Source organism: Scleropages formosus, chromosome 14, assembly GCF_900964775.1.
Source record: "Scleropages formosus chromosome 14, fSclFor1.1, whole genome shotgun sequence".
NCBI lineage: Eukaryota > Metazoa > Chordata > Actinopteri > Osteoglossiformes > Osteoglossidae > Scleropages > Scleropages formosus.
In genome coordinates this window covers 3869611-3941699 of record NC_041819.1, presented here as the reverse complement: position 1 = coordinate 3941699, position 72089 = coordinate 3869611, and the positions used below count along the sequence as shown (strand labels likewise).

The window sequence follows — 72089 nt, the reverse complement described above, 5'->3', positions numbered from 1 at the left end:
GTGACTTTTTGTTTATAGTCGTTTGTTCAAGAACAAAGTATGAATCAAGTTGCCCATCTGAAATACTATCAGAGTACAGCAGGTTTGCTCTAGTAATATCATCATCACATTAAAGAGACGACTAGTTTAAGATGTGTTAATACCCTGGTCAGGACAGAACATTCAATCACATTTTATGATCAAATCACATCTGTGACGAAAAGCAAATGAAGTTAAATTAAAATGCCATAGATGTTGACAGCACTGGATGCCACGGAAACGACTTTTGCAAACTCATGATTCCAACCGAATGTGAGAAGATATTTCTGTTCGGATGCTCTCTGAGATGCTCTGCGCTGTACTTTGAAGAGCAAGCAGCAAAGCATGTGTCCTTTCACATGTGCCATGAATGTGAGCTGCCAAATATGCATTCTGCATGTGAAAAGAGAGCCTCGTTCAATGTTACCAGTGTCTCATTACCTGATGGGGACCCTGAGCATGATGTAAGGTGTCTGTTCGCTTTATGTTCCCCAGGGTTCGTTCCTCTTACTGTTCAGTTGTACGGTCGCTGTCTCCGTTTAATTAGTCATACGGTACAGCAAAAAAGAATAATGACTGATATTAAAAGTAAATATAAACCAAAAGTACACATGACTGCATGTCTTTTTTGCCTATCTTTAACCATTAATCATATGTGTAACCATATGAATTGTAATATTCTGGATTCATCACAACAAGGTATAGTCTATTCTCAAGGGGACTATCAAGTGCAAGCCAGGTAAAGAAGTATTTATGAAATTATTTAATAAACTACAGTATATGCATATTTTTACTGCGGTAATGAACTAGAAATAATGAAGCATTAGGAAACTTAAAGATTAACACCCCCTCTAAAAGAGAAATAATGATTCTTCCAGCAGAAATATATTTGAAAGATCAGTGATCAATGTAGCAGAAATAGCTCTTATTACCCATTGTTATTGAAAACATTGTATTTTACATTACATGACATACAGTACATGGGTATGCAGCCAACTTCTACCGAGTAATTTATATCATTGTTAAATCAACTGTTCAAAAAGCATCTTGGCAACACCCTTCACGTTAAGAGCAAGGTTGTGTGGACCTGAATGAAATGTGACAACTCCTCAAGGAACTTGCTCTCCACCAGTGGATTATCCACGTCAATTAAGCACCTGTCATTCAAAGTGGTAGACACCACCGAGTGACTGAGAGGAACATAGCCAGACATGAATTGTAGGGAAGACATTTGATTGGCACTGCTATGGTTGACACACTTTGCATTGTTTCAAAACATCTGTGCAGGAGTTGGAACATATTTTTAAACTGCTTAGTCCTTGTAGAACTGTGTAATACTGAACAGTGGCATTGCATTTTATTGCCCCTCTCTAAAGTGGGGTGCAGTGGCATGGCATGGTGGGTTTGGCTGGTGCCTGCTGTGTGGCAGTTCTGGGGTTCAAGTCCTGCTTAGGGAGCCTTGCGAGTGACTGGTGTCCTGTTCTAGGTGTGTCCCCTGTGTTGTTGGGTTAGTCTCCGGCTTGCCGAGACCCTACTCGGGACAAGCAGTCGTTGACAGCGTGTGTTTATCACTATCAACAACCCCTTCACCAGTGCAGAGCTGTGGTGGTTGAAAGCCTGCCCCACAAACACAGGATGTGAGGCTGGGTACTCTCTGGATGAGATGCCAGACCATCACAGGGAAACCATGCACAACACAATAACAATTCACCTGAAACACATGTCTTTAGACTCTGGGGTGAAATCAGTGTAAACATGCAAAGTGAACACAGACCGAGCTGCATTTGAACCCATGTCCAAGTCCAAATCCAAAAACCAGGAGCGATTAGGCACAGCACTTATTTGTCATGCTACTCCACTGTCTGCTGTTCTGGATGTCAACAGTTCAGTTGATTTCCATTCCTTTCGATAAGACGCTGATATTGTAAGTGGTTTGTCACATATAAGTAGGACCAGACTTTTATTGAAGAGGATGTATGTCAAACCCAATGCTCCCCAATGCATTACAAGCAAATAAATATTTATGTATTAACAACATTGTGAAAAATACATGACTAACCTGCAGATTTCAGCATCATAGAACTTCCTCTTGGAATTAAATCCTACATCTTGATCAATTGTATCTTGTCAGAGAAGAGTGATGCTCTCCCCACCCTCCCTTTCTGCTGATCCTCCACCCTCACCCCCACCCACTTTCTATGGCCATAGCATCCAATCTATGAGACACAGGAGGGAGGAATAGGGGAAGACAGCACTGTGAAGGCTGCATAGACCACCAGCACTGGGAAGTGTACCCCCATAATTCAAACTGACTACTGCCTCTGCCCCTATGTAAATCTAAATCAGTTGGAGCATCTGCTGCAGGTTTGGGAAGCAGCACTACTGTAGGGACAAAAGTATCTGTCAAGGCAAATGTCATCATTCACTTGGTATGTTTCACTTAAAGGTGTATCTATGTCCCTGTGTTTGAGGCATACAGTTAAATACACATACATACAGTAAAAATGCATTACAAAGAAACACTTTTTATGTTCTTACAAGTAAGCAGACGCAGTTTTTTTTTTTTTTTTTTCTTCTCTGGGAAACAGCAATACCTGTGGATCATGAATACCCCTATGTCCCGCTTTGAAGTGTCTGCCATCTGCTTTGGGGACCTCTCATTGCAGAATGCTGCAGTAGCAGGATAAGCACACCATTTACCTGTCAATACATTCCTGTTAGCCTCTCAAATCCATACATCAGTGGCCCACAGGCCTGCAGTTTGCTTATCTCTCCTCCAGCCCCAGCGTTTGATTTATCTAACGCCCAGGTTAATGAGACACGGAGCCCAGGGTGGCTCCAAGGGTAATGCACTCTTGTATAAAAATGCTTAGGAAGGATCAAGTGATAATCTATAGTGGACTAAAAGGCCCAAGTCTTCAAGAAATGTTGTACTTCTTAATCCCCCAACTAAGTCGCTAATAGTCTCAAGTCACTGTACTTCTACCCAAGTTCTGAACAGAAGTGCCATGGAAGCCCAAACATGAATAATACATATTGCACATCATATACTGTATAAGACATTTATGTTAGATGAACATCTTCCAGAATCTCCCAGAAATAGCAATTTCAGTCATTTTGCCTCTTCTTTTTTATTTTTATGGTCTTGAATATGAGGTGATGTGAAAAGCAAACCATATGAACGCCACATCTCATACTCACATATATGTGTGTGATATAATTCCTGTTAACGAGAACTAAAACAATTAAGTTAGAGGGTAAAAGTAACAGATATAAATTGCACACCCCTGATTTTTTCAGTTGCTTTACCTTTCTGCATGAAAGTCCATCTTGTCCATTAACCCTTTCTTTTAAAAATCAGTTCAATTGGTCCTGTAGGGATAATTTTTAATTCACCTGTGGAATACTACGTGTACAATATTGACATCCCATATGAGTCCTGAACAGGAAATGTTGTCCTTAACTGCTCTCTGACTTAGATTGTTATGGACCTATTTGTTGACTGCATTCATGGTAGCAATGGGTATTGAGATGTGAACAATAATACTGACAGATCTCATTTAGCCACCAGGAAACCCTTTGTTTAGTGGGCGGTTTGGAGAAATTAGCTATTGATTGCCGTACATCAGTAACAACTAGATCAAAATCTTCACGTTGAGAATACTTAAGGAAGCTTATTTTGAATACACATGTCAACGTATTGTAACCGATGTACCAAACCTGAATCATGAGAACAAGTCAGATGTAATTACCCTGATGCAACTTCCACTTGTTTTATCTTTCTCTGCTTCACAAAGTAGTGCACTTTTATAAGGATTTTTCCCAAAAGGTATATGGGGGAAATTGTATGTGCAGGAAGAAACTTATAAATCAAATTGAATTTCACTTGCTTGCAAAAACGAATTTTTTAAAGGCAGGAAAGGGTGTATTCCACCATAATTCCCAGCTGTATGGTAGATTCTGTAGTATCTGCTAATTTTGAACCAACTGATCACTTAATGGTACATTAAATAATCACTATTATTGTCAGATAATCAGCATAATCTTAAATATGACTAGGGACTTGAAGACATATGTGTGTAAATGGAAAGGTGCCTACAGCTGTGCATTATATGTTTTTTCTCTGTATTGCTGCAGAATTGTAGTTTATAGATAGGGCTTATGATCTTAGGACCCATATCATGACTTTTGATTACTTATAATGATACATGAGCAGAGAGATTTTTGAAGGAAATTCCACTGCTGTCAGAAGGCTATTGCATTTTCATTACTGGTACATTTGTGGGATTTGTAAAATACCCCAAAGGAAAATGCCCCTGTGTTAAATATGTAACTGAGAGATGGTCATGGATAATACCTTTTTTCCAAGATTTAAACAATGTCCCTGTATCATGCCCCAATTCAGACCCTGCCTGAAGGTTTGCTGTATGATGGACAGGATGCAGATGTGATCACCAGCTGGTCGCCTCTCATTCACCAACCCCAGCATTAGCATGCAGTGTCACTGCTCCATTTCTGAAAAACAGACACTCTGAAAACAACTTTCCAAAGAAACGAGTGTCTTAGTAGCCTAACTTGGTTTGCCCTGTGTGTTTCTGGGCATTTTTTAAACATGGATGAACACTGTAATTGTAAAGTACTACAACAGTAGTAGTACTAAAGAACATCAAAATATTTTAATGAGAATAATGACATCAGGATGGTGCTGCTTTCTCACAGCTCTTGGCCTACATGGCTTGGAATATGGTTTCAGCTTGTGTGGGGTTTCCTCCCACAGTCCAAAGACATGTGTTTCATTAGAACTGGTGACTCTAGGGTACCCGCAGTGTGTGTGTCATTGTCCTGCAATGGATTGGTATCCCAGCCAGGGTGTACACTGCCTTACATCCTAATCATCTGTTATCAGTGGCTGCTGAAAATGAATCACTCAACATTTATATTTACATTGACATGTAGTCATTTAGGGGGGCTCAGTGGGTTTGACCGGTTCCTGCTCTCCAGTGGGTCTGGGGTTTGAGTCCCGCTTGGGGTTCCTTGTGACAGACTGGCATCCCATCCTGAGTGTGTGTCCCCCCCTCCAGCCTTGCGCCCTGTGCTGCCGGGTTAGGCTCCGGCTTCCTGCGACCCTGCCTGGGACAAGCAGTTTCTGATGGTGTGTGTGTGTGTGTGTGTGTGTGTGTGTGATGTATTAATTTACACAGTGGGTTCAGCCAGTGCCCACTGTCTGGCAGGTCCAGGGTTCGAGTCCTGCTTGGGGTGCATGGGTGTGTCCCCTCCCCCTTCGGTTTTGCGCCCTCTGTTGCCAGGTTAGTCTCCGGTTTGCCATGACCTGCTCGGGACAAGCGGTTGTTGACAATGGTTGGTTGGTTGGATTCATTTACCAGACCTTTTTCTCCAAAGCAATGTACATCCCATAGATAAACGCTGGCCTCTGTCATGTTCATTTGGCCATTTTATTGTGTCCCACCACCCTTTTTGTATATACACATTTTAAAAAGTGTACATTGTCAGTGATATTTCATCTTTAAGACTGGTAGGGTGACAACCAATGCAGAGAGAAAGGTCTGGCACTTTCAGGAGCGAAAAAACAACACATATTAAAGTCTGTCTGTTGAAAACTGTTGTACTGCACCTCCGTCAATTTACTTCAAAATTCTTGTTTGTGACACCGACGTTGAGGTTGAGGATCAAAGCATCCTGCAATTCCAGGAACACAAAGCTTTCCGATAGCTAAGAGTGACACTACAGGACACAAATCCAGCTCAGACAGAACATGACTACAGATTATTTGAATCAAAGACAAATAAAAAGCTCTGAGTGAGACACAGCGGGAAGAGCAAAGATAAAATATAGCTTGAAAAACAAAGTGCTTCCCGTCAGATCACGCCTCATAATTTGGGTAGCCTAAAAAATGATTTTGAAACGCCTCATTTAAGGTCCTGAAAGAAAAAAACAGGCTGTTTCTGGGTGATGCATGCTGGTGTGAGATGACCCATCCATTGCTCCACATATAGTCCCAATTACTGGTTGTTTGCAGGGTTCCGCTCCACAACACTATCAAGCAGCAACAACATCAGAACAACTGAGAGCCAAAACTGCATGAAAACATGCATTTTTCAAAATTATACATAAAATTTACTTATTCAAAATAAGATAAAGTTTGAAAAGGTAGTGAATTTTCACTCACTTCTTCAAAATAAAATGGTAAGCAGGCTCTTCAAAATTCAAAAACTCATCTCAAAAATGTAATTTTCATTTCTGTTTCATTTAGTTCGCTATTAAAAAAATTTGTTAATTTCTTGAACATTAATTTGCTACCCTGGATACATGTAAGGACTGTTCTAAGACTACATGACGTCACATAACAACAGCTAAAAGCTTCATCTTGTTTTTATTGTTACTTTTTAACCCAAATAGCAACAATCATTTCATTGAGTATAATGAGTTCTGGGTGAGTTACATGAATAATTCATATTCACAAAAGAAAATTTTTTCAATACAGTTTTTGCTATTCTATAACAGGGCCAAAGATGCCTGCGTTTAATATCTGGTTTTCATTGCACCCATCATGCTCCACAGTAATAGATGCTTTCTAAAGTTTCACCTTATATTTATTTGCGGTCATCAAACCTGACAAATTAATTGCATACGTATTAATTGTATTTGAACTTTGAGATGCTTTCAAAGGATATCATTCTGTGTCTAAATCTGATTACTGCATATAATGACACTCCCTGAGGCTGAGGGGGGTGGTATAACAGCTTCTGTGTGAATTATATAAGTGGTAGAGAATATACTGAGTTATATAAGTGGAAGAAAATACAGGGGGCAATGTTACCCACCACCCAGAACTGTGACATTATACTGCAGGTCATAAAAACTGAGCTATCAGGTTATAACAAATTTTTACTTGTTTTGCAACCAGACTTTTACAGCATTTTCCTGAACCTCTAAAAAAACAGACAGAGTCTTTGTGCACTGTAATATTACCATTAGGGAAGCCAATTCTCCCAGGTAACTTACAGTTGGGTTAATGATCCATCTGAAGTTCCCTGTATTTTGGCTTCGAGTTGTTCTGATGTTTTTAATAATGCCAGTGATTCTAGGCATCATTTCTCAGTATTATATGAATATCATCATAAACACCACACATAAATGTCACGGAGCAAGTTGGTAACCTTTCAGTTCCTTCCGGTACTGGGGTTGTGGCAAACACTGTGTTGTGTTACTCTGAGATGAACGTCACTTTGGTGAAAAGCGTCTGCTAAACGAATAAACGTAAATGTAACCCAGCGAGGATATTCAGAGTAGGGGTTAAAATGGCAATGTGGGAATGTGCGAGTTACAAAATTACTGTTAATAATTCAGCGAGGGTGTCGTTTTCAAATAAAAAATGTGAAACAAGAAAGAACAGCAAAAGAAGAGACCTGTTCAGCGCGTGTGAGTTCTGCTCGTGACATTCATTAGAGATAATTGGACGGAGAGCTCCTGACACAAGTGGCACAGGACTTGCGCTGAAGCTTTAGGCTAGTAAATGCCAAGCAAGTTGTTCTACTCATAGGATTATTATTATTAAACGATTCTGAGCCCTTAGAACTCAGATACTCAACACGTTTGGGTTTGCTACAGTTTATTAGTACTGTTATCATGTTATTTTTTATTTATTTATTTTTTTTATGGAATACCTTTGTCTTTCTACTGTCTGTTTGAAACCTGTTTTGCTTTTTTTTTTTTTTTTTTAACAGGGTAAGTCGGCTTTTATACTGGTGATGCAGCTGCTCTTTATTTAGTTTTTTACATCACTGCCGCATGCTGTAATGCAAGGGTATTTCATTTCTGTTTTTGTCCCACTGAAGGGAATAGTTGGCCCTCTTTGGTTACCTGGCAGCTGAAGGGAGAGATCTGTTTCCTTCAAGGAGTTAATTGATTATGGTGAGTCCTCTCCCCTAATGCTGGGTCAACGCCCCCACCCCCTTTATTGATTATACGATAGTCTGCACTGAAGTCCTTAACCTTTGTTGGAGACACTTATTGCAGGGTTGCCAAACTCATCTTTCTTAAAGGGAAAAAATAAGCAGCTTAAATTGAATTATGAAGTATATTTGGTGTTGATCAATGTGGTAAATAGTTCATATTTAACCGTTGACCAAGAAGATTCAAATATGACAATTAAATAAAAATTAGGAAAATTCAAACCTAACATATTCTATCAGACAAAGATACAATTAATGTGCTTCTATTAATCAAAACACAAAAAGATTTGGAATAAAAAATCTATTCATTCCTGACCATTTAATTTATTCATTTAGCTGACATGTTTCTTACAATGTTACTCTACCTACAGTATGTACCCATTTATATAGCTGGGTCATTTTACTGGACCAATTTAGGGTAAGTACCTTGCTCAAGGGTACTACAACCAGAAGTGGGGATCGAACCTTCAAAGGCAGCAGCTTTGCTAGCATCTATCTATCTATCTATCTATCTATCTATCTAATGCTGTGACAGTTAACGGTTGTCACTGAGACAAAAAAGCCTCTATGGACCTGGTGCCAGTGAGATAAAAACCAGGCGAGTCAAGCAAAGAGCTTGTGTACACTAACCTGTTTGTATTGAATGGTAACTATAAATAATTGAACACACTGTCTGCAAGCTATTATTACAAAATGGGGGATTGCATCTGGGCGCATGCTTCCAGCTTGTAAGTCAATAGATGCACTTCTAAAGGTGGGCAAACCACAATGCAAAGCAGGCAAACCATGTGTGCGACAGTATGAATAGCACAGTTTAAAGTGCTCTTGAATGCACACCGAACGGGAATATGTGCAACACGTGAAATAGTTTGGTTTGTCGCTTTAATTTAAGGGGGAAAGTGTTCCTCGAGATTTTTCTTTCTCCCTTTAAGGTCAGAGTGTGAGATTGAGGGCATTTCCAAAGCTGTTCTGTTTGTTTCTGAGGGCATCTCTTGTCAATAAGGTGTAATAGTGTCTGTATGGTTTGCAGGGCTAATAGTATTTTGATGATGTTATTTTCAGTGACCTGGGAACAATCCACCTGTGTCCAGTGTACATTTCCAAAATGCCACTTGTACAATTGTTGTTTGACCGAATCATCCGGCCTCCTGTTTTCTTTTACTTTTCTCTCCACAGTTGGGCTCTGCACTGTAACAGTACACTTGAACACTTTATTACAGCACCAACCAGGTTTCAAAACACTTTAAATGCAATAGCCATTTACAGCAATGGTTTCTTTTCGCACTTGGTTTGTTTAAATGGCTCTTATTATTTTACCAATAAGTACATTCTTCTCTCTGTTTTTTTTTTTTTTTTCAGTTCAGTTCAATTCAGTTTTTATAGATGGCTCTTCACACCAGAGTGCCTGAGTGCTGAACAGAGTTGTAGTGCTAAACAAGGTTGCTGAGAACCTTACATCTATTGTGTATGACAGTGGAACACGGCTTACCTGGTTATGGGAAGGTAATGTTATTGGCTTGGATTTCTGTGTTATTAGGGTAAGACATACTTATGTGACATACTTTCTCAGGAGTGGGTTGTATAGAAAACCACACTGTACTTTTCTCAAGAAGGTCCTACATCAGTAGCTGGGAGCTTGGGCCCTACTAGTGGAGTAAAGGGCTGATCTGGCTAACTTGAGAGTCAAATCGTTTTTCTTTACCGCTCTAATACCTTCTCAATGTTGGGAATCCCAGATGTTTCATACAAATACTACTACAGAACATCACTTCAATGAACGTACCATGTTTTTACTGGTCTGTCCAGAAAGACAGCTGTTTTGGGTTTGGGGGTAGACACCCCAGTGGTTAAATTCAAAACCACATGACTCTATACAACTGCAGTGTTTCAGAGCAGATACCTTGATTATAGACAGTTCCATTCTGTGTTTTTATGAGTTTTCTAGTTCAGTGTATCAGCCTATAGCAAGAGTTCTTCCCCTTTCTAGACCGCAGACAGACCTCTTTAAGAATCCAGTAAAAGCTAAGGACTCCTCTTAGCAATACTTTCCATCAATAAATTTGGGGAAAATTCACACACATAATGTGTGCGACTGCTTGCCCCGAACCGGAGCCTAACCCAGCATCACAGGGCATAGGGCTGGGACACCAGTACTTTGCAAGGCACCCCAAGCAGGACTCGAACCCTGGACCCACCAGAGTTCAAACACAGGCCAAACATGCTGCACCACCACACCTTTAGGGAAAGTACTGCAAACAATTTATTGTACAAAAATGGGAAAACCTTCTTACAGAAATCGATATATTAATGTTTTCATTTTGTTTTTAACCTTTATTCAGTTGTTATTTTAAAGCAAGTCCTAAAAGCAAGACTTAGCCTCATCCCCTGACCCTCTAGAGGTCCATGGATCCCAGCTGAATGACTCTTAGCTTACAGACATCTCTAAATATGTAAAATGTTGCAGAGTTTTGCCACTAACACCTACAGTGTATAAGTTATTATACAGTAGTTTTAGAAGAACTGAATTAAGTGTCAAAAAGATCCATTTAGTATCAAAGTGAATCAGATATGAACTTGTTACTGGAGGGTTAATATACCAGAAATGCTTCAATTTCTATTATCTTAATGACCACAAAAATTAAACTTAATTTTAACAGTAATTGTGTCGTTCAACATCATAATATAATTACCATTAAAGAAGGAACTGAAAAAATTATACCTGATTGGTTTTCTTGATAACGGTACTATTCTGAAGGTGATTTACCATTTTATATTTTCACAAAAAATTCTGTGCTGAAAACACGTAGCTCTGTTGAAATATTGTTATTATTTTTTTCGCTTTAATTTGTATCTTGTGTTTATTTGGCCAAACATCAGAGTTCCGTCAGATTCAAAGAAATGAAAATCACAAAAAATACTATAATCGGCACTGCGGAGTGGTGTCGGATTCTTAATTTTTTTGTATAATACTCTCTTTTATTCCACACGATTAGCACCCATGGTGAAGCAACAGTAATCATTAACCACTTACCACAGAGTTTAAGCGTCAGTTAAACGGAATGACACTTCACAGAGCTGCTGGACAGATGTGTTGGTTCAGTCTCTGCGACTTGACTGGTTTCTGAATTAATAAGGCAGAGTCCCGCTACGTGGTTTATGGTCCACATTGGTACTGTTAGGCAAATGGTGCCTTGCATTATTGAGAAGTCTGGGTGTTAAAATCGAAGGAAGACAACTGCTTCATTGTTCCTACCAAATATGTAGGGATTACTCTGCTGAGGGTCAGTATTACCCTGGGGTATTGAACACGAAACACTTTCTTAGCGTTTAATTCAGACATACTAGATCTTACTGAAAAGTTGTCTTTCAGTAAATAAATAAATCAATATGTACAAATTTGCTTTGTGGTGCAACTTTCTTCCTGCTGACTGCCTGTCTTAGCAGGGTAAGCATCTAGAGTATCTTCAGTTGAGCAATTAACTATGTTGATCCTGAATAAATTATGCCAGAATATAAAATACAAATACATACACACACACACACACTTTCTGAACCGCTTGTCCCATACGGGGTCGCGGGAAGCCGGAGCCTAACCCGGAAACTCAGGGCATAAGCCTGGAGGGGGAGGGGACACACCCAGGACGGGACGCCAGTCCGTTGCAAGGCACCCCAAGCAGGACTTGAACCCCAGACCCACCGGAAAGCAGGACCCAGGCCAACCCACTGCACCACTGTGCCACCGCACGCCCCCAAAATACAAATAACAATAATAATAATAATTTGTACAGTTGAAGAGAAAATACCATTGAAGATGTACTACTTTACTTTAACGTTAGTTTTTCAGGATGAATGTCAATTGTTCTCCTAGTTATCTGACACTGGAAAAAGGTGTGTGTGTGTGTGTGTGTGTGTGTGTGTGTAATACTACTGCATGCTTACAAGCAGGAACACATGACACATTTATAGCAAATGTGATGTTTTTGTTACACTTTTTCTTGTTATGCAAGTATCTGCATTGTACATAGGCATAGTAGTGTAGTCAAAATATTAAAAGAATTGAATATATAAGAGCGGTGGCGCAGTGGGTTGGACCGGGTCCTGCTCTTCAGTGGGTCTGCGGTTCGAGTCCCGCTTGGGGTGCCTTGCGACGGACTGGCGTCCCGTCCTGGGTGTGTCCCCTCCCCCTCCGGCCTTACGCCCTGTGTTACCGGGTAGGCTCCGGTTCCCTGTGACCCCGTATGGGACGAGCGGTTCTGAAAATGTGTGTGTGTGTGAATATATAAGAATATCTAAAGAATTGATAATACTATGTGTGTTGTCTTTTCCAGAATTTTGAATTATGCAAAGAATTACGCATAGCTTTTTATTTTAATAAATTGTTGCTTTCTTGAGAAAACAATTACAATTCTGGACCCCCACTGCAAATTTCACTCGTGTACTATGTATAACTAAGAAGAACTGGAATACCTGCGATGCATTAATTTGTGTTCATCCTCATTATTTATTAATTTTGCATTTGAAACACCAAAGTAGTTTCATTACTAGGAAATGCCCTTCTTGATTTAAAAGTTTTCCAAATGCCTTTCACATCCAGTTTAGAAAGCAATCAGACGTGCATTATTTATGATTTTTCATTACGTCTAAAGTGCACTACACGAGTTCTGTGATTCATTCCTAATAAGGTAAGGTAAAATAATCATAATCTTAATCATGTTTTGCATGAAATGACGCACTTGTCAGAATCCGTTCTCATTACACACTGTAACAGATGCCCATGATATATTTGACGTGTCCCTTTTTCAGTCTCATTGAAAGCTTCAAAAATGGAAAGCTGCAGATCCTTGAAATTCACAAAATCATTGACTAGAAAAATTATGGTGGACGTGGTGGTGTAGTTGGTTTGGTCAGGGCCTGCTCTCCAGTGGCCCTCGGGTTCGAGTCTTGCTTGGGGTGCCTTGTGACGGACTGGCGTCCCGTCCTGGGTGTGTCCCCTCTAGCCTTATGCCCTGTGTTGGTGGGTTAGGCTCCGGCTTGCTTCGACCCTGCTTGGGACAAGTGGTTTCAGACAATGTGTGTGTGTATAGAAATTATTAGATGACACGGTAACATTATCAGAAGAGATACACATACAGTCTATGTGCATTTGTAACAGTCCTTTATTCAGTTTAGCATCTATTTACTGGTCTGTTGTAAAAATAACATCTCTGTAAACATCTGCTCTGGAACCCTTGACCAATGTACTTACCCTGAACTGATACAGTGAGACTAACTCTGCTGTATGAATGGATGAATTAAGCACATCATCCAATTTGCAAGTCACTTTGGACTAAAATGTACAAAGGCTGAGAAACTCTTTTTTTTTCTTTTTTTTTCCTAATTCTGGCAATCCTGCTGACAATCTTGCTGAATTTTATGAGATATGTATTCACTTTATAGAAACATCAAGCACCTAATACCCAGCTAAAGAAAAGGTGGATACTGCAAACTGAATGTTTCTTTTCAAATTATCATAATTTGATACATACAATGTAATCAAATGCAATAAGGTGAACGTGCATTTCTGCTGTCTTCATGGGTTATTCTAGTTTTAATTGAATTTGGATTCAACTCAGAGTTAAGGCAGAGTACAAATGAATTTCCTTCTGACTGCTGTACACCTGATGCTCAAATGCAGAAATTGAACATGTGCCTTGATTCATTGAACACAGTACATTGCTGTGCTGTACTGTACTCTGCTGTACATACAGGGGCCCCTGTTGGGCGGGAAAGGAAACTGCAAGGGAATAGAAAGACAAACTGGATGATAATACAGTATTTGTGACCAACACATTATGGTCACTAAATTAATATGCAGTTAAACATGTCCCTATGTAAAATATACTGTTTTAAGAAAAAACAGCTTTAAACTCTCAAATGTAGAAATTATTTTACTATCAATTTTATTACATTACGGACAGTTTTCTTTTGATTTGGAAATTTGCTGTTTATCTTGAGAATAAGGTTTACAAAAAACAGTGGACATTGTGAAACAAGACTTCTTTGCAGCTATTATAGATATATACCATTTTATAACTGTAATTAAAGCAAATTAAGACTGAGGTTTTTGAATATTATACAGTATCTGTACTTAATTCTTTTAGGAAATTATCCTACATTGATCATATTTATCATGCTATTTTTTCAGGCCAGCTGGTTTTAGGGAATAGAGGTGCTGACTTTGGACCCAAGGGGTCTCTGGATTGAATCCCACCTCCAGCTGTAGCACGCTTGATCAAGGAGTACAGCTCCAGTAAAATTACCCAGCTGTATAGAGGGGTAAATAACTGTAAGCACCTTAACACTGTAAGTCACTTTGGAGAAAAGTGTCAGTTAAACAAGTAAATGTAAGTTAATGTAGGCCAAAGCGCCACACCTTAAAATCGGACTTTAAAAGCATGTGTCACATTTTAGGAGTAAATAAATGTGTGAAACATGACTTCATTACATTTCAGTACACTAAAAACTCCATTTTCCCCTGTTTTCATTTAAGCAAGCATCTGGGTAGACTAATTATACATTAGGGGACATCCATCAAATTCAAGAGGATAATTGCAAAATAAAGGCGATCACATGTCCCATCCAGTCTCCAGTAAATGTTTTACAAGAGGCGCTTCATTTTCCTCAGCTTGTGTCTAATTACAAAGGTTCACAGAAGCCCTTAGAAGAGTTGTAGTCACCAGGCTCGTCCCAGTTGTCCCCAGAGGACCTAAGCTAACAATTTACCCTCAACAGTAATAAGATGAAGAAGACCACCTCCTTGGTCATTTCAGTGCACAAGATGAGGCACCAGCACATTACGGTGACACATTAACTTGGGGCGCGTCTGGAGTATTAAGGTATATTTGTTTACCTGTCTCATCCACTGTGTCATCCAGGTCATACGTGCATATATTATTGTCTTAGGTGAAATTGGTTATTATTTATATCACACTTCTTTTATTTATATTTCATTATTTATATCAGGTTGCACTCATTTACAGTATGTACTTTTTTACATTGAGTAAAAAATAAAATAAATCTTTATAGGTAGTACGTTAATTACATGTTTATCTTTATGAATTGCGTGACGTTATTACTGTTATAGTGAACAGACTGGTCTCTTACAAACAGCATTTGCGAGACAATTAGAGGTTACTCGTTTTCATTATTTTATCCTTTCTCATCTGCTTTACATCACATTCAGTGTTTGGAAATTTACACTATTATGATGAAAAGTAACTTGTAATACAGTTTATATGGCTAAGTCATGTTTTGATTCAAACGACATCACTGAATCTAAGAAATATATTATAGTTCACAAATGCAAGACTGCTGACCAAGACAGACGTGTTGACATCTACAAAAGAGCTTCTGCTTTAAAACATAATGAAAAACTCTTCTACCTGGTGCAAACAGATAACCAGCTAACAAACTGTACACAGGCCAGGATGGACAAAAAGTGCTGAGCTGAAACATTAAAGTTTTGCTGGTGGAGAAAACCAAGTCATGAGGACCTCCTATCATGACAAAGTTGGGTAATTAGAAAGGAGTCCGATTTTTAATGGAGAATATTCAAACCATGATAAATGACTTTAATAAAGGTGCTTGTAACCCTTTAACAGAGACAAATTCCCCCGACAAAGTCTCCCATCTCCCTGCCTGGAAGATAAAACTGCCCTGGCAACTCTTTCTTACCCCTCTTCATCTTACCTGCTCCACACTGGAGGTACAGAACTACGATGAATGGAACACCATTGCTTTTGTTCTGGCTTCAAAACCAACACATTTTGGCACTTTTTAAACCGTGTGTTATGCCACTGATGTTAATTGTTTCAATTCATATAGCAACAAATTTACTGAAAATAATCTTATTGGATTTTATACGTTTTTGTACAAGATAACCAGATACAGAACAGTTTAATAAACAGAATATTACTATATATTTGATAAATATCATGCACAGTAATTTGGCCTCATGTGAAAATGAAAAAAAAGAACAAGCACATCAAAATACAGAATTTATCATCTTAAAATGTATCATTAACGTGACATAGCATGATCATGAATTCACAACTACGCTTCTGACAGGTCTTTTTTCATAAACATTGTCAAAAGGGATTAGGTACTGCTTTAAACATACATTTATGCTCAGGCATATTGTTTTTGATTTAAGTTGCTCTGAGAAACTTTCCCTCAGATTTTCTTATGAGATCTTAATAAAAACGCAGGATCATAGGAGAGGGAGAAGGTGTCCGTGTTGGCATCAAATGATGAAATGTTCCTTTGTCTCAGTAACTGGATAATGTCACTTCAGCCACAAACCCATCTGAACCCTTGTCACTGTTTCATTTGTAAATGGAGTCATTCACCATGTTCATTTTGCACGCTTATCAGTAACAGAATCACAACAATCGTAAGTGTCCATGTTGGCGCGATAAAAACCATCATTGTCTATAGGCATTGAGTTCAAGCAAAGTTATCATCGTTGTATTGTTTTTTGCATTTTAACATTTGGAACCAAAAAAAAAGAAAGTTAACTGGGGTCTAACTTGTGGTTCTCTTCAGCAATTGGTCAGCGTAGTTACTTGGTCGTCCCACGCACGGAAGGTAAATCACGGAGGTTCTCAGTTCTGGCTCCGTTGTGGTGGAACAACCTCCCTCTCTTATTCAACTGTTGAATTTTTGTCCACATTTAAAAAGTGTCTTAAAACTTACCTCTTCTGGACTCACGATGCCCATGATCTCTTAAATTCATGTAACCTGTAAATGTTCATGCACCATAACTTTTAGATCCTGCCCAGATAAACCTTTACACAGCTACTCCTGTAATATACCTAAATGTCTGTGTATCTCAAAAAAAAAAAAAAAATAGTATGTGGGTGATCAGGAAACGTTGATATTCTGATAAAGTTTTATGCAGCTACTCATGTGATGAACATCAGTGCATCTCTCTTTCTCCTAATGTAATGTACAAATTGTATTTTCTATGAGATGTTCGTCCCTTTGGAGAAAAGCATCTGCTAAATGAGCAAATGTAAATGTAAGTGTTTTTTGAGACTTAATGAGTCTGAAGGCATCAGCACATACACTTTTTGTCTCAAGGCCACAGATATTATTTATTCGTTTAGCTCTTTCTTTTCTCTCATAATGGCTTACAGTGTTAAGTAACTACGTAGTTATTTTACCCATCTATCAGACGACTTAAATTTTTGCTCGAGGAATTCAAGGTAAGTACTTTACTGGAGTGCACCACAGGCGTAGGGAATCACACCCGTGTCTTTCAAGTCCAAGGCTGCAGCTCTATCCATGACAATTACTTGCAGGTTTTGAAATGCCTTAGAATAGTCATGCAAATCACACATTTTTCATAATTTGACGAAAATCATAAGGGTAATCAAATCATGGTAACACGTAGATAAATACAACTACAATTAGAAAACGGGACTCTTAGAAAGATTGCAATAAGTTATTACTGGTGGTTATGTGACTTCCAAATTAATTAGCTGTGTGGTGGTATTTGGTGAAATTTCTACTGTTCGAATTGTTATTAGTAAGAGACCATAGTAGTGTGGAGCTAAAGGGGTGCAATGAAGTATGTAAATGAGTAGAAACAATAACTTGAACTGTGTCCTTCTATATGGCTGTAATGTAAATTGTACACCTCGGTAAGTCCCAGAGCAATTTGTTGCCGCGCACAATATTTTAAGTGGTATTATGTAGCTTTTGCATCCTCTTGAGGTAGAGCTTGGGGGCTTTGAACAAACAGAATTTCTTAAAGCCCATTATTAGCAGTTCTCAGATAGTTTTAGTCCTGGAAATTGTAATAAGCGACACATGAGATTAATACAGATAATGTATTAAGAGTTTTTAGTAGCAGAAACCATTTTGGGGGGGGTGCCCTTATGTCATTCTGTTTATGAGGTATATAAAATTTTCTTATGAAATTTAGTTTTGGTTTAAAGTTTTCTGAAAGTCTGTTGACTACAAAACTGATCTCCCCATTAATCTTTATGTGCTCTGTAGCCATTGTATTATTTAGTAAGTGCAGACGTGTGGAAGTTGCTGCTCACACACTGCAGCTTAAGAGTACAAAGCAAAGTTACCATCCTTGAGTGTATAAAAATGATGCGATGGAGGTAGGGTACACCGTCGTGCTCCACAAGGTAACGGCAGCGCAACATTTCTCTGTCAATCAGACTGAGGTTTTTCCAGAAAAGGCCTTTAAAAAGAGAATTAAGGAGATGCAATGACCTGCAAGGTGAGGAATGGAGGCAATGGTGTTAAAGATTCAGAGCACAGTACCGTACAGGTGTGAAGGGTTCTCTCCATCAAAGTGACGGCCTTTCTGCCCCAGGTCCAAAGGTAGCTCAGCCCAGAGCAATGCCAGCAGTGACAGCTAACCGTGGCGGGTCAGCAGTGCCGCTGCCGAAACGACTGTTTTTCCGAACAAAGCCGGATCCAATTAAATACACATGAGCTGCCTAATTAGTCTTTCACCTTTTGCTGTTTTTGCGGGCGTGCTCGTCTTTCAGATTGACGTGACGGGCGTTCAGCCTCCAATTTTGCAGTTCTTGGGAATTATGAAGAGAAATGAAAACTGTAGCTAATTTTGGTGATGGGTACAACTCCAGGACTGCTGAAAAAGATGGTCATTCTTGTACATAAATACATTAAAATTTTACCTGGAATTTTGTCATTTTATGTAATACGGGAATTTTTAATGAAAGTAAAAATGATAGTGTAGCAAAGCAGATGCAGAAGCTGGGAGCTTTGTGGCTAGAGCTACTGCCTTTGTACCCAAAGGTCACAGGTTTGATTCCCTCTTCCTTCTATAATACCTTTGAGCAAGGTACTTACTCTAAATTGCTCCAGTAAAAATTACCCAGCTGTAAAAATGAAAAACTGATTGTAAGTACCTTAGCACTGTATGTTGCTTTGGAGAAAAGCAACAGCTAAAAGAATAAATATAATTCATGTCAGGGACATCCCCAAAACACCTTTCTTACTTATTAAGCAGTTTACTAGCTTTTAACTACACTGTTGAGTCTATTTATTGCCCTTAATCCCCCATATCTTTTTAAATTAAAGATGTACCTTTTATTTTTTATTGAAAATTTAGGAAGGAATGTTATTAATTTTGTGAAAAATTAACCAGTGCACAGAAGGAAGAAAAATGCAGATATACTGTATAAAGAAACAGAATGAATACATACATTCCTTAATGCTGTGATCTATGCAAGTCAGAAGTGTGAGCCAAATACAGTGCTGGAGCAGCACTTAGCAAACTTAATAAATAGTATGGTTTCCATGCTCAAATCATTCATGAATCTATGCGAAGGGAGCTGACTGCTTAGTCAACAAATGGAATAAGGGTTCAGTTCTCATCCATCAGTATGGATGTATGGGATGAAGTCAATGGACCAATTACCTTTTATCCTTGGGTTATAACTTATTTTTAACGCTATTAGTCAGCTGAATTTTCACCAGCAATTTTCAGCTATTTTACTTGTCTTCACTTGGTTTTTATGTATATTTAATTGTGATGCAACCATGTATAATTGTGAAAATGCATGTTTGTATTGCACACTTGTTAACAAACCTACATACTATGAGTTGTACAACAACTTGTCTGTTCTGGTCTCATTTTCACTGTCCAGACTGGGCTCATCCAGGGCATGTAACCCTTCTTAAAACTTTACTTTTTTCAAACCACGTGTAAGCAACTGGCAGGAAGAATTTCTTACCAACAATACCTTATTTGTTTATTTCATTGCAAATTTGCTCACTTATCTACTCATTAATTCATTCCTTCACTAAGGTCCCTGCTGTTTAAACATTAGTCTGAGTTTAAGCTCCACAGTCTGTAGAAGGGTCTAAATTACAAAGGTCTCATTAAGAATCTCAGCCTAATTTCAGATGCATTCAGCCTTCAGATTCATAGTTCTTTACAAAGAAAAACCCCTAGAGTGGGATATAAAAATATGTACTATTTTTACATATAGTAGAGTTTTTATTCATTGCAGTGGTATTTTGTCCCATTGTGCAGTCATTTTACTTGTACAATGGGTATTGTATTTTGTACGGTGGCTTATATTAGACACTTGCATGTGCTGTTTCAGGACAGAGAAAGGTTTTTGTCTCTCACTGGTGACAGTCAGAACATTTTCTGGCTAAATGTAGTATGTTGGCAACACACCCACGCATGTTCAATAATAAAACCAGCTCTGTACTTCCTATGTGTCACACTGACAATCTCCACTAATCATCGGTTAAGGTGAATCTAGTATCACAACTGAAATTCCTGATTCACTCCTGCTACTGACAGATATTGATTTAGCTGACACTTTTCTCCAAAGCAGCTTATAATAGTAAGCTACCTACACCTGGTATGGAGCTGCTTTTTTTTAAACTGGAGCAGTATAGCATACATCTCTCAAAGACACTACAATGGGATGTGAGATTCAAACCTACATCCTTTGGGTCCAAAGGCAGCAGATCTAACCCCTATTCTACCAGTTGCCCCCAAGAGTGTTGCTCTTCTTCTTCTTCTTCTTCTTCTTCTTCTTCTTCTTCTTCTTCTTATTATTATTATTATTATTATTATTATTATTATTATTATTATTATTATTATTGTTAGATCATTTTCTCAAAAGATAGTTACAGTGTTAAGGTAGTCAAAATGATTTGCCCATTTATTATGCAGGGTGATTTGTATTGGCACAATTCAGGGTAATCACCTGAATCAAGAGTACTGCAACAGGATGGGCATCAGACATTTGTTAGAAATGCAAGATACTGTAGCACTTCGAACACTGTAGTGTCCCTGGGCTTAGCAGAGTTAAAGTCATGCATGGTGATCTTGTGAATGCTTTTTCTTTATATTGTGAGCCAGGGAGTCTCATACTCCAAGCTTCCTGGGTCAACCTCTTTGATAATGACCTGGACAAGTGATTATTAGTAATGAATGGATAGGTGCATGAAAATATAACATTAAAAGACAAGCTAAAAAAGGTCATTTTTATTACAAATAAATTAAATGTCTTGTTGTTTTCATGGTTATGCAGAAAATATATTGTATTTTCTTTTATTTTGTTGCTAATTACTATTTTTTCCCACAGCCAATAATGGTAATTTGACCCGCTCAACCAAACTTTGCCCAAATTGGAAAGAACAAAAAGGCCTTGTTCCATGCTGTAAGGAATGAATGTATTTACATTTACATTTACATTTATTGGTTTAGCAGATGCTTTTGTCCAAAGAGACGTACATCTCAGCAAAAGTACAATTTATGCATTACATTACGAGAAAGAGACACAGCTGCAGACATGTGACTCAAGTAAACCTAGTTTGTTGCCTACCACTTGCTGCACCGAGGTTCATCGTTTGAGTAGGTGCATAAAACACAGGATAGACAAATCATGATATCCTCCCACCAAGGGTTTTGTTTGTTTTGTATTTGTTTCAACGATTTGCATTGAAGAAGATATGGTCAATGACTGTTTTCAGAAACAGTACCTACAGATCATGTAATTCATATATTTTTTAAAACGTTTACTATACTAAAATTGTATCCATTACTATGGGTAAGACTTTTAAGGATTTGACAGTATGATAGTGTGGTAGCTCACAGAAATTAGATATCCCAGTAAAACCGGACAGCAGCAGAGGGACCGACTGCCTTTCTCTTCGAAACGCTGAAAGGACGAGAGAAACTGCTCAGCAAAAGCAGGACGCTGATGTCTCAACAAAAATGCAGGCAGATTAATAGCAGGCATTCTGAAATTCTGGAGTGACCCCAGCCCCCTGTTGCAGATTTATGCTTTCAATATCATCCCTCAGTTACGTACAACCAGCACAAGGATCCACCACACCAGAGCTCCGTTAATGGTAATCAGTATGCTAATGAGTGCCAACAAGCCATTAGAGGAAGGAGCACTAAAAAGATATACGACCTTGAGTACAGAAAGCACTGATTCCACAAGGACCTACACTGTCCTCTTCATGCTACATGGATTATCTATTTTGGTTGCTGACAGACATGAACCAGATTAATCTGGCAACCAGAGGTCCAAACACACTCCCGCAAACACATACATGCTGAAAACACTTTGCATTTTGATTTCAGTTTCAATTTAGGTACGTTACTATAACACACGTATGAAGATACAATATATAATGGATAAATATCTTTTAAGAAAGACATTTCAGCAGTACAATCACAATTAATATGAGTGACAGGATGTAGATAGTTAGAACCAAGAAAGATGTTTTGAGTCTGCAAGAGTAATAGAATGAGCCACCAAAACAGCTCAAGTGCTTGTGGATTCTATGTTTTTTAGGATTTCTCTGACATTATATTGTAATGTGTGTTTTGCCCTGGATAAATAATATTTTACTGTGCCTTTACTTTTGCTTATTTCTCAGGTTGGCAATGAACATTGCAGCATGAACAGCAAGACAGATATTCAAATTGTTACTGAGACACTTATTAATGTCAATATGTTTTACTATCTTTCCAGGTGGAAACTGTCCAAACCAAGACTAGATGGGTCATCAGGATACCATGGAGAAAGACAGTGTTGGTGGGGCTCTCAGAGTGCTTGGTGTAAATGGTGTTTAATGTACCAACCAGCTTCAGTACGTCGCACAGGTCAGTCGGTCAGTGACAGATTATGAAGTCACATGATCATCTCTAATCATTCGCTATTTGTTCTCCTTGTATTTATAAATATATTTACATTTACATGTATTCATTTAGCTGACGCTTTTCTCCAAAGCGACCTACATCTTAGAGAAAACATAGTTTGTGCATTACATTAGGAGAAAGAGAGACATAGTAGCAGATGTGTGATTATTAAGTACAATTAATTTGTTTCTTTCCACTATATATAATTCAGTATATAATATATACACACACACACACACACACACACACACACACACTTTCAGAACCGCTTGTCCCATAGGGGGTCACGGGGAACCGGAGCCTAACCCGGCAACTCAGGGTGTAAGGCTGGAGGGGGAGGGGACACACCCAGGACGGGACGCCAGTCCGTCGCAAGGCACCCTAAGCGGGACTTGAACCCCAGACCCACCGGAGAGCAGGACTGTGGTCCAACCCACTGTGCCACCGCACCCCCCTATATAATATATATATATATATATATATATATATATATAGTGGAAAGAAACAAACTAAAATAAATATATTTGATCTAAAAGGTTAAATACAAAAATATGATTCTAGAAAGTCATATCAAATGACACATTGGCTTTATAGTCACGAACCATGGAAAGGTTTGTGAGAAAATGCTTGTAGGAAGTTTATTTTCAAGCGTGCATTGATTCTGGACACTACGGCACGTTTCACTGAGATAGTTGCTTGTACAGTGTATTAATAGTTTACTTGTATCTGTATTTCAGAACAGTTCTCAGCAGACCTGGGGTTGTCATTTATGAAGATCCACTCAGATAACAGAGCAGCCACTAATGCAATTCAGTGTCTGAGAAGCTTGTAGAAAGTTTATATTTGAAATGCCAAACTATAAAACATAAGGTACAAAGAGTTTGAAAAAACTATAGACTCTGCTAAAACATTCCACTTCATGATGATGTAATTTTGCCTTCAAGCGTAAAATGTAAAGTTTTTAAGACTGAATCATAAAAATAATTGCAAAGCACTTTACTTCTCATTAACACCCAGATGTGCCTTTTTTTTTTTCTTCCGAGTGGGTCAGAAAGAATTTTTAGTGGTACGAAGCAATCTAGCAATATGTTATAGAAGCAGCATAACGAATGACAGCACGTCCCTTTATTATCCACAGAGGACTGTAATGGGCACCTGTCAGGGGCTCGAAATCTGTATTGAGAATTCATACAAACCTCTCATGGTGAGAGGGAGGCAGAATTCCTGGCCTCACGCTGCTGCTGCTGTTTATGTCTGCACACTTCAGGAGATCTGCTGCTGACATGAGGAGATGACATTTAGACGGTGCTCACCTGCACTGCCACAGTCAGGCCAGAAAAGCTGGACATAATGGCTTTTGTCATTTTTTTTTCCCACTCCTATTTTTGGAACAGAAATTATGAGTAGGTCAGTGTAAAAAACATAATTTTATGGCAGTCAATACAGAGAGGACATGTCCAGTTATTCTGGCTTTCAGGCAGCATGACATCCACACTAAACAGGGCTATTTGTGGGCATCGGCCCCCTCTCCTACAGAACCCTCCTTTGGCACCAGCACTTTTGCAGAAAGAAAATTTCTCCTACTAGTCAGTGTTCTTAGAGAAAAACACAGAGGGACCCCATAAGATTTTTGTTTGTTTTAAAAAGAGACTGATGTCTGCATAACTCCCCCTTGCTAGCAGGAGACAAAGACTGTCGTTGTTCTTCATTGTATTGTGATGATAATTGAAAAGTATGTCGATGGACTTCAAACAAATTGGTAATTCAGAAAAACAAATGTTAGAATTCTGAACTGTTATCACTTTAAGGATGAATGGATTCTTATATTATTTCTAAAGTGATATAACTGCAACAATATAAATTGCACTCTTTTCCAAAAAAAAAAAAAAAAAACAGATTTCCGGAAGTTACCAGGTTTGGTGCGCTTTGTCTTCCTCGTGTAACTTTGTAATTTTTTTGTCACTTACTTTGTAATTTGGACCAGTTTTTTGCAGACTTCTTAAGCTCTCTTTATTCTTATTCTAGATGGCACAGCTTTAAATTTTGTGATCAGGGTAAGTTTAGGTTCATTAAAGGGAACTAATGAAAGTCATCTCTTTGCATGTTTAAATTTCTTTGCATAGTGCATGCCATTTAATATCGTGCATACCCTGAGCTTTTCAGTTTAACAATGCTGCTGCCTGGTGTTTGAAGCCAGTTCAGTTGTTACAAAAATTATCTTAAAATTTTATGCAGCTTTGGCTAAATTAGGCTTTGTCCCCAAGGTAATGTCCCCAAGGTAATATTCACATTGATGGCACTGAGCCCAGTAGCTGCAGGGACACATCATATCCAATCTATACAAAACGGGCCCTGAAAAGTGACAGAGAAAGAAGCATTCCAGAGAACACTGACCATTTCTGACATCTTGAATTCATTGTCAGGCATGTGCTCCGTGACAACTTTCCACTAAGCGCTATCTCTCCTGCTACATGACGTCTAGCATTAGAATGATTGAAGCTGTTTGTCATTAACGTATACGTTGAATTGTGTAAACTGTGAACAGCACTTTGATTTATGGAATAGCCTTGAGAGAGGAATGTAATAAAGTAGTCTGAGAACTAAGTATATATAGATACTTGATATAGATACCCTCAATGGATGAGGCTTACTAACGAAATAATCACCTGAAATTGTGGTTGATGCCTGTCCAGGTTTCGTGGATGATTTTCATACGGCTATGAGTTTGCACATGTCAGAATTAGTCAGGAGCAGTAAAAGCACATTACTGACTCAATTTGTCTTGGTTTACTGCCCTCTTAACGGAAAAATAAACACATTACTTCAACTCCAAGCACTACAAGACGTACATCCTTGCATTGTGGTGGAGGAAAAAAATATTGTCAGTTTGATACATGCTGCCTTTAAACAGCACTGGCAAACATGTCAATTGCAATCATTTTTACGGAATCTTTTCCCTTATGGCTCTCATCACAGAAGGGACAGCAAATAGAAGAAGAGTATTTTCATGAACACAGATTGTGTAATACCAGACATATGGAGATTCAGGACTCAGGTTTACATTACCCCAAGAGGGGAATGGTGATAGTGTTGGGGAGAGTAGTACGATTAACCTGAAAATGTAAAATCACTGTTAGAAAAATAGAGAAATGATACACATAAAACTGCTCAAGCCATGCATACATAAATTCTGAATAAGTAAACAAGTGGCTTATAGGATATCCAGCTTGTTTTCAGCATCCATTTTTTAACAAACTGTAAACAGCTAGCAAGAAACAATGATGGAACAGCATTTAATGAATAAAGTAATTAATAAACATACATTCTAAGTGTCCTTTGAGGGCTGCCCTAAAAAGTATGGTTATAACATAATTAAAACACTAAAGAAAGTCAATACCCCAGTGTGAAATCATTGACATCATTAACAAGATGAATGGAAATCATTTTATTTTACTTTCATGTTCGAAAAAAAATCCTGGGGTTTTCCTTTAGTTGCTGCTTATCTGTATTAAATCCCCGAGGCTTAATTGTTCCTTGTATTTGTTGCTAAAGTTGGTCTTCAAGGAGAGTTTTGATAACACTCAACAGATACAACACACAATCAGATACTATAGCAAGGGAAATGTGAAAATTAAATTTTACATAATGTGGAATTCTCAGAGTCAAGTACAAGTACCCCAAGGGGGTGTGGTGGGGTGCCCTGTCCTGGATGTGTCCCCTCCCCCTTCAGCCTTGCGCCCTGTGTTGCTGGGTTGGCTCCGGCTCGCCATGACCCTGCTTGGGAGAAGTGGTTGTTGCCGTTGGTTGGTTGGAAGTACAAGTATCCTAGTGGTCCTGGAATGGGCACCAGACAATGGTGACTCTGCATCAGGCAAGCAGTTATTGATAATGGACAACTGAATAAATATATGTTTAAAAATAGGGATAGAGAACATTCTCTTGTGGTTCAGGCTTCCAAGGACAAAATACTTCTAAAGCAGGTTAACCAAAAACAAACTCAAAATCTGAGTCAATAATCTACTGCAAACAAGGAGCAATGCTTTTTCCCAGTTTCAGATCAGCTGCCTTATTTAAGTACTAACTGTCTCCTTCTTTGAAAGCAGCTGGTCGTCATACATAAATATATACACAAGAGAAGTGACCTAAACCTTACGACGTACCGCTACGTGACTTTACCTATCCTGGGCTGCCCAGAAGTGTTCAAGGGCCCTAGGCTGTATGTTTCTTGCTCTGTCTCAGCTCTGGGATGCTGCATCAGATCAGTTACAGTATGTGCATTGTATGGCAGCACATCTGGTGTTTCAGGTGCCAATCAGGCTTTTATTAATTAAATTCATTAAAACTTGCAAGTGCCTGGCCCTCGAGGACTACATTTGCACACCCCTGTCCTATTCTTCATATATGCTTTGTTGTACGTGTTAACTCGCGAGCACCCATCAGCACAGAGACAACTTAGCTCTCAAACCGCATTCAGAGTTCAGTATGCAAATCAGACAGAAACAAATCTCCTGTCCCAGCTGGACCAGTCATCCTAAAGTACTTAACATTCTTTTCCCCTCCCTCTTCGTTCTTTGATGTTCTTTAAATGAGCCTTCAAACTCCACTGTTCTCACAATTCAATTTTACCAGGCCATTATCTGAGATATAATGTGGAGGTTAAATATATCAGGGCAGTCATTATGTGAAAATAATTAGCAGTAATGAATAATGCACTAATTCCACTGATGAGATATGGTTATCCAAGTAATGAAGTGTTCGGCGGCCCTGACAAATGAAATTAAAATATTTAAACACTGTTTTATGATATTGCCATGCTCATATAATTTCCTTCACCTACAATGAGCCTCTGCGGTTATCGCCGTTGCTCTGACAGTTCCAGTACATGAAATAATGCAGGTTAATGGTACAGCAATTAGTCATCTGCAACAATCTAGCACATGACGAATGCTACAGTCTCTGGAGGTCTACGCTCAGATGGAGCTTTTCATAGTGTTAATACAGCGTTCAGATATTATACGTTAGTGGTTCACTGATATACTAATGTATGCAGCATATATAAAGACCTTGTATATTCTGTGTTTTTAAAGGGGAAACCCTTACACTGGAAACTTCAGCCAAAGATGAAGTTTTCGATGAAACTTGCATCTAGGAAACAAAATCAGACAGACAAGATTGTCATTGTTAAATTCCACAGTGGAACAGAATTTACGAAGACTACTTTTGCACTAAGGTAGGTATGGCCTTTTCCAAAGCTATGTCAGACAAGGCCAGGTAGGTCAGATAGGTGTAGGTGAAATAAAGATCGTAATCCTGTTTTTGGGACAGATGTAGCAGTGCGCTCAATAGCTGTTATAAATTATATATTGAAACTGTAAATTATGTATAATTGACAAGGAAAAGGATGATTATTCACCTTTTCAGTGTTCATTACTCCCATCTTGTAATGGAAAGGAAATGGGTAAAATGAATAAATTCAGATTAATCAAATCGTGCTTCATAATTCTTTTGGAATTATATATATGCTTTCTTGTACGTATCTCCCAAATGTATCCTTGCCCTTGTTAAAATCAAACTATACCTATTCCTTGACAACAGAGTGCTTCTTAATGAATCTGAGGTCTTAAAATAATTTCCTAGTAAATTGCATCAATAGAATCAATAAGATCAGCATTACAAGTCCAGTCTCATCAGTTAGACATCAGTGATAGCTTGATGGTCGTGTTGTGAGCTGCCAGACCATAGTATTGGGGGTGACTGGAAAAGAAAAAGAAGCATTAAAAGGCAACAGACAATTTTATTGAGAATTAATTTTTTCCCCTCATTTGTCTAGATATTTCTGTAGTGCAGTCAGCGTAAAGCATTAAGGTGTTATTCATGTTTCCACAGAAAAGGTTAAACAATACTGTGACTAAGTTTAAGATAAAAATTAAAATTGGAATTATATATTTTGTAATAGTCATTGCCTTTTTTAATTTTCATATAAAATTATCTCATATTTCTCAGACAAAATGTTCATGGGTACAGAAATTAATACTGATCTTAGAATGCAAGGGAAAACTAAATAAAGCAAATCCGTGCCAGTAAGATTAATTTATATTTTAAAGCAGCCAAAAGCAGGTATACATTTTTTTTTTAAAGCAGACAAAACTAAATGAATGAAGTCTGCAATCAACATATAAAATGGCAAGTGCGTGAAAGAGCGTAGCTTTACCCAGTCCTCAGAAATAATGGAGGTATTAAAAGGGAATTTATGCTTAATGCAAAAGTTATAGCAATGCAAAAAATGCCTTAAATATAGTAATGTTAATAATACATGTTTTAATTAAAGGCTAGAGGTGTATCTAGAAGAAAAGATTGAGACTCCACCACAATCTTAGCCAGCACTATGATTTATGGGCAGTAAATATGCAAAGCATCAGGCCCGTGAGGCAATGGAAGAATGAAGCTGGAATGCATCCTATGGTCTGGGCCACGAAATCCATCCGAGGAGCCAAAGAAATCGTAAAGCTGACGTGAATGACAGACAAGGCAGTGAAAATCACAGTGAAATGTCTTTCCCTCACATTAATGTCAGTTGTTGGTTTCTGAATATGCATTTTTCTGCTGCTTCTTGTTAAGTCATAGTTATACAAATGGACTTTTGAAACAATGTCCTGTGCTGCTAACGTTGAGCCCATCATCAGACATCCGATAGGAAAAGGACAATTTCATCATTTTTAGGCATTACTTTTAGCGCTGATGTCTGCTGTTACTTTTATGCTGTTGCTATATGTGGCACTTTTTTCCTTAAGAAAAAAATAAAAATGGATAATTTTATCATTTGAGTATTTCATGTCCTGTGAATGCCCATTTGATTTTTTTCTTCATTTTAAATGTATATACAGGACTGCAATTGTGTGTAATTGCATGAATGTGTCCTGAACAATACAGAGAAATACAAACATGAATAAAATTGCAATAATAATAATAATAATAATAATAATAATTTCTTCCATTCACTGATCCCACCAGTGATTCAGAGCCATGGCAAGAAGTACAAGGTGAGTACATCATGGGGCACACGTGGAACAGCTTGCCAGTCCATCAAAGGTCATACACACAAATACACATTTATGCACTCTGATATTCACCTGAATTGTCTTTGGATGATTAGACAAAAAATTAGCATGAACATGAGGGAACATGGGGAGAACACGCACACCAATTCCTACCATACCATAGATGGTACGAATTGCATTAAGCAACTCTTGAGAAATAAAGCCACACAATTCCTCCATCACGTACATAAAAATAGCGCATAAATCAGTAAAATGTATCAGCGTGTAATCTAATCCTACTGGAAATTAAGATCTTTATTGTGTTCGGTGTTGCGGAACTCAAAAATTTCTCGTGTTGATATTTGGTTGATGGTGAGAACTGACCCCGTGCAGAGGTCCAAAGTAATACGTTGTGCTCTGCAATGATAAACTAATGCAATTACCAGGGAGGTCCTCGAGTCAGCTAATTTAGAGATAGCCGCAGAGGGCTGCAGGCCGGGGTTACGGGGCCGGCCCCCTCCCTTGCGTCTCTTTATTAGAGCCCTGGGATCCCAGGAAACGGTAGATTAGGATTGATCTCTCTGGATGTAGCTGTGGAGGCCTTTCCTTTCGAGCCAAAAGTGCTTATCAAGCGTGAGGAAGGACTAGTGAACGCTCACTAACAGCCCCATCCCCACAGAGCAGCCTGGCGGCAGATATTAATGAACAAATACCGGGCTGCTATTTGACAACAGGAGGCAAGTGCAGGAAATGCACACACTGCTAGAATCATTGCCAAGAGATAAAAATGTTTGTATTTATTTGCTCACTTACATACTTGCCTATTTGTCAACTGATTTATATATCTAGTCATTTAAGTAGTGCCTGAACTTCAGCTGCAGTTATTTGTGATATAATAAATATCTGATAACCTCAAATACAAGATTAAATAGGCATATGATATACAAGCATAATATGCACTTTTTTTTTTTTTTTTTTTTTTTTTTACAATTTGCTCACAGATGCTCAGCTTACTGCACACTACGACATCATTAAAATGCCATATTTAACCTTTATTACATGTTGTCAGGTCCATTTTGCCACTTCTCGCTGTCGACCCTGCTTGAAACTCAGCAGGCAAAGCCGGAGAGGGATGGCGATAAACAGATAATCCGCAAGGTGTGTTTTCACATTACCGTGACTGGCGTGAGGGTCTCTGGGATGGGCTTGGTGATGAGGACAGATTTCAGTTCATCTCACAGTCCTGCAGTGTTGGGCTTCCGCGAACACATCAAGCACACGAACCCTCGCCGCTTATTCACGAATGCCTTGAAACGGCTCCAAAACGTGGTGCCGGACCGAACGTGGTAAACTGATCCGAATGATACCTTCATTCAAAATTCATTATGGCAGCAAGTGAAAATAACATAAGGAAGAAGAGTTCACTGTTTGCTATATGTGTGTGAAGTTTACTTTAAATTTACAATGATTTCTGTATGGAGAGTTTAAAACTGAGCAGTCATAGACAAAACACACAGTAAATGTTATTTAGAAGCTGAACATACAGTATAAAGTGGAGCCCCTGAGAAGGAGGTGATGGGTCTGGAACAGATTTTGTGTCACTGCACCCTCTACTGTTTAGTAAACCAATACATGTCACTGACAATGAAAATGTACTTTTAAATACTTTTTTTTTGTTGTTTTTACACAAAGATCAAACCCATTTAATATAACATTTTAGTGAAAATATATTAATAACAAACAGGTCAGTAAATTAGAAAATTACCAATTTTTGGTTCTTACCCAATTTAAATTATGGCTTTGTAGTTATATGTGTTATTAGCCTCAATTTAGTGCAGGCATATACTGTATTGTTCTGAGGAAGGACCTGGCAAACCACCTCTGTTCCTCCCTTGACTTGCCTTGAAAACCACGCGAGTGGATGCTATGGGCCCCGTTTGACTCGGCACCTTACGTACATGTATGCACTGTTTTGATTGTTACGGTGATGATGCATGTTAAATTTGATGTATAATGAAATAGATTCAAATACCTTTTAATGTGCGTTCGCAAAAATGGGCAATAACTTGAGTTGTTGGTTACTGTATAAGTAACCAAGTCGTTTTCATTTAGCGCACACTTTTATCCAAATCAAAATATTCATAATCACTCAGTTAATAAGGATAACCTCACCCTCTTACACTGAGTCCAACAAGAAAATAATAACTTTGAACATACATCAAATTGTAAATAAATTAATTCAGTTTGTCACACTACAACTGAAAAAAAAAAGTTAAAGAAAATACAAAATTAGACAATAAAATAAAAATATCCATTAAAACATAAATTCTTCGCATTTACATTTGTGTTCATGAGGTATATAAAAAAATTAAAAACTCAGTTTTAAATGTTGTTTTATGTGTACATAATTGGCCCGAAAGAAAGAAAGAAAGAAAGAAAGAAAGAAAGAAAGAAAGAAAGAAAAGAAAGACTGATTATACATGACCATCACAAATATTGTAATCTGGGTAATACATTCGTAATTGTATTATTACGAAATGTACATTCATAATACAATGCCTAAACTGGTTTAAAAAATGTATAAATTTGCACTTGGGGCAGCAGTGATTTGGTGTACAGTGAGCTCCTCTCATGCTTTCAGAGCTTTGGGACCAAGTAGATGGTCAGCGCTGTTTCTGTGGGAATAACTCACTGCTCATGAGTTTGTGTCCTTTTCCTTCCCTCTTATCACATGTGGTCAAAGTGGTCACTCTAAATGACCCACTGTGTGTGTGTGTGTGTGTGTGTGTGTGTGTGTGTCTGTGTCTTGTGATGGACGGCTTTCCTGTCCAGGGTGTTCACCTCCCAGTGCCCTTTGCTTTGGGTCCCTGACTACAGTCCTGTCCAGATAACCAGTCTGAGGAAATTAATTTTGCACTTACAGCGAGAAACAGAAAATATTTATTATGGCTCAAGACAGAAAATGCCAAGTAGTATTATGAGTAAAAACCAGAGGTGTGAAACTAGATTTATGAAGACAAATCATCCAGCATAAAAAAGACCAAAGTCCCTCTCTGATATATGGATTTAATTTTGTTTGGCCACCGAGTTGTGCAGAATTTGTTGTGCAGAGGAGAAACGTGGTACAAATTATAGGGCATTAAAGTGCAAAGAACAAGCATCTCTGTTAGTAACACAAATTACATGTGGCTAGATTGATAGTTCTGAGGGAAAAAATAGTAAAAATATTATAAATGTGTGTCATATATGTCAAAAGTGGCCTACAGTCAGCCATCTGCGTATGGATCAGACGAGCGCTGTAAAATGTTTACAATGCATTTCAGGGACCCAAAGCATCTTGGTCTTCCATATGAGTCGGAATAATTAGTCTACTTTTGAAATCAACTCTTGCATATTCAATTGGAATAGAGATCAAACCTGACTGCTCTGAACTGGCAGGGTGGAATTCTTCACATGCTGAATCTCATCTAATTTTGATTTATGGTTTTGTGTCAAATTAAGCTTGATTCGGGGCTGGGAGGTTTTGTTTTTAAAAGATGTCGGGGATAAACACTAAATTAATCATGTGTCTGTAGAACTTTCTGGGGACTGAAATTTGCTTATGGAAGCCCATGATCACATAAAATATTAAAGAGGATTCCTTGGAAGCGGCAGGAGGTTAAGACACAGTGAGCAAAGAAGTGTCATTCTGAAATACATGGAAACTGCATAAACAAAACTTGTCCAGTTACGCACAGTACTGGAAAAGAAAAGGCCACAGCAGTTTTCTTAATACAATATATAAATGAGCAGATACATAAACACTACTGTACTACTAAAATAATAATAATAATAATCTCCAATTTCATGGACTATCTAAACAAAATATAAATACTATATTACATTCAAAATATAAAGTGTCTAAATGTGGAATCTGTAAATCATTCTATTCTACAATGAAACTGATTGTATATACTGGATATATATATATATATATATATATATATGAACAATGAGCAAATGCAAAGTTTCATTTTTGTTCTATAACTGCATTTTTTTTTAAATATTTTTCTATTATCACTTCACCTACAGTCAAAACAGAAAATTGAATATGGTGTTTATATGTGCAAAAGAAAAAAACAACATTTAGTACGGTCTGGATAAATTAACGTTTAAAAGCTTAGACAATATGAAAGGCTCATCCATCAGATTATTTCCACATATTACAAGGCTGAAAGTCCATTTATCTTGTTGACACAAATTTAGAAATTCTGAGTTTTAACAAACGAGGTACAAAACATAAATGAATTAGCTTATGTGTTCTTCACACTGGGCAGAGGATCTCTGCGTTTACCCACGGGGTGACGATGGAAACTAATCGCTTTCCCTGTCGGCTAAAATGTTGTGATCTTTAGAAATAATGTAAAACACACCAGTTTGGGAAACTGAATCAGAGCTTTCTCCATAATCACACAGCTTTTTTTTTTTGATGTCACATCTCAAGGCGTGTCATCCGTTTCCATTGTGTACGTGGTGAACCCCCAAAGCCCCACTGCGGTTTTATCCATTCTTCATCCATGCAGTATCAATAACCTGTTGTTCAGGGTCATGGTGGTCTGGCATCTATGCTGGAAGCATAGGACACGAGGCAGGATAAACCACGGGTGGGACGCCAGTCCATTGCAATCACACGCATACACTAAGGACAATTCAGAGGTACCAGTCCTCCAGAAACACATCTTTTAAATGTGGGATGAAGCTGGAGGAAACCACTGTAAACAAGATAGAACATGCAAATTTCACAGACTGAGCTGGATTTGAACCCACAGCCTAGGAGCTGCTTTATTAATTAACTAGTCATTGCTTCACCATGTAATAAGCACAAGTTAAAATTTTGTTGAATACGCAAAAAATTAAACCAGGAATCCACTTGCGTCGTCCACCATAAACGTAAGCATGTAGATGAGCTGGTGTGGAAAACTTGTGGATAAGTAACCCCGTGAGACAAGTCAAGAGTACTTTGTTTAAAAATCGCATGCAGAGCAATGGCTAAGGAAGCACACTATAGGAGGGGACCTCTGTGAAAAACAGCAAAGGGGGAGCAAATCAAATCTTTCACAATTAGCTGAACAGCGGCCGCTGACAGGTGGGAGTGCGGGACGACTTCCTCGCCGTGCTGATTTGGTTATCCATCCTCTCCTATGCAAATGCGACATGACAGGAGCTGCAGGGAGCGCCAAGTCAGGCTAATCTGTCACCGTGGGGGCCGGCGCTGGTCGAAGATGCCAAAGACAGTGACGGGCGCCACGGAGTGGATGAGCGTGGCTGGAGAGGGAAAGGTGAACACGCAGCAGCGCTGACGGACATTTCCGCTGTGCTCATTGTAGCATCACAGCGCTGACTTCTCGCACAAAGCCTCCACAAGGTTACATTGATATTCATATTTAAAAAGCACACAAAATCCCAATGTGTAAAATGGACTTCTGGGCAGTACTCAGAATTAAACTAGTGATGTTGACTTGTAACTCACTTGTTCAGAAATGTCCAAATACACCAGTGAGTACTGTTCTACTCATAGTAGCTTTCCAGCCTTGGTAAGTGACAGTGTTCCTTTATATCAGCTACACCCCACTCTACGAATGTCAAGCTACCATGGTACTAGTCTTTCACTTCATAAAGTGGGCTTTTATTGCACGATGAAAGCGCTTGACATTAAACAACGTAACTTCAATATTACTTTCCAATGGATATTGCTTATCTGTATGGAGCCATTGGCACTATAACACATTAGTAAAAATGCATAGATTTAAACATGGAAGAAGTTTTAAGGGGATTGAATGTGGTTAGTCCTTTTATTTTAAAATCTAAACTTGACTTAAATATTTCAATTATACCACTGCTGTTTAATTGTTTTAGATTAGAACCATATTCACACATTCTAAATTCATACCTTGGTCCCACAGGAGCTACATCGGTTCTTGCACACATTTGTATGCATGAAATACATATAAAAATGAAACTGATTTTTGATCTTTTGTGGGGAGGAGGGGGGTTGAAATTGTTTGTCTTGCATTTGTTCATTTTAATCTTTAATACTGTTTTAATTCTCTCAGCTTTTTGTTTGAAGCAGACCACTTTAATTTTTTTTCCCCATTTCAAATTAAAGGGTTGAAAGAATTCCATTATACAAATAATTAAAAATAATAAAACATGTACAGCAAAGTTAACTACTAAAATGTTAATCAAAGTAAAGCCTACTATGCAACCTTAGTAACTTTACCAAAATAAGTTTTATGATTGCTTCTGAATGTCACACATTCATTAAGTATCCAATGTTCGTTCCATTACATGGAACCATATCTCAAAAGACATCTGGCCATATATTCTGGAGACCAAATTGAAATGAAAAAAAGATACGGTGTGAATTCTGACATATTAAAAAAGAAAACCTTCCACATCCAGCATTTATATGTACAATAAACTTGAAGTGAACTTTGGCTATAACCTTTATAAAAAACTATTAAACTCTCCAGTCAAAGGTAACCGTTAAAAATGAAAACAATTTAAACAGTCTTTCAGTGGTTTTCAGGCAAAGACTTCGAACTTCCTCATCTGCGCCAAGAACGTGGTTCATTGTCATCATCCTCCTCGTCATCATCCTGCAGCAAAGCACTGTCTGCCAAAGAATCCACTTGGAACTGCAACAGCAACATTACACATTGACATTAAGATTAGAACTGAATTTTATGTAATTTTCACAAAAAACAAAACAAAAAAAGTAGAATATTTAGCTGTGCACTAGAGATAAAGCAAAAAAACATAAGAGATAAAAGGTACAAGACTAACTGAACATAGTACTGGCTCACCAAGCAGTTACTAAAGGATTAATGTGACACACAAGTAGTCTATGTAAAATGGATCTTGTAATGCAGATACAAAAAAAGTCAGTGCAGAGAGACGTGAAGCACTTTGGATGCGTGTACTGACTTCCTCGTCCTCTGCCTCAGCCTCTTCAGCATCTGCTGGCGTCAGTGGGGCAGTGGGCTTGTGCCAAGCCAGCTTCAGGTCCTGACTATTGAACTTCACCCCGTGAACAGCAGCCTGGAACAAGACAGTGACAACGTCTATGGAAATGACAATACAAAACATGGGCGAAAGTCTGACCATACTGTAATTTCCATGTTAGTAAATGCACTGCCTTCATCTAAAGATCTGCTACAGTGCTAGATTAATTTCAAGCTATGCTGACATTCCAGGAATTGCAGTAATACCTGCATTCGTCTCATTGTTACTTTATTTTTTTAATAGTAGTAGTTCAGTAAAAGACTACAACTTCCCTTTGAAACATTTAAATGGCTCACTGCACATAACTATCATCCTCATGTCACTGTGTTATTTTTTAAAAAAAAAAAAAAAAAAAAAAAAGATTATACACAGAACCTACCAATTCAGCTTCTGCCCTTGTTCTGAATGTGATGACAGCACAATTGGTGGAGTCATCTATCTGGCAATCTTCAATTTCACCAAATTGCTGGGGACAAAAGGGAAACAATAGCAGCAACAAGTGTTCCCTTCAAACCCAAGCCCAAAAATATATGGGGGGGAATGGATGGGGTATCACCTAAATATCTATTTATATTTCTGTCCATCAGTTGTAATTTGTCTGGAAAAGTCAGAAGAATGAAATCACTTACAGCAAAGTGTGGAAGCAGGTCCACTTTGTCAGATTCTATGAAACCTGAAACTTCTAATGCCCGAGGCCGGTGGTCAACGACAGCATGCGCCGGAGCCCCCCTGCCTCGTCCTCGAATGCCTCGCCCCCTACCCCGTAAGGCTCCTTGACCATGACCGCTGGCTCCCCGTCCACGACCCGAGGCCAAGATGCCCCTTTTGGCTGCCTGAGAGACAGAAAAACGGGAAGGAAAAAAAAAAGAGAGACAAACATTTAAAGGACTCAAATGTCAAACATGGATTTACATAAGGCTCCACAGGGAAGGGTAACAGAGGGAGACATGATGCAGAAAACTTCAGGAAGTGCAATGTGTAATAGCAACAGCGCCTGTGGCAGATGTTTCATGGTGGGCCCCAATATGTCAGAGCCGTTATTCTCACTCTACCAACTGTACAGTTAGCTCTTCTGTGTATTATTTACAGCCTGAAAAAACTCACTTCTGTAAATAATGCAATGAAGTGTAATAAACAGACAATTTATTTATTAATATCTAGATATACTAACTTAGTTTTAACTTTAAAGCCTCAACACACAGATGGTGGGGAAAAATAATTTAAAATGGCTTACGGCCAACTGAAGTTGTGTATATCTTGCCCTCAGCTCTGTAGTGTCCTCTCCAGCCTGCGCCTTCTTGTAGAGGTCTAACTCAGTATCCAGCAGTTCCTTCTGTGCCTGCAGCAAAAAGCAAAAACACGCATATACAAATACACAGAACTTTATGCATCGCTATTTACGCAATTATTTAAATGTACAAAACATACGGTGCCAGTGTGAATACACATGAAAACATTTTTTCCATAACTGACAACAAACTTTTTATAGATAATAATTGAAACAAGTTTGTTTTGGGTGATGATTTCATTTAAATGCTAGACACTTTCATTTCCACTGAAAGTGTACATTTCTCATACATTTACATTTTTGTCATACAGGTTCAATTTGACACAATCATAAAAACTTGGTTTCAAGCAAGCGTACACAAACTTTCCACTGGTATTGTAACTAAATGCATGAGAAGCTTTAAGATCTTTACCTCAGCTTTGCTCTTCGTGGGTTTAAGATGCATCGGACTTGAAATGTCTTTAATTTCAGCTTGGAGTTTTGTTATGTTTGTAGTCAAAGTTGTCAGTGTCTCCATTATTTGGGCCTTGTCTTCACGTTTCAGAGTTTTGTTCTTCTCCAGTTTGGATATCAGCAACTGAAACCATTAATAAGTGGAGGTCAGATTTAAAGCCCTAAAAATAGGTTTTACTCATCAAGTTAGAGAATTTTAATCTGTCTGCAGTAATCTATAAACTTTAACTATGGCAATTTCATAATTACCCCAACGCAAACTTCATTTCTTACTTATAAAAGTAGAAAACTTTTAAAAGATTACAATCAATCTAAAATTATAAAAAGACTAAAGTCTACCATCTGAATTTCCAAATGATTTAATGAAAAAATAAACTGTTATGGAAAAAAAACCTTTTGTGTTTCAATATGTTTCTCCAAGATTTCCTGCTTCTTCTTCAAAACATCTTGTTGGAGCCTGAATGCTTCCTGCAAAGAAGCAAATTACCGAGATGAACAAAATGTACGTAATATACACCTGAAGTTTGCTAAAAGAAGGATGAGGGGAAAACAGCCATGACTGCAACACTACGCATTACGTACATGTTTCTTCTTCAGAGTCTCTGCTGAGGTTACAGTGCTCACAAAAGGCACAGAGTTCAGAGTAGCTTTCAGAACAGATGGGTATGAGTTGTAAACAGTCTTTTTGAGTCCAGTGGAAGGTGAAAATACCTGAGGAAGAAGGTAAGTATAACAAACGAGCTCTCAGACATGCAACTTTGGCTTCCGTTTAGAGACATTTAGCTTTGACGTTTCACGGAACGGGATCACTCTTACCGGCACACCAGCTGTCGACTTTGAAGAAAAACCCAATCGACTTTTTACAGAAATTTTTTCGACATTCTGCAAGTCCAAAAAAAAAAAAAAAAAAAAAAAAATTTTAAAATTTAGAACTGTTCTGATGAATTTTTAAAAAATAAGCTAACAGGTGTGTAAATTTGCGAACTCAAATTTAAAGCTGCTTTGCAGAAAGGCATACTTGGATCTCCTGTGGGACATCAGAGTTGGTGTTTGGGAGTGGACCCAGGCGGTCCTTCACAGACTGCTTGACAGCTGAGACGGCAGGCTGCTGAGTGGCCTGCAGGCCCTTATTCAAAGACAAACCAGTCTGGAGTCATCAACAGTCACAATGGACCACAAACTAAAGACGCAGTATTGGCCACAGTGCAGTTTAATGAGTGAACATTGTGGACCTACCGTCTGTGGGTGCTGCGGGGGTTGTTGGACCACTGCTGCACTGTCTTCCCGATGCCAGTGCACCTTGATGAAGCGATTGTTCAGCACAGCCTCTGTGCTGAGGATAGCTCTTTTGGCCTCCTCGTGTGTGGAGAACTCAACAAGGGCACATGTCGGGTCGTTCTGATATGCCACCTGGAGAGAAAGACAGGACTCATTCCAAGGTATTTATGTTGCACTCTACACTGGGTAACAAGGGGGGGGGGGGGGGGGGGGGCTACAACTCACAGGAATACTTTGTACAGCTGTCTGCAATGGTACAAAAACATATGGAAAAGTAGATGCAAAAAGTCCATGAACCACAATAGAATACCTGCTATTATTGATTCTTTTAGTGTATATTCATTTGTATTTAATAAAATATTTTTCCATCCTGTAACATGTATTTTCATATAAAAGAAAATACACCATCAAATGTTAAATTACAAGTCACATGGTCCAATAAATGTGATATTATAGAAAAAAAATTCAGTTAGCTGGAACTAGCTAGCACTTATTTCCAGTTTACCTAATCGCACAGCTTGAGAATAATGGAAAGGAAAAATCTTACTTGTAGGTTAACAATGGTCCCAAATTTACTGAAGTGCCCATTAAGCTTGGCAATGTTGTTGAGTTCTGCAGGAATCTGTCTGACATACAGCTTGGCATTTTGGGATCCAAAAGGTACCCGTCTGTAGAAGATTTGGTGGTTGGGCTTATTGAAACCAGGTCTGCATAAAACATAGAAAGTATCAGCTCAGCCAGAAGAATAACACTGTATGAACTGGCAGGATCAAGAGAGGGAAACACATTTAATCAAAATGGTAATTAAGACACTGTTTAAATACAGATTAGGCCAGGAAAAAAAAAAATCTTAGCAATACATATTAAAAATGAGTCTCACAAGCTGAAGAATGCCTTTGCTGAAGTCAATCTACTGTACAACACTGCCCCCCAAGGGACAAGTGTAACAACTACCTCTGCAAAATTACCACAAGAGCTAGCTAGATTGCAATAAATAACAACTTTCATTGTGCACAACTGGAAATTGTCAGTGCCTACATATACCTAACAAGTAACATCCACAAGTTCTGTACAGGAGTTGAGTGGCAACCAAAATATGGCAATTCTATAGCAGCCATCAAAATAATTTTTACTACAGAATACATACTTTGGATACTTCAGTACAATGAACTTAGACGGTGGATTTGTCAAACCTGAGTTTCTTGGCAAGAGCTCCATCAGCTGGATCTGCAGATCGTTTTCGCCTGTCTGATTCAACCACAATCCTCACGCTATTGTTGTTCACAGTGTTTTCTGTTGAAAAATGTTTGTTACTGCTTGTCAAAAATGGGAAATTTTTTTTTTTTTTTTTTTTTTTTTATCTAAACATCTAAACCTTCTGAGAAATAAAGAAATGCAGATCCTTCATATTCAGGCTCATCCAACCTATGTTCATGCAGTCAAAATGTTGTACACAGAGCATCATAAAGTTAAATCCTAGTGCACTGACTACCAAAGTGAACATATATTTACAAAAAAAAAAAAAAAGCTTCTCATACCTCGATGTGGCGGGTCCATCTCTCCCATGGTCAGGCCAATCAGGTTGGGCCTCTGAGCATGTACTCTGTGTCTGTACACAGGTCTGGACATGCTAGTAATACTGGGAGCTTCTGGATTATACACATCTGCTTCATAAGCAGCTGGAAAAAGCATGAATAAACAGAGAAGTATTTAAACAATGCATTTGCAATGCTGACACATTCTTGAGTACCAGAGAAAAGTGTGAGTCCATCTGAGCAACACTGAAGAGTGAAAGCAAAGGCAACCCACAAGTATCCTGGATTTCTGGAAACTGTTGCAGAAGAGATAGTATGACACGTCGGCTTATTACCTGCCCAAACTTATGAACTACATTGCATGAGCAGAGAACTAGCTTCCTGTACGTATACTCACACTTTTGACTGGAGTATGCCAAGGTTAAAAAACGCAGGGTACAATAAAATTTGAATTGAATTCAGACTGCAAAATCTGGTTCAGATACCCCAGATATCACAGATGTCATTAAAAAAAAAAAAAAAAAAAAAAAAAAAAAAAAAATTCTCCTGTACAGTTGTGCCCTGATGCCCATACCTGGTGAGAAGAGACGGGGAGGCACCTGAGGAGGAGGAAGGCGCATTCCTGACGTGACAATATTGGGTACAGTGCTGGTGACTGAGTTTGGGGGAGCATCCATTCCAGAAGGCTGAAGCGGCAGGAGTGGAGGTGGTAGACCTGTAAAGCGTCACAACATAGAGTACACCATTACAGGCAAAGCCATTGCTTTCATTCATCCATCTTCATTAATTCACCAACCAGTGAGAGTTAGTGAGCCTAAACCAATCCTACAACACATATTTTAGAATACATGAACCTGAAGGTCACAAGGACAATCTTGAAATCACTTTTTTTTTTTTTAAACAGTTTAGGAGCACCTGTGAATGATTATGCAAAACTTGTATGTTCTGTCACAAACTCATGCAAAACAGACATGCAAACTAAAGATAAAGTCAAACGAGTACTCGAACTGTGAGACAACAACCCTCGCTGACATACCAAAGCAGCTAAGCAAAAAACAAGATGTTTAAAAGTAGCAATAGAGATGCTATTCCCAGCACCCTTAAGCATACCTGCTACTGGAGGAAGGCTGGGTGGCAAAGTCTCTGGCAGGGGAACAGGGGGTCTCAGATTGACCGGTGGGGGTGTGACAAGAGTTTGAGGGGGAGGCAGACCAGGAGGAGGCTGGGTGTCTACAAGAGTGAGAGGCTGGGCTTGGAATGGAAGCATGCTAGGCAGGTTGACGTCCTCCACCACCACAGGGTCGTTGCCGTGGTCAAAGGGACACATGTCTCCACGCATGCAGAAGCCTTTCTCTGAAAAGCAGGAAACTGTTTAGACAATACCCACAACTTGAATTATTACTGGTCAGTTGCCTCTAATTAGCTGAAATAGCAAAAAGACCTTTCACATTATAACTCTGATTTCTAGAAACGCTTCAAAGCGGGACCCAGAGAGGTTTTAAAATAACCTATGCTCAGCACGCAAAGCAACTTTAGGCATAACACAAGAACGCTAACTAAAGGAACACAAAAATCAACAGTTCATACAGCCATTTCTGAATTTTCCCTTTAATGATATTGTAATGCAAAAATATAAACTTATTTGATCACGCATCTTTGTGACTAATGCTTGTCAACCATTATACACCGCTGTTATCCATTGTTTTTACCATCATAGTCACGGCAACGCTTCCTTTGTGGAGGCCCACTGTCCTCAGGGAACTCCGACCAGGTCTCTGTGCTGCTGTTCCCATGGTGTTTGGGGGCTATGACAGTGATTGTGCTGCTGATGGTTGGGACAGGGAAGTGGCTCGAGGGCACATCAGGTACCAGGGATGCCGGAGTGTTCCTCTCCATGGGCTCTAGTGGTCTCTCATGGTCGTATTTTGATCTCCCAGTTTCTCCATCTGCAATTATGGGGTAGTGTGCTTTATAAATTGACAAACTGAGCACATTACACACTAACACTTCAGTTTCAAGTATAGACCCATCAGCAAAAAGAAAGCAATACATAATAAGTAGGGTTTACCTCTACTTTTTGTCCTGGAGTGGCTACTGCTTCTAGATCTACTTCTACTCCTTTCTCTGTCTCGAGGACGATCCTTGCTCCAACTGCGACTGCGGCTGCGACTGTAGCTGCGGCCCCGCCTTCTGTTGTAGCGATCCCGGTAGGAATCCCGCCTTGAAGGGATGCGGTCATAATCCCACTTCCTAAAGCGGTCATCTTTCTTGCGCTCATCCCCTCTCCTTTCAAAAGTTTTGAAATGGACATTGTCATTTTCAAAATGGAAAAGCATTTCATACCGAGATGCACTGCAAAAGAGGTGAGGAGAGTCAGGAAGACGTTTGTACATTAACCACAGTAAAACGAAAAAGACTTCTTGTTTCAGAGAAAATGTTTGACAAATTGTAAAGAAGTGATTTAAAACAACAGTAATGTGTTGTAAAAAATTTTTTTAACGTAACCTCAGAATGAAATGACATTGAGACATGTTCTTACCTGTTATCCCGATACCTGGAACTTGATTGCTGTGGGCTGTGAGTCACTCTCCTTGAAAACTTCTTCTCTCTATCATCTTCTTTGTTTGACTGCCAAAGAAAGATTAACTGGTTCTAGACAATGCTTGAATATACAAAGTACGAAATAATGCAATACATACAGTCACCAGCATTCAGGAAAACTGCTTGCTTTGACAAGTGAATATTGCCCTTACAGTTGCTATGCAGTAAGTAAACTCAGAAACCGTTAGCAAAGATGTGGGGTACTAAATATTACCTCTTCTTTCCTGAGGTCATCTTTTACTTGCCTCTGGTGATCTTCAGTTCTGATTGTGGCAGAGATCTGCTCATATTGAGGCAGGTAACTTTTGCTATTTATAGCTTCAAAAAGTTTATCAACAAAGGTCTGTGTTTCTGAAACCAAAAATCAAACATATATCTCACTTCATCACAATGAGGCACTGGGTGAAATACAATACAAAGTAATGCTACAAACTGATTCAAAAAAATCAAGCAGGTAGGCAAAAATGGTGAGATTTATTTAGCCTTGTTTGCATGAGTTAAATATTTTCAGAATTATTTTAAAGATGCATGTCCAAGGTAAATTTAAGCTTTTTTGTGAAAAAATAACATGCTGATACTGAAATAATTATTGCATAAGTGCTCTTGGTGTGTTACCTTTCTGGAGGAATACATCCAACTGGTCAACACACAGTGCTTTCAGTTCCTTCTCTTTCTTATCCTTTTTCACTAAGGCCAGTACATACTTTGCAAGGGCAGAGGGATCTGCATCACATCTAGGAATGAACGAGAAATATTTGATTTTCCAGCAGACCCACCAAACTGCAAAGAAGAACTTATATACCCATGAGAAAGCAATGAGTTACTTTTTTTCAGTTTAGGACAAATATGTCATTGGTTGATACATATCTGCATGAAAAAAATAATTTTGGGGACCCTTAATCCACCTGCATGTTTCACCGAAACTCTAACTGAATGCTCAACACTGAGCAAACAAACATGACACATTACATTTTAATGAATAATTATCAATTACTTGCTTAATAGAACATAGGAAAAAGTGAATGTGATCTCAAAAATGCTGCCCATACATAAAAAGATAAAAGCCTGAACAGTGCAGCAGCTATGGATGCTAAAGAAAGGCTTACAGAGCTATAAGAAACATGTACATACAAACATAGTTGGCCATTAAAGTTATCTTAAAATAAATCAACTGTATTATAATGGAAGATCCCTATAAACAAGAAAACCAGTTTAAGACCACAGCATTCTTGTAATATTATCTACAAAAACAATCAAAATTGTAACTCTAAAATGCGTTTCAGATTAATAATGTGAAACTTAAGACAGAGGCTGTTATTTAAATAAAATTTCAGGAGAAGGCAGCATGACAGGTGGATTTTTCTTTTTTTTCTTTTTCTCCTTTTACAAATGGTAGGGGCTGGGAGAATGCTCTCCTTGAACAGTTAGTAAACAGTGATTAAAATGCAATTCTTGTCTTGCATTCACAGCACTGTTCACAGCCTAAATGTTCCACAAACTGACTGCTGTGTTTCACACTGGCCAAGCAGATTCCACCTGCACATTAAAAGCAGAAACACAGATAAACAAACCTTTAACACACTATAACTGAACAGAAAACACTGCATTACAATAAATTCCTGTGGAACCAGAGACACCAGACAGCGCTTACCACCACATCAGATCAGTGATCACGTAAATAACACCTCATACACATGATAACGGAACAATTAAAACAGTCAAATTCTGAAGAAATCAGAATGCAACTTTTTTTTTTTTAACCTGGGAATTAAGAAAATACCTAAAATATTTAAATTACTGTAAGTACACATTTCCTCACTTAAGGCTTAAGCCATAAGTACTCATCATGCACCTGCACCTAGCAACACACACAGGACTCATTGGCAACTGAATGCACATCAAACCTCAAATCCCCGCATTGTAGAGGGGTACATTTAGTGCACGAAAAGGTTCCGAAATATGTCATATTATAATGTAAATGTATGATGAAACAGAGCAGAATGGCACAACACTGTGACGTGAACTACTAGTGATTCAACGAGTCGTGTGTCACGACGGACTCTGACACTGACGCTGTGTGAAAATTGATTCATAGCAACTTACATGGGCTCCAAGGTTTTTGAAAGCCATGATTTCAAGGCATCCAAGTCTTCTATGATCATTTTAGACAAAAAAAAAATAATAATAATAAAGAGTTGTGCAGGTCTAGTCGACTCTACAACTAACTAGTACTAGTAGTAGTAGTACAACTAGTTTAGCTACGGCTGAACACTTGGCGGCAGGGCGTCAAACAACGAGCTTGTTGTACGGAAAAATACTTTTAACAATGTGCGTGTTAAAACTGAATTAATTGTACACTCTTGCAAAAACACACATTCAGTTAAAATGAAATGGGGAGACAGCAGAAGCTACTCGTTTCCAGCACTCTTCTTCTTCCCTCATTGTACAAACATGGCGACCTCGTCTCTCATCGCGCGGAGAGTCGCGAGAGCAGACGAACGGCACCCAGACGTCGTGACGTCAGACCGTACGGGTCTGCTGCGAAACATGTTTCCATTACCCATAATTAGTCTGCGGTTCTATTTCGTACTTCAAAATTTGTACGGAAAATTTGACCGAAACATTCAGGTTTGCGTTACTCATAACTCCATGATGCAATGTAAGTAAACGAGTCTTATTTTGCAGTATACTTTGTAATAGAAATTTGATTTCTCCGAGATTTAAAAAAAAAAACATCCTTTCCCATTTAGTCTAGATAAATAGTTTGGATGACTAAACTTAGACTGCTTGTTGTGTAAATTGTCCAACAACGAAATGTAACAAAGAACTTATGAATCATTGAATGTCAAAGGAAAAACTGGCCTATCACAAATCTCGAAATCGCTTCGACGCCGGTTAAGGTAAAACTCGGTCTGATGCTTTTCGAGATTGTACAGTTTTCAAGTTTATTTTTATTTTTTTTTAAATAATTCAGACATACAGAGTCTGAGTACAACAGAGCGCAACTGACTGTCACACAGAATGTTAAAAGCCATGGCATGCACCTCAGTGTATGTGGTTGCCCTAATCGTTCCATAGCGATTTAGTCATTTTGTGTTCTCGTAAAGCAAAAATAAATACTTTGTACAAACATTCTCCAGAATGGACATTGATCTGCTATCCGTCTCAATAAGTAACTAATTTTGCAAAACCTCTGTGGACTTCCGACCACTACACCTCCCCAAACACGCCTCATTCGAAAACATAGTAGTCGCGCGGATCAAACGACCAATCAGCGGCCTAAATTCGCGAATGTAGCAACGTATACATGACGTAACCTGCCGTCAGAATTCTGACAATGGGCAGTTTGAGGCCTTTTTTTTTTTTTTTGGAAACACTCAAACTTGAATTTTTCTATCAACGAAGTGTTTTTATTGTAACTAGATGAGAGACATTTTTGTGTCGTTCCAGACTACGGAAACAAGGGGCATTTTATTTCTCAGCAGTCCCTGGCCAAACTGGTGAAAAAAGAGGGGAAAAGAAGGTTTAAAATTGGCTAGCTCATGATTAGCTAGCATCGAACACCCACAACAAACAAAGATGGAGCGTCATCAAGCGGTCAGCCGATACCAAGTGGTAAGTTCAGCTCGGGCTTTGCTGTGTTCTTAAACTTCACTTCAAAAATTTAAAAACAAAAATGAGAAAAAAGTAGAATTACATGGAGTTTCGATTTTTGAACTGTAGGAAACAAACGCTTCTCCTCCTTGGCTTGACCCACCCCATTCGGTTCCACTTCCTGAATCATGAATGATATCGTTTTTTCAACGCCACGCTTCTTGCAGTATTTATTAGGTATATTTAACTATGTAACAATGTTGCCGTTAATTAATATTACTCAAAGTAATTGACGGGGTTTTACCAGCCAGGGCAATTTTACTATGGGAACTCATGGTACCTCAGGTACACAGCACTGTGTGTGTGTAGGACTCAGGCCAACAACAACTTCAAGATTAGAACTTAAGTCATGCCCTTAAACTTCCTGGACTGCTGTACAGTCAGCAACCAACTGTAGACCACAGAGATGATCATTACATTTCTTTACCTTGTTGCCTATACTTATTCTGAGTCAGATGAATTTACCATGGCTGTTGTGAAATGTTGCAAGCGTCACTAGAAGCATGGATATTTACACTGAGGGCAGTCTGAGAATGTACTTTTTTTAAATGGTACAAACATGGTATTCTGGCAACACAGTTTTTTTTATTACTTTTACCTCACACTAGTTATTATTAAACTGCTTATAAAAATTTATGCATGTATACAGATGTTAATTTCTGCCAAAGCAATTTCGAGTAAGTATGTTGTCTGGGAGTTGGGATTCGAACCTGGGTCTTTTAAGTGCAGGGTGGCAGCTCTAATCAAGTATGATATGATTTCTTTCTCTTTCTGGTTTGCTCCAGTTAAACAATGAGGATTATCGCTCTGAATGGTCCCTCAGAAGTGAGGTATCCACCACCACCACCACCCCACACCCTTCTGATGAACCCACAGTACCAGTGGAATCAGAGGCTCCGCCCCCACCTTATACTAGTGTAGGACTGGGAGCAACTGCAGCTCCAGGTATTTTGACAATCTCAAAAAATAAGAGACTTCAAAAACAGTGACAAATTAGTGTGTTTTTAACTGAGATTGACATTATCTTGACACATTACTGTTTTGTTATTTAGATTGGTAGGTTTAGAGAAGTAATATTTCATTCCAGTAATGATGGTATGTTTTTTAAAATTTTCTTTATGTCTGAGTTGAATTCTCTAGATTCAGTTTTCTGTAATATGAGGAATTATAATGATTTAATACAAAGCTCCAGGGTATTAATTTGCACGTTGTACTCATTCACTCCCTCTCTTACTGTTAACTGCCTATCCTAAGGCAGGGTCATGGCAGTCTGGAGCCTCTCCCAGAAACAGAATGCATTGCAGTTACAGATTTCACTATAGTATTATTCAGACTTACTTTTATTTTCATTTTGGTTGTAATTTCAGTTTATTATCTAGTGTGGTACCTCTTGTGTGTGAAAATAAGTTATGACATACTTTGTACAGAAAATTATTTTAAGCATGTTTTAAAAAAGAAAAAGGCTCTTAATGTTTGTACTATTGATAGCCTTACCTGGTCCTCATTAAATACAAAACACAGGGTTTTTTTTTTTTTGTTTGTTTCTTGGTCTCATTTTTCTCATTGCTAGACTGGCTGATCTTCTATTTTATTCTTCCACAGATGGTGGCTTTCAGAGTGATTTTCCTCTGCCGCCCCCATATAGTGTTGCCACTTCCTTGCCCACTTACGATGAAGCAGAAAAAGCCAAAGCTGCAGCCATGGCAGCCTCCACTGTGCATGTGGTTCAGCAGGTAATCCCTCACCATGTACAGCTGTCTGCACATGGGCTGTGGGAAAGTAGTTTATGTATTTTAACAGTACATTAGTTGGAGGTCTTTGAATTCTGTCCACCTTTTGGCTGACTTGGATTTCAATGAGAAAGTTAACATTTGACTGGTACTTGATTTTGATATGCAGAGAGAATCACTGGATCAAATTTCTGCTGAATGTTTAACTTCTGTATGCATTTCAGAGTAGTCTGATCATCTCATTACTATGTTTGCCAGTTCTATTAAAATGGCTATCTCAGATTGTTAGGTAGAGTGAAAGTTAACTTTATGATCATTCTGCCTCAGATCTGAGTTACACATACAGGAGAATGAAGAAATTCTGTTTCTCTTCGGACCTCCGTGCCACACAATCATACAGTGCACTTTGTAAAAAGATAAATACAACAGACAACTGCAGAAACAAGACAAGACAGTGCAGTACACAGGCTAGAGTTTGGCAACAACGTGCACAATATACTGTATAATATACACAATGGTGTAAAAGAGATCAACTTTCACTAGGGGGCAGTGCTTTTCAAAATTGTTTTGTTTGGGGTCCTACACAATGGTGGCATTGTAAGGGGAGAACAATTTACTGGTCGGTGAGAAATATTAAAGTATACTTTTAGTCTTGGTATTACATACATGACAAGTGAAGAATGGTGTTCAGTTATCAGGCCTTTGGTGCTCTGTCAGAACTGGAGTGAGGACTAGGTATGGATGGATGATGTGAGTGGAGTTGAGTCCCACTCATAGTGACAACTCTCATGGTTTCCAGAGCAAGGGAGGAATGTTAATGGTTTTCCAGTACTTTCTTCCGTGTTGTCTGGGGCGTGCAAAAGCAGGGAGACTTCTCACACCTTGAGCTGGACTTCAGCCCCACAGCTGCCTAGCAGCAAAGGAGCTGAGGCAGCATCTTAATCTGTCGTACCACATATATCAGCAGGCTTACATTTAGGATGGGGGTCAGTTTCCTCAATATGTATGCATTATTTATTTAGATTTACATTTATTAATTTAGCTGACACTTTTCTTCAAAGCGACTTACAAAATGAAACCACTTAGAACTATTTACCCATTCATACATCTGTATAATGTCATTGGAGCTATTTAGAGTAAGTCCCTTGCTCTGGGGTATTACAGCTGGAAGTGGGATTCAAATCTGAGACCTTTAGGCCCTAAGGCAGCAGCTGTAACGACTATACTACAAGCCGTCCCAGATACAAAACTTTGAGCTTTTTTACATGGTTTGAACTTTCATACTGTTAATGCAAATCTCTGAGGTTGTTCACAGAATATAGTTTGGTGTGTGAGATGTTTGTAACAATAAAATGTAGAAACATGATTTTGTACAATATCAGGTGATATCATGTAGCACCCCACTGACTTTGATTTATAGTAATTATGCATTTACCAGAGGTGGATAACTTGAGAGATGTTTCTTTGGTGTTTGCTTGCTCCAGACTTTGTAGAGTGTTTTTTGTATTTACAAATGGAGTTAAATATTTTGTGTGTGTGGTCTTTTAAACCAGGAGGATGATTTTCCACCACAAGATGATTTCAGTGATGCTGATCAACTGAGAGTTGGCGGTGATGGAGTATTCATGTTAGCCTTTTTCAGTAAGTGAGCTGAGCACGAGTACTGTAATCCTGTTTTCCTCCTAGTGAAGTTTGTTTGCACTAGGAGTGGTAAATGTTGTGGTGTGTGTAGACACGTTTTCCTGACAAAACGGAAAAAAAAAACATGTAAATTTAGTTTTGATCTGAACTTCTAGAGGACTTTAGTTTACCCACATGTTTTAGTTGTTGGTATGCTCTGGGATCAGTGTGATAGTTCACTTACATATGTTAATTTAGCTAATGCTTTTTTGCCAAACTGACTTACAAGCTTTGATATTGACAGAAATACTGTTGTCTAGATGGTGGCTGCTGAACAAAACAGTCTATTAATTACCAGTTAGAATTTTTATTGCTCTTTAACCTTTATGTGACAGAAGTGGTAATAGAACCTGCATCAAGAAAAATCACAAGTTTGAGTACTTTTAAACAAATATGTATTTGTGACTTTCTTCATAGTCTTTAACAACTAAAGTTGGTTATATTTTGTATAAATGTATTATTGTGATTTGTTTGAAATACTGTATATTTGTACTTGGAGTATTTATAAGTAACTTTTTTTTTTTTTTTTGTCCCCACAAGTGTCCTTCCTATTCAATTGGATTGGATTTTGCCTGTCTTTCTGCCTCACCAACACCATAGCAGGGAGGTACGGAGCGATTTGTGGGTTTGGACTTTCCCTCATCAAGTGGATCCTCATAGTACGGGTACGTTTGCCAGGGCCCTTCACCTTCTTCACATAAAGGTGTAAAGAGCATTTTTCGTTGTGTCCTAACTAAGCAGAATTTAAGAATGCATTTCATTTTTATTTTTAAAATGCTTAATATGATTACTAACACAAGTCATTATTTAGGATTAATTCTTTGCTTTAGTTTTCAGATTATTTTACTGGATATGTCAATGGTCAGTATTGGCTGTGGTGGATATTCCTTGTGCTTGGTGAGTTAAACATTGAAGTACATTAATGTATAAATTTTAAAAAAATGTTTACATTATTAAATTTCTTTTCCCTGTTATGGCAAATTCAGATATTTTCATTGATTATCGTGATTCATTATTTGTTGTAGTATCATTTCAGATGCTGATTACCCATTTTTATCGTTTTTTAAAACTAGATTTTTATTGTAAGCACTTTTTCTTACCTAAACATGCGCAGTTTAAGTGAACTGTACGACTCTTGGGATGCTGTGCACTATCGCCATCCTGTGGATGAATAGTGTTTATGCACATTGTAGTTTTCAACATTACAGCATAACACACTTTTGGTTGAACAAATTGTTATAAATACACACACGTTTATGTTTGTATTGGTCTTTTTTACTTCATGAAGAAGCTTTACTGCTGTATCTCAGCAGTTAGGACTAAGTGGTTAATTTGGCCTTTTGGGAAAAAGCATCAAGCCCATTTCCACTTGAATTTATGTTTAGTATTTTTCAGTCTTATAAGCATTTCCTTTTTGATGGTGTTTTTGTTGATAAACATTTTTGACTCTCTTAACTCAAACACAAGAGTCTTAAAATAATGGATTGAGAGCCTTAATTTTTCCTCCTTTTCAGTGTAAACTATGTATCCAAAGACTACTTCAGTTTTTGAAGTCTGACTTTCAGTCAGTGAGCAAATATGCTTATTTTTTTAATGTTACAGTATTATTCATATAACTCTTTAAATGTATAGTTAAGATTACTAATGGTGAACAGATTCGTGAACATCTCTTCCACTTTTTTCAGGTCTCTTGCTGTTCTTCAGAGGATTTGTGAACTACCTGAAAGTGCGTAACATGTCCGAGAACACAGTAGCATCCAGCAGAATGCGATTCTTCTTGTACTAGTGGTAAGAAATTCATATTGATCTCTGCACTGTCAGCCACCGAAATCAAAACCTGCAAAGTTCTAAAATATCTGTATGTGCAAGTGAAAAGTCAGTATACTGTGTGAGTAAGTAACTTTTGAATGGTATTGGATATAAAATGTTGCAGCACAATGCATTGTACTATTGTTATTTATATAGCTGAAGTCTTCATCCATGGTGAGTTATAGTGTCAGAATTGTACAATGAACAGGTGCCTTCAAGAGCACATGGTACCAAAAATATGATGACAGTCTTTGGAGTTCCACATTGCAGTTATTACCAAATCTAACTATGAAAACAACTGATGGAAATCAATGGAAAAAAATTGCAGAGTTGCACTGGTCTGGATCTTGTATTCTTGTCCATTATGTTTTGAGATTGACTTGCATAGTGTTTAATGAACAGTGGTTTATTTTGCACAACCATCACAGCATTATGATGGTTTGTTCTTTGACTTTCTGTTGAGCTGCAAGCATCATAATATTACGATGCATTTGGGAAATGAAGCCTAGAGCCGTAATACATACATTATTTGCTTATAGTTGGTTGCTAGAGCAGTTCGGTATTTCATTAACAAAATGGAAGTAGTATTATTGTTGACCTTGCAGAATCTAACTTTTTTTTTCCCCTCCACGTTTTAATGAAATCTGATATCTTCAAAAGCTGTACTGTTGTCAGCACTGAGCTGCAGTGAACAAGTTGTCTTCTGCTAACTGTCTGAGTTTGTCCTCGACTTCACTCGCTCTGTTCATTATTCCTCCAAGCTAGCATAAAGTGTGCTTTGATCTGCAAAGAAGTATTTTTGCTGGTCTGAAGTTTGTCTTCATCTGTACAGATCCCCCTCCCCCCCATGTAAAAACTTTTTTCTTTATTCAGTAAAGGTTTAACCTTTCATCTGCATCGTTCACATATTATCATCTAAGTCTGTTAATCGGGCATGTAAAAGGATCCATAAAAAGGATTCTTGCTCACATTTCCTGTACTAGAACACCTTCAACTGTTTATGGTCGATCCACCTGGTCTTTCAATCATCTCTGTGTCATTGGTGCACAGCTGCTTCTCTCTCATCTGCTCTTTTGCTTTTTCTCCTTCGTCCTTCAGCAATTGGGGAACCTCTCTGATGCCCCTGGATGGTTGATCTGTCATTTTGTGAAATCACCCCTGGACAATGTTTTCTTTCATTCACGAAGTTTATTTCTGGAGTTCTCAAGTTTGTGTTATTTGTCTTATTTCTTTTCTTGAATTAAAGCTGAATTTGTGAATCTTGTCTTCCACCTTCTTTGTCCTATATGAATCAAAGTTTTATATTTATGTGAGCCCTGATGATTAGTGTACTGGTTTGTGTACTTTAAGATATTTTGTTTTCTTTTTTTCTTCTTCAGATTGTTGCAGTTGGCATTCCTTCCAATGTGAAATTCACTTTTCATTTACAACCTGCCAAATTTACTGGACTCAGAGCTGCAGAAGCCAGGAAGTTGTTCACATAAATAAAATTCCAGCAGGATATACATATAGAAATACATTGGAGTTTCATATGAATATTTAGCTTTCTCCATTTTAATTTCTTTTAGTTTCTGCAGTTCAGCAGTCTTGTTTTATATGTCTGTGATGGTATTATAACCTTGTTAATGTGAAAATCTTTGTAATGTCCTAAAATATGCATATAGCCAGAATTAAATCTTTATGCATTGGAGAAATTATGCAAAAATACAATGATGGGCGCTGTGTAAATGAATATTTATACTGGAAGCCAAAACCTTTTGTAGGATTTCTCATAAATCTTAGTCCATTGAAACTTATTTTTCACTAAAATGATTTTTCACAAATGTTAATCATCTTGTCAAACTGGACAGGGACTTGTATGTGCCCTTTTGACCTATTGTAATGCTCAGCAAAAAGTTTTTAAGTGACAGTTTGTAACTTTCCTAAGATTATCTTTTATGTTTGTTGACTTTAATTGTAAGCAAATGAATTTTAGTGTGGGTGTGTGTGTGTATTTGTTTTGTATTGTAGCCTGTCTTGTAACATTTCCATGATATTTTCTTAATCATCTCAACAGTCTTCCTTTAAAATGGTTAAGTATGGTTAATCTTTTTTTTTAGTAATTTCAAGGACCTCTGCTGTTTTATTGGACTGTTACCATTTGTTGTATAATGGATTGTGTCTGCCTCATGTAAATTTAAATTTGTAAAATGCCATTACAGTGCAAACATTTATAATATAAATGGTTTAAATAAAACTGAACCAGTTTTTTTTTTTTGGCCTTTTAAGTATTTCATTACTCCTGCTAATAATCATTTGAAAGCATATGAAGCACTTCTGCACTTGGCTGTCATGCTGTAAATCTCGTCATAATCCCTAGTTTCATTATACTGAAATGCTGACAGCAGTCCTGTGAGCTTGGGTTCATAAATGCAGAATGCCTATTATCCAATATTATAGTTGGCTTTTCTAAACTACATTAAGATGCTTACATGGCATCCATGCGTACATATGGAGTACCTTTAGAATGAAACAGCCACTGACAGGGGGCCTTGACCTGAATGTGCAATGTCGAATTGTAAATCTTGCAGAAATTGACATAATTCTTTATCTATATGGGGATATTTCACTATTTTTGGAAAGTACTACATTATGAGCAGTGCACATTAAAAGCAACTCCTAAATGATAGATATAGTCGGTATGCAAGATCAACTGTTATTAGAGTGGTTGGTCATCTCCTCGGGAAATGCTAATAACGCCTTGTTTACGCTAATGTCACCAGCAAATTATAGTGTGCCCTATTTAACAAAGCTAATCTGGCTTGATGGGACCCAGTTGTTTCTTTTTGTTTCACAGAGATTTCTTCTGATAACCTCCATATGAACCCTGCTTTTATGTACAGAGCCCTGAAGAAAAAGGAAAAAGGTACATCGGACCATCCTCATCATACCACATTTGGCAAATTTACAAAGTTTCCCAGAGGTGTGCGCTTTCAGAAGGGCCTGTTGTAGATGTGTCGAAAAATAAGAATTATTAACATTATTTTATAGATCTTCGGATCTGTACGTGCATCATGGAAATAGACTTGAGGGCAATTACAACAGGATATGGATAATGACATTTACGTTTAAAGGGTTGGAAGTTCAACTTCAAAATTGGTTTTAGTCTACTAAAAGGAAGAAGTTTTACATAAAGCTGGTCAAAATCAGATCATTTTTTGCAAATATTTTCTATACCAACTACATACCAATGTTTTTGTCAGAAGGTCCAAGAGGCACAAGATCCAGAGAATGTTGTTACTGAAGGTGCACAGCATATACACCGATCAGCCAGAACATTAAAACCACCTGCCTAATATCGTGTATGAGTCCTTCGTGTCACAAAAACAGCTCTGACCCATCAAGGCATGGACTCCTCAAGACCTCTGAAGGTGTCCTGTGGTATCTGGCACCAAGACGTTAGCAGCAGTTCCTTCAAGGCCTGTAAGTTGCGCGGTGGGACCTCCGTGGATCGGACTTGTTTTTCCAGCACATTTCACAGACGCTCAATCGGATTGAGATCTGGGGAATTTGAAGGCTAAGTCATCACCTTGAACTCTTTGTCATGTTCCTCAAACCATTCCAAAACAATTTTTGCGTGTGGCAGGGCTACTGCCATCAGAGAATACAATTCCCATGAAGGAATTTACATGGTCTGCAACGATTTTTAGTTATGTATTACGTGTCAAAGTAACACCCACTTGAATGCCAGGACCCAAGGTTTCCCAGCAGAACATTGGCTAGAGCATCACACTGCCTCCGCTGGCTTGCCTTCTTCCCATAGTGCATCCTGCTGCCATCTCTTCCTCAGGTAAACGATGCACGCGCACCCAGCTATCCACATGATCTAAAAGAAAATGTGATTCATCAGACCAGGCCACCTTCTTCCACTGCTCACACAAACCTGGGACACTCACATGCTCACTTAAGGCACTTTCAGCAGTGGAAGTGGGTCAGCATAGGCACTCTGATTGGTCTGCAGCTATGCAGTCCCATACACAGCAAGCTGCAATGCACTCTGTGTTCTGGCACTTCCTATTCTGGCCAGCATTAAGGTTTACAGCAATTTGTGCTACAGTAGCTCTTCTGTGGGATTGGACCAGACAGGCTAGCCTTCACTCCCCACACACATCAATGAGCCTCAGGGGCCCATGACCCTATTGCCAGTTCACCAATTACCCTTCCTTGGACCACTTTTGGTAGGTACTAACCACTGCATACCAGGAACAGCCCACAACACCTGCCATTTTGGAGATGCTCTGACCCAGTTGTTCACACACACACACACACACACACACACACACACACACACTGTTCGAAACCACTTGTCCTACACAGGGTCATGGGGGCCAGAGTCTAACCCAGCAACATAGAGCACAAGGCTGGAGGGGGAGGGGACACACCCAGGACTGGACCCCAGTCTGTCACAAGGCACCCCAAGTGGGACTCGAACCCCAGACCCACCAGAGAGCAGGACTCAGTTCAACCCACTGCACCACTGCACCCTCCTTCCCCAGTCCTCTAGCCATCGCAATTTGGCCCTTATCAAAGTCGATCACATCCTTACGCTTGTCTATTTTTCCTGCTTCCAATACATCAAATTCAAGAACTGACTGACTGTTCACTTACTGCCTAATATATACCACCCCTTGACAGGTACCATTGTAATGAGATAATGTTATTCACCTGTCAGTGGTTTTAATGTTATGGCTGATCATGCTATATATTCAACTGTCCTTAGACAAAGTCATTTTACATGGTCTGAACAGAATCACCTTTTTGGTGACCTGACATAATCTGAAATCAGTAACCTCAGTTTTATTATACTACCAAGTACACTCTTGGTTCAGCTCTGCACTATATAGTATCATTGTTTTTATTTTTATTTAATTTAAATACATATGTGCAGTCTGCCAAATGTGCTTGCAGTTTTTGGATAGTGAAACTGCATGACTACATCTGCAAACTTCAGCAGCCAAAGTATTAGAAATGAGTTATCTACTGTTCAACACTTTTATTATTACTTTTGGTATTTTATTTATTTGGCCAACTGCTGCATTCATGCACTTGACATTTTGCTGATAAAGAACCTTGTTGAAGGCTACAATGGCTTGAACCAGCAATCTTCAGTTTTCACATGCAAGCTGCTAACCCGTGTGCAACCTCTTTTACTAGCTTTACTTGTTTTACAACACTCCTTGTGTTACAAATATTGCAAATTACGAATTTTGAAGATTGCATAAATTTTCCAGTTACTTATTTTTAAGCTATTTTTAGCAGCTCTGTTTTTTTTTTTTTTTTTACATTTCTTTCAGCTGCAGAGCTAAAATGACCTGTGTTTCAATTTCCGGTCATTTGTTAGTAATAAACGCCATGAGGTAGAATAGAAACAGAATAAGAGTCGGTCCACCTTTATTCAGCTGTCTTCCACAGTGTTTACAACTTGTGTCTGGTGTTCCTAAGAATTAGTTATCAATAGTACTGTTGAATTTGTGTATGGCATGATTCAGTCAATAATCAGCCCTGATCAGAGTTTTTGGAACTAATTTATTACCCCACCACCTAATTCGTTCCATTCATTCTGCAATAAACACTTTTGACAGTTGACTTGAGACTCACCTGTCAACAGTAGGGATAAGAATCACATAGTGAAATTAGTGTCTTGTCTAAAGGGTGTTGAAAAAATGTGTTTCCAGGCAGCCTACGTCACACCAGCATGTGATCAGCTGATAGGACAGCTTTTTGTTGACATTGAACCCTGCCATTGAATTAGCTCAGGAATATGTTGTCTGGTTTACACCCAGATATGACACTTCTTTAAAATGGTAAAGTTGTAGTCATTTTCCTGTCCACAGATTTCATGCAATATCTGAATCTACTATATGTCTACATATAAATATCTTAGCTGATCTCTTGCAAATGAGAAAAAAAAAATAAAAATTTGATACATCACACGAGGGGGTGCGGTGGCGCAGTGGGTTGGACCACAGTCCTGCTCTCCGGTGGGTCTGGGGTTCGAGTCCCGCTTGGGGTGCCTTGCGACGGACTGGCGTCCCGTCCTGGGTGTGTCCCCTCCCCCTCCGGCCTTACGCCCTGAGTTGCCGGGTTAGGCTCCGGTTCCCCGTGACCCCGTATGGGACAAGCGGTTCTGAAAATGTGTGTGTGTGTGTGTGATACATCACACGTAGTATTTTTGCAATGTTCAGAATCTGATTGTGTTCCTGGTTCCTGTTTATATTGTATGTAATGTCAGTGAATAATTTCTATGAATTTTGTTGATATTGTGACAAAACTTTTGAAACTAAAAAGTGACAGGCTTATTTCATCTATAGCTGACAGCGAATGCCACTTTGTCAAATTAAAGAGGATTAGGTCTAATTGAATTATCGGACATATTTCAAATGTGGTCATCTTAGAAGTTAAGAGGACTTACTTTAATAAGAGCTCAGGAAATCCCAGAAGTTTCATTTTCAAAATCAAAGGCTTGTCACAATTCAGGCGCTATATGTCTGCTTTCCTTCTTAAATTTAAAATTTTGAGGGCATCATCTCAGAATGGCCCTTGCCTTTGCCTTAATTTGACATATGCAGTACGTGATGTAAGCCCACCTGTCCTATTTGGGAAACTTATAACGATAAATTCCATATATAGTAATTATTTTTAGCTCCTGCAACAGAGCTGCATGACCACATGCCACAGCCAAGGGTAACAAATCAACAGCATGTCAACAAAACAAGGAACTTAAAATGTTTTAGTGCTTTTGCAAATGCACTGTCAAGTATTTCAACATGTCTTGAACATCTTGAAATTTAGCACATGTTTTCGTAGACTTTCAAATAAACAGTCTCGGAGGGCCCCCGGTGTAGTCCTGACAAACTAATATGACAACTACAGACAGCTGTATTATAAAAGGTCGTTTGTCAAAACCACAAGCCAGATCGTGAATAACACGTCGCTTCTGTAATATTCGCCACGTATTGGTGTGTATGTAAGCCCCCGAAGTGCAAAAGGAATTCAGCAGCCATGGCTTCCTGTGTCAGTCACATTCCATTACTCGTCCAAGGGCCAGTATCAGGCACATTCCTTCGTATATCACTGCGTGTGCCCCTTCCCAGCTGCCTTATCTCATTAAGAAGCATTTGAGCCATGTCGCAGGCCTTGGAGCGCTGACACTTGGAAGACCCAGCCAGCCACTGGCAGACTGTCAACAGCCACAACAGGAAATTACCAGAATACAGCCGAGAGTCTACAACAGCTGCGAACGAGACACGGTCCCAAGGGAAGTCGCTGCGTTATGCTTCGTTTTTATTTATTGGGATTTATTGGAGATTTATTTACGTAGAATGCATTTCATTTTACTAGATAGAAAAAAAAATTGCCGGACAAGTGAGGTCAAACTTAGTGAGAACACAAACTTAGTGATGAGTAAAAAAATCAGCTCTGTTAGTACTTTAATGACTGAATAGAATGCTGAAGTTTTTTTTTTTTTTTTTGGTTGTCACATGGAAAATGTCGAAATCTTTTCTTTGGCTTCAATAAACCAAGCTATTAAATGGCCTGAACTGTATAAGGAAACCTTTTTGGTTTTCTTTTTTGTAGATAGTTTTTTTTCCCTGATATATATATATATATTTTTTGTGGTTTAGAAGAAGATAAATGTTACTAAAATGGTACTCTGGGTAGATTTTTGATTTCTTCCCCTAAATCAATTTATTTTCAATCTATTGTGTTCAGTCTATGTGATCAGCTGTATTTATTTATTTATTTATTTATAAACTTTTTTTGTGAAATGCATACAAAATAAACCTAACAGTCATTAGAATCAGCTATTGAAAACCCAATATTGGTTAACTACTTGTTTTAAATAAGTGCCATAGCATACAAACAGTCATAAAAAGCAGTTGGTGCTAAATGTGTAATAACAAGGGAAATACAATTTACCAAGAAAACAAGGGTGATAATAAGCTTTTAACGGATAAACAATAGGCCTAACAGGCTTTTGAAATATTTCACAGACATAATGTAAGGAGAGGTTAACTGCTGCTTTCAAGTAGATCCAAGAAAAAGGTTTTTTTTTTTTTTGGCATGTGAAAAACATACAGACACAGTTACAATAATAACACAGGGGGGTATGAAAATTGCTCTTATTTATGAGTACAGTATTTTTGTCTCTCTAGTGTATAGGTTCCATTGATATGTAGTAACCTATAACTTTTTCTTATTACCAAGTATTTAACACAGACTGCCCTAGACCCAGCCATTGACTGCTTTTGTAAAGAATCATAAAATAACGCTTTGAAAGCACTAGATTTTCTACTTACAGCGCTGCTTGAAAATATGTGAACCCCTTGTGTCCCTTAGTTTTACCACAAAATTCTTAGTTAATGAGAAGCAGTCTTTCTCATCTGACATAACAGGTGTGTAATGACCAGTTCCGTATGTTGGTTTAGAGGAAATCATGCATACAGTAGAAAAATGGAGGTAGTGCAGGTACAAAAATAAGTGAACCCCAAGTTGTATTGGTTAATCTAAGTAAGTAAGTAGAAGCAGGTGTGTAAATCATAATCATTTGTTCATTTCTTGTTTTAATGTGTAAGATTTAGATTCTAAAAATAGATTTTAAGATTTTTTACAAGAACAATGACCATCCCTATAGGGTTCACATATTTTCAAGCAGCACTGTATAATACTGGTAAAGATTTAACCCCTAATACATTAACTGCATTTTTACCTTTTGTGCAGATTCGTGTCTTAAAAAAGAAAAAGTGTTTTTACTTGCTAGCTGTGCTCCACAAAGCTAAGATTGTTTGCTCCTGCCCATTCATGTTCACAATGTGTCATTCTGTACTTCGGCAGAACTTTAATTTATTCCAACTCTCTGCCTTGACCTGTAATCCCCCCCCCCCTTTCCACTTTGCCCATCTGACCCATCTGTGCTTCATTTCCCACTCATCAGCATCCAAAAAGCCCTGGGCCAGGGCACTGTTTGGAGCCATTAGACAGAGCGAGGCACTGTTCCCACTTCCTGTGCCACATCCCGTTGAATAAGATGACCATCGGACTGAAGTAACAGAGCCCGCTTTGTCGACAAGCGAAATGGGCTCTTGAACCACTTTCTGTCATTGCGCACACCATACCCACTCCAGGGCATCAGTGTAATCAGCCTCGAGCCCGTTGTGGAGGGTCCCCCTCCTCCCGCCCCCCCAAAGTTTGCGAGCAAACAGCTTGCTAACATTCCAGGCATGTGCTTCACCAAAAACAGGGCTCTTGATATTCAACTGGAAAGGAAGCCAAGAAGTGAATAATAATAATAATAATAATAATAATGAACCTTTGATAACAAAAACCATGTAGATTTCTAAATAGAAAATTTCTAGAACGTCAGACAACAGCCAAAGCTGTCTTAGTCAATTGTCAAACAATCCATTATGCTGCTGTCCTCCTTTCTCATTTCCCTTTTGAATTCCATACCTTTGTTTATACTGCACCTGTAAAACCTGCTATTTTCTCTTATTTTCTTTCCTTGAGAGATTTCCTTATATCTCTGGTAGTTCCTGAAATGTACCCCTTTCTGACTAGAATATGTTGACCAGTGACTAAGTTTCCATTTCTCAGAGAGGTCTCATATTTCCTGCTCATCCACCGACGACCATACTGAAAGGCTCAGTCCCTGGTCCCATAAAAATCATAATTTGAAATTTTGAACATATCCCTTTCTGCACATTAATAAAGCAGCAGTTGTTTCAGTATTAGCCTGGCTAGTCAACAACCGACTCCTGTTTTCTGAAATAAAAGATTGATGACTCTGCAACTCAGATGTGGTGGTTGGAAGACATACTTTTGCAATGCAGTTTTTGACAGCTTTTTTTTTTAAATAATAAAACTGTTTCTTTTCTTAATTTTTCTATCACCCAGCCCCACTTCCTTTTTAACTACATTAACATCAGTATATTGCTGCCAAAGACTCTTTTTAATGTGTTTTTATGGTTTTGGTCACCATGCAGGACATGTTTGATTTCAAGCAAAGATGTCAAAAACTATTTTGAAGAAAATAAGTAGACAAAGAACAAGTGTCGAATTACTCGTGATTAATTTTCTCAGCCAATGCTTTTACATGAATAAATACAGTATTGTAAAATTTCTAGAGCTGCACTTTCAAGCTAAGTGCCCTCCTCAAGCACAGTACAAAAGGACTTTTTCTCTGACCTGAACTAGGAACATTTATACCAACAGTATATGTTTCTAAAACACTTGTTTTAAATGTTTGTTATTATGTATAATAACTGAACACAGTAGCCTCCTAACTGCATCACTTGTAATGCGATGTAGTTTATATCATTCTGAAGGCTCTTGATGAATTACAGTACATATGAACATTTCTGTGTCAGCATTGTTGTTAAATCAGAAAGTCTCTTCTCCACCTTATACAAGCCTGCTGTCTTTTCTTACACTGAAGCACATGCTATAGTAAAATGTGGCACTAGTGAAAGAGGGTAGAAAGTAAAACAGGCTGGAACTTGTTGCTTGTTCAGAGTAGAGCCATACAATCGGGATATTTCTGTTTCCCACAGAAAAGAGCCTTCTTTACTTGGCTGTGAAACACGAGCCCCTGGTTATATATTCCTCAGCCTTTACAATTTGTTTTAATTTATTTGCTTCTCTGTCCACTAAAGAGTTGCAGTTTCCATGCCGTTTTATTTTGCTATACCCATACTGAACGTTTTTCTTCTTCATGCATGAGACCAGAGCTGAAGTTCACAAATACATATGAAACTCTACGCAAATCATAAATATTTTCAATCAAGTTAATACTTCAGTGGAATATCGTAAATCTGGTTTCATTTTTTTACATAATGCCCCATTTGCTTACATCTTTATGTTGATTTATGTCATTCAGAATTTCAGGCATGTGAGCCCCTGTTCATGCTGCTGACATATTTCTTTCTGCAGTCAGGCATCCACACCCAGAATGGCATCAGCGACCTGTCAGAAGATCACACCTGCACGTTGTAACACTGCACTGTATCTCGTGTAACACACGATTGCGTGACAGAATGTCTAGATCAATTTAACGTAATCTGAGGGGCGGATGGTTGTGCTGACAAGGCCCAACTGAGAGAAGATGGAAAGCTATCTGATCATGTGAACTTCCAGGTAGATGTTACAATGTGAAACAAAATAACATATATTTCAGCCACCCTTAGGGTATTTTCATAAGAAATTTCATGTGAGGAATGATTAGTTGGCTTTGAGCTTTATTTCGCCAACAATTAATCTCAAGGTTTTGCCTGCACACGATTTTATAAATGTTATAATATCAGAAGTTGCCCCCAAAAGATTGTTTGGAGCAATGATGTGATCAACCCATATATTTTTTCAGCCTTCTTATCTAAATGAGTTTAGAGAATGTGGTTTTAAGGGACTTTTCTGCCACAGGAAAATAAGTTTTTTTTTTTTTTTTTTCTTTTTTTTTTCATGGCTGTGAAATGAAAGATTCAGTACTAGGCCTTTAATATAAGACCCTATACATAAGGAGCATAAAACACAAATCCACATATGCATTTACATTGCTCAGTGCATTTTTGCTTTCTTAAGCCACCCCTCACCAACCACAACAACAAGCGCCATCAATCACGTGCACAGGCTTTGAAAGAAACTGTCCTTGCATCTGAAGGAGATTAATGCTCGAAGCAGAGATTACAAATTAAACCCAGACGTGTTTTGTGCATTACATGTCGGTAATTCAGACGTAGCTGCTTAACCTCACTTAGGTTATTTCGGCATTGGTCTGGCCTGCTGCACATATTAAACCAATATCACTTTGAACGTAAACAAGAGTGAAATTAAAAACACATTGATGGACCATATCGCAAGAATAACGCCTACATGTTTCCGTTGCTTGGTGTTGTTTGAGTCTAGGAAGATGTGACATTTTACTCAGTGTGGGCGTTTTTTGTTGTGTTATTTGACACAAAATTTGAGGCAGCTTCCTTAAGAGCATGCTCCACTGAAATACGAGTAAAGGATTATAAATATAAATCTTTCAGAAAGCATTCAGCCACGCATTATATAATGATCTGACTGACTATTGACTATTGATTTAAAGGCGACCTGTCAGACAAGAGTATCTAAACATGGGTAAGTAATGTTGATCCTCCTGAAAGTAGGGTTTGACCTCCTTCATTGGAATTTCTTGCATTCACTGCCAGTTCATGCGACTGATTTCTGCGATAATGCCTTATACCATACTTTTTCATTTTCATGGCTTACATAAATACAGGCTATGTTTTTGTCCTCTGTTGTTAGTTTCAATGTTTATTTCAACCACACAATGGAAGAACAGCACTTTCTTTAATTGAAATAAAAAGCAACTAGGAAATGATTCTAATGATGATTTTATTCATTTATTTTTCTGCTTTAGATATTTCTACTTTGTTTATGAGTGAACTTATGAGTTCTTTCTTTTAGAAAGATTGTCTGGATAGGGGGGAAATGAATGTAAATTGCAAGAAAGGTGCTATCAGTTTCATTCAGAACATGGGTCACTGTGTTTTCCAGAGGCATGTCCCTGGGAATAGGCAGAGTGTGTCACACTGCATATGATGGGCTTTATTATTTGCAGCTCAGATTAATGTCATGTGCACAGGACTGTTGCCTCAGATCCTCACCCCACCCACCACCCATCACCACTACTTCCTCCCTGACCTCCCTTTCTTTTGAAAACACTCTTGCCCTTATTTATATTATTAGTTCTTCTTATTTCTTTGTTTCACCTACTTTTTTATTCGAGGTAAAGATACAAAGGTGGGGTGATGAGTACTGTACAAAAGCATTTAATGTCAAGACCTTTGCTCAAAGGTACTACAGCAGGACAAGCAAGAGATTAACAGTCCATGTTCTTACCACTCTATTCCTGGTGCACTCTGTATTTTCTTTAGCATTCTGACAATTATTTTTCCACCCCTTTTGATAATCGTTACATCCAGTTCAATGGTTTTTTTAAACTTTTTCATGTTTTGGAATTCTAATAATGGATCATTGTGTCTAAAATGTAACATTACTTTGCTGTTTGTTTCGGGCTCACTGTGTAGGTATGCTATTAATATTAACATTAATATCAATATCAGTTGATTATGACCAAGTAGAATACTCCACGTGACTACAGCACACTTATGCATATTCAGACTTAACATTAGATTCTGTTCAGTCACATTTTCAATCAATATCTGCTTTAGCTGCCTCACTTATGAGGATGCAGTTTTTGCTCGGCCAAACCTTTCGATATAAGGGAATAAAAATCTCACACACACACACACACACACACATCGTCTGAACCGCTTGTCCCATACGGGGTCGCGGGGAGCCGGAGCCCAACCCAGCAACACAGGGCGCAAAGCTGGAGAGGGAGGGTACACACCTAGGACGGGACACCAGTCCGTCACAAGGCACCCCAAGCAGGACTTAAACCCCAGACCCACCGGAGAGCAGGACAAGGGCCAACCCACTGCACCAAAATGCCCCCCGGAATGAAACTCAAACATTATTTAACTGTTAAATAAAATAATAATCTATCATTTATAAGGATCTTCTTTATTAACGAAAAAATAAGGAATAATAAATCCTCACAATCTTCAGAATACAATGACGAAAAGACCATCCCCCAAAAAAATATGGATATTGTATTTTCATATATATTAAATGTATACATATGTGTTCTAAGAGTGTTTGTTTTTTAAGGCCTGAAAGATCCAAACGGCAGCTGTATATGGAATGTCTCCTTTTTCATTTTACCTTCCTCACATATAAAAATTAGGTTAGATAAACTACGGTTATAAAGCAGATCAGATATCTATGACGTTAAACATTAAATTTTTACTGTTTATTCTACAACAATACATCCGCTTGCTTACGGTAGGTATACTGTAAGACAGCCTTTGTGTAACTGTTGTTTGCTTCAATAGAGATCAGGGCAAAATGTGACAGCCTGCTATGTTCCAGACAATGAATTCAATGTATATTTACAATGCTTAAAACTCTAAAGCCAGAAAAAAATAAATATATATTTTTTCTTTTATTTTGTACTGTCTGCGTGCTGGATAGACAACATATTAGGGCATCCATCTACCATTTTTGACAAGTATAGGATCTGCATGTTTGAGACGTTCCATACGGTGTAAGGCAGTGGCTACTTCTTTATCTGCAGCTGACAGACCATGTGAGTTTGAGTCAAAGAAAAACAACCAAACCACATTTCTGGTTTTTATAATTGCAATAAGTTGTTTTCCGGCAAGTGAACTTAGCTCTCTTTGCATCTTGAGGTTACTGCATTTTGGGCACATTTTATTGCTTAAAGGGAAAGGAATACATTTTCTTTGGAAATATATCTTTGTATATGAAATCCATTCTAAAAATGTGATTACATGTAAAAATAAGTGCATGTATAACTGAAATAGATGTTTTGCTTAACTTTTGCTTTAATTGAACACAATACATTTTTTTTCCTCCACAATTTTAACATTTGCATAAAGACTTTCACATGGTGTAACTGGTAAATTGTTGTTAGACTTTCTTTTCCAGTCTTAATGCACTCTTCATCATAACACTCATTTGGATAGTAAAGTCGGATTCTAACCGAAATAAAAATACTGTTTATCTCCATAATCTTTTCAACTATGTAGTGAGGATAAATTTTTTGTAAGGTTCAAATGCAATCTTGCCCCTATAAGTAAAAACATTTTTAAATGCTCATGTTGTTCTCATGATGCGGACATATTTACTTTTAGTTAATGCAATAATGAAATTACTGTATCAGTAACGTGATATTCTGGTAAAGTTTTATGCAGCTCCTTGTGTGATGAACGTTGGTGCATATAGTGAAGGGAACTAACTGTACTTAAAGAGTCACACATCTGCCGCTATGTCTCTTTCTGCTAATGTAATGCACAAATTGTATTTTCCATAAGATGTACGTCGCTTTGGAGAAAAGTGTCTGCTAAATTAATAAATGTAAATGTAATTAAAAATAGTTTTTATTTAGATTTTTTCAAAGCTATGATTAAAGATGGGTTACTTTGCTTGCAGTTATTTTATTGTTTTTGACGGATTTAATGAAAGGGTTGTGTCATGCTTATTAAGACCGTGGGCATAACCCTTTCTGTTTAAAGCTACTGTGTGGAGTGTATCTTTGACCTCTCAGTTGAAGGCCTGCTGGGTTTCTGGCTCCCTTTGCCTCCTTTCCTTGCTAATTAGGCCTTGCCCTGGGTCTGCTTAATAAGGCAAACATGTAGAGACATCCTTTACCCTCTTATTCTATCAGCTGAAGAGCAAGGTCACTGCCTTCACTGCTTTGGAAATATTTCTCTCATGGGGAACTGTTAGCCTGGAAGTGTTTCCAAGATGTAATTCGTAGTGACGCTTGTTACCGAAGTTTAGGAGCCATCTAATTTTATAGCGGAACCATGCAGGAGCTCACCTTTCATGGCCCAGGCGGTTAAACACACGGAAGGCCTTTAATATAGTAGCATTCAGTTTGCAAAAACTTTTAAAACTCTTTAAACAATATGGTGTTTCAAGCAGCGTTGTGTGAGTCGCTGTCAAACAAACACAAATAGTATACTTATCCAGTCGGCAAAAGTGATTTTTAGTAAATTCGAAATAACTACATTTTTTCAAACATTTAAACTCTATTCAAATCTGTGATGCAGGTTTACTATATGCAGTGCATTGTGTTCAAAAGTATGTGGAGTTTTTTTTTTTTTTTTTTTACAGAATCATGTTTTTTTTTGAGGAGCATATTAAAAAGAAACATTCACAAATTCTGCAAATGTTACAGTGTATTTTGAAATGAATCAGCACATTCTCTTTTGACAAAAGTAAAGCTGACAAGTCCTTCATTTGGTCAGTCTGTCATATGGTATTTCATGATACAAGCATCTAAGCAAATTCAACAATGTATTTATTGAGGGCAAGTATTCCTGCAGAAGACAAATAAATCTTTCAAAAAATATCATATTATATTATTGCTGCCAAAGATCGGGAACCACTCAGGTAGCCTTTCATTCCTTTTTCTCAACAAAATTTCTGTGACCAGGTGTAATTTCTCTGCCCTTTCTACCGGAATAGAGCTGTTCAGGTTCCGAGAAATGGAATCACATGAAAACGGGCTGACGCGTTGTCATGGCGCCACGGCTTTCACACCACACACTGACTTGAGGCCATATCCTGTGTGCTTTTGCTTTCATGTGGCAGAGGAGAGGCTCCTGTCTGCTCTGGGTGTCGCATGTTCAGACTCCGATAATGCGGACCATCCGTGAGATTGCATTGAAGGGCGTCTTAGTAGATGCGTGCGGTTCACACGACTGACGTAGATCTCGAAAATAAAACAGTAATAGGACGATATTAAGAAAAAAAACCCTACATTTAAATATATTCAACTCTTTAGCCCTATTACCACCGTTTTCATTGCCAACCATATAAAGAGCTAGCACACACACAAACACACACCATCCTGAAATGTGCCATCCAGTGAACATACAATGCTGGAAATAGCACTATTGCTCTGAGAGATGATGATGGGGTTTCCCCAGAAAAGTGAACCTCAACTTCACATGTAGATCAATGATGTAGTCATTGCATTTGTCCGTTCCAAAAAAAAGTAATTCACCGAAGGGGTGGGAAATCGCCTATGATTCATTCAAACATGCATAAATGACTCTAGTAAAACATGAGCGGTGGGGGCCGTAAGCAGCATGACCTGTTGGGACACATTTAGATGCAAGGCAGACAATTAGACCCCGGTTGGTGCCCTTCCCCCACTGCGGCAGACAAGGGTGTGTGCTCTCCTCAGTCCGGCCTGTGTAGCTGTTTGATTGCTTAAGCCTATTGGGCAGACAATAGGAGCGTAAAGAATGGCCGCTTCCTTCCTTCCTTCCTTCCTGTCGAGTGTTCTGCCTTAGTGAACAGATTCAATAGGCCTTCGCTCTGCGGCGACGGTGCACGGCGATGTCAGCTTAAACAAACAAAAGGCCAATTCTAATTGCCTGTCTGTCAAATTAGTGCACAGAGGAATATTTTCTTTTGGATGTGTGAAGGTCCCTGGGTCTTTGTATTTGTGTTTGGAAACAGGGTGGTACACTGATGGCATTTTGAAAATATGAGAACTGAACAAGAACAAGCAAAAAGAGGTACTTTTGCATTACGCATGAGCAAACGTGAACATGAGCCATTGTGAGTCAAAAGCACGTACGTAGAAATAAAATATAAACTGCCATGGTCAAATTAAATATCAGAATACTCTTACGGTGAAGAGACAGATTTGGACAACATGCAAAGTTAATGTGGTCAATCTGAGTGTAACGTTATTTTTTTAGATACTGTCAGGTATTCCTTTCTTTCTTGGTTACCAAACCTTACCTCAATCACGACGCTTCAAATACTGGATAAAGGTACCATCATTGTTCGGTATTTACATATTGGTACATTTACATTTATTCATTTAGCAGATGCTTTTGTTCAAAGCGACATACATCTCAGCAAAAGTACAATTTATGCATTACATTAAGGGAAAGAAACATAGCTGCAGACATGAAAGTGTCAAGTAAACCTAGTTTGTTACCTACCACTTGCCGCACCGAGGTTCATCGTTCGAGTAGGTGCATAATTGGTCTATTGGTAGTAAAACTCTGCATAGATTTTAACAAAATATCGATTCCCGCCAAATTCCAGTTTTAGTGTAAGAGTGACATGTCCGCATGTTTACATTACATTTATTTAGCAGATGCTTTTCTCCAAAGCGACTTCCAATGGATACCATGTAGTGTTATCAGGCCACACACCTTATTCACCAAGGTGACTTACTCTGCCAGATACACTACTAGTACATATACTAGTGTATGTAGGCAAAAGTTAAATTGATAACTAATTTAACTAACACTTTGTGTGGTTCATGATATTTCTTTCATTCACAGACTGTATGGGACAATGAAAGGGTTTTTAACTGGGGTTTTTTACTGCAGTATACCACACCCTTGTTCGCTGTGGTATGCCTAGTAAGCCACTCACTGAGCGCTAAAAGAGCACATAGAAGACAGCCCAGCAGCCAGCCTCACACCACACCCTCATTATCATAGCTACACCTGTGCATCTCCTCCACCCTCTTTATAACACACTCATTTACACACAGTCCGTGGTCGTCTTTGCAAAACCCTCTTCGAAACCTCTGAAGCACATAACTCTCTAGGAGGCCTGCTTGGGAAAATTGGTCTCAGCTTAATCCTGGCACCTTTACCTTAGTATTTCATTCATTACTATACATCGTTTCTCACCGACACAGGTACAGTACAGTATACACGTGTGTGTATTTTCGTTTGTGCTCCACTATATGCGGCTTTACTTCAAGTCCCATCATCTATCCATCTAATCCTCCTTTTAATAGTAAATCGTTGGCTTATTTATTTTTTAAAACACTTTTTGTTCACAGAGAACCACACTTGCGCTGGCATGAGCACTGTTTTTAGCAGCTTTCCAGAAGGGTGTCATTTTCCCCCTAATTATCTGCTTTGGTTTTTTGGGCTGGAGCTGCTCTAACAATGCATTTAAGGCCACGGCTCCTCTCCAGGCGCAGCTCGCCGTAGCGTTGCGAGGCAAGCTCATTCCCATTAGCACACAAATACAAAACACATGCGAGCCCACAAAGAACACCAACAAGGGACAGGAAGCTGAAGGCCTTAGAAAGTTGTAAGAGCCAGAACCACAGAAGAAAAAAATGAATACATAAGAGCCTGAAAATGGAATAAAACGGTCAACCTTTTTTAATTTAAGTGATCCCTTTAACCCTTTCTTTTTATGACTCTACTTGTTGCCAAATCAAGAGGTACAATAAAACATATCAACACACACAATTACTTAATTAGTACCCTTTCTAATGTTTTTTTTTTTTTTTTAAAAACTTTTGAATTGTACTTTACTAAATGAATAAATGTAGTTTCATGGGACAAAATGCATAAAATGTTTTGTATTAGTAGCCTTGACTACAGTGTGATTCCAGCCAATAAAACTTGTGTTTAAATCACAGTAAATGTAAGTAATAACAGACTTTTAAAGCAGTTGTCTGATACAACCTGTTTCCCGAACACAGATATTCAAATAGTTACCTAAATGTGGCATACAAACAGCAAAACCAACAAATGATGATGCCATAGAAAGGGGTGAGGAGTTTAGAAATGTTTCTGAAAAATGTTTAAACACAACTTCGGAGCACATATACTGC

The 72089-nt window shown here is 38.4% G+C and overlaps 2 protein-coding genes across 3 annotated transcripts; one reads left to right on the top strand and one right to left on the bottom strand.

Annotated features, from left to right (window-relative positions):
- Window positions 1-35395: 35395 nt before the first annotated feature.
- LOC108918484 (RNA-binding protein 26-like) lies at window positions 35396-46418 on the bottom strand. Its single transcript, XM_018725787.2, has 22 exons — window positions 46035-46418; window positions 44547-44665; window positions 44146-44282; window positions 43870-43958; window positions 43399-43616; window positions 43040-43276; window positions 42441-42683; window positions 41905-42045; window positions 41334-41474; window positions 40989-41088; window positions 40343-40502; window positions 39754-39927; window positions 39536-39643; window positions 39334-39399; window positions 39100-39228; window positions 38911-38985; window positions 38477-38641; window positions 38011-38115; window positions 37406-37609; window positions 37156-37242; window positions 36699-36812; window positions 35396-36409 (listed from the first exon to the last, which is right to left on the bottom strand). Exons 1-22 carry the CDS (start codon window positions 46091-46093, stop codon window positions 36320-36322), a joined length of 2961 nt encoding a protein of 986 aa, XP_018581303.1. The 5' UTR covers window positions 46094-46418; the 3' UTR covers window positions 35396-36319.
- An 85-nt stretch (window positions 46419-46503) lies between these two features.
- LOC108918491 (NEDD4 family-interacting protein 2-like) lies at window positions 46504-55002 on the top strand. Of its 2 annotated transcripts, XM_018725819.2 has the most exons (9): window positions 46504-46590; window positions 47382-47546; window positions 48371-48530; window positions 49188-49318; window positions 50869-50956; window positions 51536-51660; window positions 51826-51892; window positions 52681-52783; window positions 54184-55002. In XM_018725819.2, the coding sequence occupies exons 2-8, from the start codon at window positions 47511-47513 to the stop codon at window positions 52779-52781; spliced, it is 708 nt and encodes a 235-aa protein (XP_018581335.2). In that variant the 5' UTR covers window positions 46504-46590; window positions 47382-47510; the 3' UTR covers window positions 52782-52783; window positions 54184-55002. The 2 variants fall into 2 exon arrangements, with proteins under 2 accessions (XP_018581335.2, XP_018581325.2); XM_018725809.2 differs by lacking the exons at window positions 46504-46590; window positions 54184-55002 and adding an exon at window positions 53903-54157 and having other exon boundaries at window positions 47274-47546.
- Window positions 55003-72089: the final 17087 nt, after the last annotated feature.

Coding starts and splice junctions, on each gene's coding strand:
- LOC108918484 (XM_018725787.2), bottom strand. CDS start 46,093: ATGATCATAGAAGACTTGGATGCCTTGAAATCATGGCTTTCAAAAACC. Junction 44,283..44,546: donor GGATGTATTCCTCCAGAAAG/GTAACACACCAA, acceptor TTTTGGTTTCAG/AAACACAGACCTTTGTTGAT. Junction 41,475..41,904: donor TCCCCGTCTCTTCTCACCAG/GTATGGGCATCA, acceptor TGCTTTTTCCAG/CTGCTTATGAAGCAGATGTG.
- LOC108918491 (XM_018725819.2), top strand. CDS start 47,511: ATGGAGCGTCATCAAGCGGTCAGCCGATACCAAGTG. Junction 48,531..49,187: donor GGGAGCAACTGCAGCTCCAG/GTATTTTGACAA, acceptor ATTCTTCCACAG/ATGGTGGCTTTCAGAGTGAT. Junction 49,319..50,868: donor CTGTGCATGTGGTTCAGCAG/GTAATCCCTCAC, acceptor CTTTTAAACCAG/GAGGATGATTTTCCACCACA.